Source organism: Dreissena polymorpha, chromosome 12 (genome assembly GCF_020536995.1).
Source record: "Dreissena polymorpha isolate Duluth1 chromosome 12, UMN_Dpol_1.0, whole genome shotgun sequence".
NCBI lineage: Eukaryota > Metazoa > Mollusca > Bivalvia > Myida > Dreissenidae > Dreissena > Dreissena polymorpha.
The window spans coordinates 71,331,019-71,394,441 of record NC_068366.1 but is presented as its reverse complement, the minus strand read 5'-3'; the positions used below and the strand labels follow the sequence as shown (position 1 = coordinate 71,394,441).

Genomic DNA, 63,423 nt, shown 5'->3' with positions numbered 1-63,423 from the left:
TTAAACATTTTTTCTGACATGACATTCGATACCGTCCAAACCAATTCTTAACCATTTCCAGTGAACAATTTTAATGTTATGTTTTGTTAGTTAATCAATAACATGTAATTTTAGAGCAAACATAATCAATAACAGAAGCATCAGAAACGTATGCCCCACAAACAGGGCTTTAAACTCGTGACCCGAATTTCAATAGGGGTCTTCTACTGTCCTAGGACAATGCACATGTGAAGAATCAAGCCAATCGTTCAATTTGTTGGCGTGTTATTGATTGGAAACAATGTTAACACTTATTGTGACAGACCTTGACCTTTGACCTAGTGACCCAAATTTCAATAGGTGTCATCTACTGTCCAAGGCCAATGCACATGTGGAGTATCAAGCCAATCGGTCAATTCGTTGATGAGTTATTAATCAGAAACGATTTTCACACTTATTGTGACAGTGACTTTAGAACCATATTTCAATAGTGGTCAGCTACTGTTTAAGGTAAATGCACATGGGAAGTATCAAGCCAAACGGTAAATTTGTTGATGAGTTATTGATCAAAAACGATTTTTACACTTATTGTGACAGTGACCTTTGACCCCAATTTCAATAGGGGTCATCTGCTGTCAAAGGCCAATGCACATGTGAAGTATCAAGCCAATCGTCAATTCGTTGATGAGTTATTCATCAGAAACGAACTGATCTACCGACAAACAGACGGACAGACAGACCGACATCCAGCAAAACAACATACCCCGTCTTCTTTGAAGGGGGGCATAATTATACAAAAAAGCAACACACTTTTGATTAAAATATTTTAATCAACAAGGTAACTACTCAGGTACTACTAAATGTTATAAAGCTAAAAATGTCAGTTATATGACTTATCAGCTTTTGTGTGTTTATTTAAATGACGTACATCAACTGTTAAATTATTAGGACAACCTTTCTGGTATAAATAATGCTTTTACCAAATTTTGCAAAATGACATGAGTAAACACATGTTGTTTTCTGAATGCAATAAGTAGTGTTACTGACATTTTTTTTCAGGAGAAGCAAAAATCTGTTTTATTAAAATATTAAATATTTTTCGGTATTCCAATTTTCTTATTAGTATTAAAATAAAATTTGTAAAACAAAACACAACTCTCAATTGAGATGTCTTTTTTAAAACAATAAGAAAGAAGCAGTTACCATAATTGTAACACTGAAATATTTTGAATGCAAAAAGTTATGTAAGTGATCTTTATGTATTTTGGAAAATATGCTGTCTTGAAAAATCCACAAAATGTCTGTCAAACAAATTATTACATTCAGTAGATGACATGTATGTTGTACTATATTTATGTAATAACAGTAGACGACATGTATGTTGCATTATATTAATAAGTCAAAACAAAATGATAGTATGGTCATGAGATCATGTACAACATTATCATCTTCTAATTCTAATCTATTGACATTCATGTCCACACGTAATGAGGCGAAAAACACCAACACTCATACAATAACACACTCCAACATATATATCTCTTGAAACTTATAAATTGTAACAGTTAGTGAAATTAAACACATCAAATATTAAGAAATAGTCCACACATAAACCAATTACAGTCATCAATTTATCATTATATTGACGAAATATAATTATTCAAACAAGTAACCCAGCACAAAACATATGGGTTTATTAATGAAACATCTTTAGGAGATAAAAAAAGCTATTAACTCATTTTTTTAATAAAAGGGCAGGGCGGGGCCTCAGAAAGGCAGGGCGGGGCCTCAGAAGGGCAGGGCGGGACTTCGGAAGGGCAGGGCGGGACACCCTTCCATTAAGGCCTAGCTGGAGCACTGCATGTAGATAATACAGACATTGAAATCACATGAAACTAGCTTACAGAAAAAGTTTTAACTTTAAGCTACATGTAGTTCAAAGGCTGAAGATGGGGCAAGAAGAAAAGCCATTTCTTCAAAATATGGAGCTAAAAGCTGCTTAAAGATACCATTGTGGGTTAAAGGTTTGTTGTACTTTTGCAAAATAAATTTAACAAAGAACATGCCTGTTGTTACAAAAGCGTATAATAAAAGTACAGATGCTGATCAATACATTTATATGTATACTACTCTAGCAGTAAATCCTTTTGAGTAATATGCAACACAAATCCAAAAAAGTAATTTATACTAAGAAAAACAGCTGCTACTACATATGCGCCATAACACACTGTCAATAATGTTACAAATCAAGTTACAAATCATTGAAAAGGAAGGGCGGGGCAACCTTCCATTAAGGCCTTGATGGAGCACTACATGTAGATAATACAGAAATTGGACTCACATGAAAAGCAGTCCCAAAAATGAAACAAAACTTTATGTGAGCACATCACGCATATAAAATGAAGATAAAACAGAACAATTCAACACGTGTCCTAAGGACACTGATTCCCCTATATTCCAGTTGTCTCATAACTCCAATTATGTAGAAAAAAGGACCAAAATACACAGGGGAATAAGTTCTCATGCTGGGATATTAATGTTTGTAAAGTTTCATTCCTAGCATTTATCCTTTTTGATTATGCGCAACAAAAAATCCGAAGGACATGAGTACAAGGTCGAATGTTAATGTAAAATACGAACAAAAGATAAATAGTGATGAATGTTTATACACAATAAGCCTTGTAACTAAGGCATGCTTTTCAAGGAAATAAACCAGTAGTTCACCCCTGCTGGCTTGACACAAAACACACAGCTTGTTTAGTTTGCACTGTTTAATCTTCTCTGCATTGAAACTTTACATATTTTAATGTAGCTTTTCACTTGTTGCCAAGGTCTGTTCAACAATACAGGTTCTTTTTTTCGGCTCTCCTCAATCTCGTGTTTATCTGGCAGCTTTGAAGTGTGAAGATATTTTCCCAGTTGTCGCTCAACAGCAGCTTGTTCTTCAACAGACCACATTTTTCTTTTCTGCGCTTTCTTTCCGACAAAGCTGGTTGTTGCTTTGGTTGAAACTTTGGACTGGCTGGTTGTGGCTTTGGACTGGCTGGTTGTGGGTTTGGACTTGTTGGTTGTAGCTGTGGACAGAGCAACTGTATCAACAACTGGTGTATCTTCTTCAGACGTTAAGGGTCGTTTTTTGCCTTAATCCAAATTATTTTCAACCTACTATCAACATAAAGTGCAGAGAGTCATCTTTTCAAAATATCCTCAATGCATGTATTTGTTCAAAAGACGTTATCTCCAGCCCGAGACAAAGATGCCCACTTTTTCCCAATTTTGACGTCGTTTAACGTTGCTTTTTACGGCAACGTCACAACTACGAATTTTATCGACGCAGATTGCCGCGCTATTTATTCAATCAGCATAAAAATTATGGTGATCCACAATGTGATAAATCATTTAATTCATTTTCATAAATCAAAGTAACGTATTACATGTCATATGATATTATTATTGCTTCATATCGCCAAATGTTTTACGCAAAATAATCACACATTGTTTATAACATTTTTTTAAATCGCATCATCATAATAAAACTAGAACATTCTTACAAGTAACAACGAAAATATTAATAAAACAACAACAAATACGGTGTTATATCATGACCTATTGTAATAACATATTCCGTATGCACATCCTGATCGCGTAACCTTGTAAATATAGAGAATATTATGTGAGTTTTGGATAAATATCAAGTTTATCATGCGAGGCTAAGAACCGATGTACCGCGAGGCTTGCCGAGCGCTAACATAGTTCGTGCCGAGCATGATACACTTGATATTTATCCAAAAAATAACATAATATTCTATTTATCCTATTATTTCCTCACAATTTTCCATTAATAACTGTCAAATATGGCATTTTTTGACGTTTTAGTTTCTCCGTAGTTGACAAATCACATTCTCCAATTTTTGGAAAAACCCAAATCTGATCTAAATATAGCGATAGTATAAAGCTCATGTTTATATGATCGTGTTATACTAACGATTTTCATCTGTTTATTGTTCACATTCTTCCAATAATGACATTTTTTTCTGTCTGTGCCATCCACACATTATTCTGCCCATTGATATTTGTCACCAAAATAAACAAAAAAATAAAACCAGTAAATTTTATAAACATGTCAGTTACACGACTTTCAACAATCGGTATAAAATATTTTCACTGTTGCAAATTGTAATATGGTTTACAATCACATCTTTAAAAAAAGAGATGTGTTTGTCAGAAACACAATGCCCTCTATTGCGCCCCTTTGAAATCTTGGACGACACTTGACGCCTATTAATGCATTTAACCCCTTTTTCTCAGATAAATCATTCAGCACACATTTTATAGACTTGTTTTGTCTTAATCAGATGTAAATGAACACACATTTTATAGACTTGTTTTGTCTTTATCAGATGTAAATGAACACACATTTTTAAGACGTTTTTTGTCGTAATCAGATGTAAATGAACACACATTTTTAAGACTTGTTTTGTCGTAATCAGATTTAAATGAAGGCGCGCATGGGTATTTAATATGACACGTTAGCAGCATCTGAAATGTCTGCAGCCCAATTTCTCGGACCATCTGACAGTTGATCAGTTTGGTGTCGCCTGAAACAAAGGTACCACAGCGCACTTGTAACGTGCGCACATGTACCAACTACACGTGCTCCAACTGGGCAGCTGCAAAACCATGCGTCGACTGACCCCTCCTTAAAACGTATGTAAGACCGGTATTGCTTTCGGGACACATGCCGACTTTGGAACTTCAAGCACAGCAAACTCTTATTGTGCACATAACCGTGAATTGAGTATATTCCGTCACTTGACATGTGCTCTTGTGTATAAGAAGCCGCTAGCTTAACTGTGTATACACCAAAGGTTAGACATCTAAGCTCATCCTCGGTCATTATTGGACAGTTAATGTCTAGTTCGTCCATCGGTTTCCACGATGCCTTGGTTATTTTTTCTATGTCGTTGTCAGAGATGAATTGTTGTAAATCGTTGTTCTGCCCTGACAAATACAACATTCTCTCTGCAACTATTTTGTCTTGATCGGAGTCCCCGCTACTTAGAGCCGGTCTGAAGCGGTTGCAGATTGCTCCAACTATTCGCACATAGTCACCTTAAATAAATAGCATATGCATAACAGGAATCTCATTACATAAATATACACATTATTGTTAGGACATTTTAAATAATGTTAATACATATGTGTAGGATTGTATTAAGTGTATATAACGTGACGGTTTCACTCTGTTTACTCCATGTACGTTTTAACGCAAGTATGTGTTATCTATTTTGTGAAATGATTATGAATGTTACATAAAAAAAATTACCAATAAATGGCACTTGGGTGTTTGGCATTGTCCTAGCTAAATATGTCCATGTCTTGAGTCTGCCATTGGTTGACTCGACAACCCATCGTATCTGTATAAACAATACACTTATACACTTAGACCGTTGAAACGATAGTTCTTTTAACCGGGCTATTAAATAATCGAATGATTGGCGAATTATCGATTAAGCGAGTAAGTTTGAAAACAGTATATAATTATTCACAAAAAGGTATAAATACATCTCAATATATTACATTTATATTGAGATCTAATCATAAATCAAGTACATGTGCGCGGAGATTTACCTTCGTCACAAGCCTCGACTTGTTAGACTCTTCGCTTGTGTGCTGTGTAGACCCCTTTCGCATAAAAGATGGCATCTGCATAGTTACACCAAGTTCTTCGAGAACAGTCGACGCATCTCGGAAACCTCTGTCAACTACGACCACATCACCTTCCTGAATCCAGCTCTGAAACGTTTATCATCATATACATCATAATAATGAATACCACCACCATCATCGTAATCAATATTATCATCGTCATCATTATCATCATCATGCGAATTATAATCGACCTTATCGACATCATCAACAAAATCATGCTCATGATCATAATCATCACCATGATCATGATATCATCATCATCACCATCAAGTTGGTTTCCTACATTTTGTTTTGTTTTATAATTTTTTAATGTTATATAAAATGTTTGAATGTAACCAAACCTTAAAATCCTCAGTATTTTGATTGATGATGTGTTTCAGTATATTTGCATCTGAGTTTTTGCCATCCGCCAAGTACGGTCCCAAAATAGATATTATGTAGCCAGTGGTGGACACAACAATCATTGGTTTGACAAGTGGCCTGTGCTTGTGCATGGAGTACGACCGACGTGCGAAAGAAAAGTTTGAACTTTTTTGTATATATATTTATGTTCCATCTAAAACAATTATTGATTTATTTTGGTCAGATGCAGCGAACAATTCTTGCGCCAGAGGTCGTGTATGGGTCGTTCTTATCTCCTCTCTGGAAACATGTTTAAATCCCATATTCTTTGGCACGAACGATTTCATCAAAGATTTTCTTGACGATTTCAACGCACGCCGAATCTGTAGTATAAACTTATTATTTATAAAGCCCACTTTCTTTTAATTTCCATAAGATTGTTGCTTTTTTGCAAACTGCTTTAAATATTTTTTACCTCTTGAAATATATCCTGTTAAAATAAATAGAACGATTTTCATTTTCGGTTATAGTAAGCAATATTTCAATTATGAATGCTATTACATACATAATTGCATTAAGAAAATGTTGAAAACTGATGAATGTTAACCATCATATTCATCGTCTAAAAAGACTGAAAAGTTACTTTTTCTCCACGATATATTGTGAATGAGAGATCTAATAATGGAAATTAAGTTTACCAGTATCAACATTAAATCTATGGATACATTTGGTAAATCATATCACAGTCGCCTTGGTATTTAAATAGGTTATATTATCCGAACCACATAATACCTGCGCAATCGTCATGTTGAACAAAGTGCTGAGCAGCGCATTCCCTAAACTAGTTCTTAGTTTGACTAGGAGCACTGCGATGCATGTTCGAATGGACCTGGTCTTTGTTGTCCGTATGTCGTCTACATCACCGATAAGAGTTGAGAATTGGTCTTTCGTCAACCCTGAAATATATATATATTCAAATATGTTATTTACACTATAATAGCATTGATTACATAAACTCATAAAACAATTATTTAAACTATTAAAAATATTCATGACCTGTGTGTATACATGTATATAAGATAAGGACAGTAGATCTATCATACCTCATCATTATGTGATTATGCAATTCAAATTAGGATGCGTACCGGTAAGATTCCAATAATCAGCATCCGTCATTGTGGATGGGTCGTCAAAATCGATGCAAGATTTTTGACGTTGTGTCGCACTTTGCCGTAGCGAGTTAATTAAACTGCTTATCTGTTCAGGCTCCATGTATGTTGTGGACCTAATTTTTCCTTGAATATCAGCAGAAAGGGTCTCTGGTGTAAACTTGCCCCCACTCATGTGAGTGTTACAACATCGCGAATTCTTTTTCAACAAAATGTTTTTGTTGATGAACAGTTGCATTATCGCCTCGCCCGGTATGGTTACAAACCCTTCGGACCGAGCGCCCTTCCTGTTACATATAGGACATATAGTATGGCTGAACCCAGCTGATTTAATGTTTAATTGAAACGGCGATTTCTTGTCAGACGGTCCATGTTGTGGATTTTTCTTTGGGGATGCACTTAATCTTGCCGCCGCCGATTCTGCTGTATACTTAAGACGGCAAGAATTATGAACTACGTCTTTGTCTGTAACTTCGTCTGTCAATAGCATATGCTTTCTCAAGTACTTTATAAGTTGTTTATTGCCATCTGTTTTTAATTTCCTCCTTTCTTTTGGGCCCACACGTTTGGTGCATATAGCACACGCATAAGATTTAGACATCCTAAATTAAAAATAAATGAAAGTATTTGTTTATAAGTCGACATAAAATTCTTAAAATAAAATACCACATAAAAATTATAACAGTTACGATCGTAGCAGAATTCGAGCCCCTGAACTGTTCACGCATAATTAACTCGATGACGTAATAAAAACATCGTCATCAATACTGAGAAAAAATATCGAGTTGAAGTGACGTAATTTAACCTGTCGGTTTTCGTCATATTTTTTTAAATTTTACAACGATATAGAATAAGCTTCATTAATGTTGTATAACAAATTTGATGGAATTTAAATTAAAAGCATTTTTATAAGTCAATTTAATAATGCAACTGGATGAAAAATAAACTGAATTTTAAAGCTACTGTAGTCTTTACATTCCTAAAACGCTGGTCTCAATTTTGTATCTGTGTAAATAAGATGGAATTATTGTGACCAGTTAATTTACTTCAACATTTAAACAAGTAGCAATTTAGGTGATGGACTTTTAAGTTGGACAACTATGGATTACGCATAACCATAGAAAGGTATGTTTCTTAATACGTTCTGGTGTTCGTGTGAATTCATCTTTGTAGCTAAATACAAGAATGATTTTCGTGACTTATATTATATAACTGACTGAAAACATGTTTTCTACAACATACCTGTCTGTTGATATATGATGATGAAACTTAACCTCACATATTTTGTTTAAATTACTCTTACTGTTCAGCTAAAATGATGCGAAGCAGACGCTGTATCTTCCATGTAGATTTATCCCGCTCGCTTGATAAGATTACTTAACGTAGGCCTAAATAAGTTAATGGAGTGGTCTCCCGTGAATTATACGGAGCACTACCTTTTTCTAAGTTAAGATGTTAAAAAAGCAACTTGATTGCTTCCGCGATATTGCATGGAAACAACCGTTCATGGTGATACATTATTAACTGTTCAATTAAATTTTGATTTAGAAGAAAATACATGTATGTTTCACATACAGCGCACTCGTTAACCAAAAATAAAAAGATATCGACGAACACATAACGAAAATGTATTGCATTTTTTTAAAGAATCAAGTTGGTTAACGTGTGCGCTGTTGTCTTAAAATAGTGATAAACATTAAAAAATGCTCGAAATTCGCGTTATTCGAAGAAACGCGCGTGTTTGAAACGTTCAATGTGACGTCATCTATGCGATGTACGATGCAATAACTATGAAAACGTAAAGCGCACGTCGTATTCTTCAAAATGTGATCTTTAATGGATGCAATAATTAACTTTTACAAATATCAATATTTCGCAGGCAAAAAACACCCCTTAACGTCCCTTGTCCTTACTGTCTTCTTGGCAGGCGGCTCTACAATAAAAGTACAGTTTTTTAATTAACAATTAATTAAACTTGTATCTATAGGAAAGGAATACCACAAGGATTAAGATGATAAGCCTATTTTAGTTAGAGAACATTAATTTGGTACATTTTTTGGTAATTCAAGGGTAATTTAAAAGTGCTTCAGGTTATTGCACTTCACTTGGCTGAGAGTATATGCCCACAAACATTTTGACCACGATTGATGATAGGATTAAAAGTAGTATCTGACTGCTTATAAAACTTGGCCCAGATTTTATCAACACGTTTCATGATGATACAACTAAAACCTTTATGAGTAAGAGTTAACATAGTTCTCCTTGATGCTGCAGGACAAACTGCCTGCTGCAGGTGTTCCTATAATATGATCAGTTTTTCAAGAGTGTATCGTTGTTCCTAAATAGGGCAATTATTATGATTGTGTTAAAAATATGACCAACATTTTTGGTGCACACTTTCACATGCTAGTGATAATAGTATGTTCGTTAAGTTTCGTCACTTTAGAAGCAATACTCTTTGAGTTAAACAAGACACCAAAATTAATCACCAAAAGGGACTCATTATTTAAGAAAAGAACTAGTACATGTTGTTTTGTTTCTACTTCTACACCAATATATTGATTTGCTAAGATTACTGCTAACATTCCAGATGATACCTAGTGTGTTAATTATGGCTGCTTCATAGTATAAGTTTGAAGTTTGAAGCAAATCAGATGTGTTTTGCTCTGGATGAACAATTAATAACAAGCCCATGCCCCTTCATATTATTGTGAACAATTATTCTTGTCACTTGTCAGTGGAAGGCACTACCTGCAACACATTTTAATATTAACACAATATTCAGCTTTTACTCAAGAAACATGATCATGAAATGCATAAATATACTCATATAACTATATGTCATGAAATGATACTCTCAAAGTTACATAAAACCTTCCATGATTGAAAACTTCATTTACATTTTATAAGTGACTAATTCAGCCCAGTGAAATGATTCTTGTCTGTGAAACTGATCATAGTAAACATAAAATATCAAAATATGTCCACCATCTATTACGCACTACAACTTCAAATTCCCTCAATGTCCTGTTCTGGACACAACCGACAGGTATTGAAATAATTTCAAGATTTATAAAACATTTGTACTTCAAGTGTGACCTTGATCTGAACCAAGGGAACTTAAACTTGTTCAAGACACATCTGATGGTGATGGTGAACATTTGTGCCACACTTAATTATCTCCATGCATAAAGAAGACCTATACCATGAGCCCGACACAAACATATACACTCAATATCTAATATTAGTTATATGTACAATTATCAAGTGTTCACTGTGACCTTGACCTTGAGACGAAATTCAGTTGTACGAGTCATTAATTGTAGATGACAATCTGGGCTTCCAAAGAATAATAATTGCTAAAACTAGGGATGTCAGAAAATTTAAGGTTTTTGGAAACTTATGAGTAATTACGGTACTTATAACGAAAACCCATAACCACGACTCACCACAAAAGGCATGTCTAAACCTGTCCCCAGCTGTATAACTGAATTATTTTCTTAGGTCTACCATGGAAATGTTTTTAAAAATTGAGGACCAACAAGTTTTACAAAAGTAAACACACAACAAATTCCCTAAAACTGAGGTTTCCACTTTTTGAGGATGTTTTATAAAAATCAAATAACAAACTCCAACAAAATGAGGACTATACATTTTGATGACTTGCACACATGCTTCCCAGAATTCATGTCACAACAAACTTCAATATATACTAAGGACTTCACTATTTCATGGATATCACACATATGTGTTTCGTTATCAAACACACAGTCAACAATCCCTACAGCAGGAGGACTAGAAATATAACAAATGATTACATATTTCGAATCACAACAAACTCCTAAACAATGAGGACTACACCTTTTGAAAATCTATTCAATACTTCCAGTTCTACTCCATGCAAGAAGCGGGAAAGACTGATGGATTGATGGACGGACTGACGATTCTATATGCCGCCCTTTGGGTTCATAAAATCAACAGCAAGGAAATTGATACTAGAAAATGGAGCTGAATTGTTCCAAGGACACAAATAACAACAACTACAAAACACATTTGTTAACTGAATTTATGAACACTACTAGAAAAAAGCATTTTCTCACCAAATCGATTCTTGACTAACACTGGGCAGTCTGTCTCTAAGGGCTCTGCTATTCCGTATATGTTCTCAGCCATGACCCTGAACTTGAACTTGACTCCAGTCTTCAGTCCAGTGACTATTCTGGACTTGCACATCGGTATGCCAGGCACCTTTTCCCAGAAGTCTGAGCCCTCCTGGCATTTCTCTACTGTGTAACCTAAATCAAGAGTGCATTCCATAATCTGTTTACATGGCAACATCCAAAACTGGAATATTGTTTCCAATTGATTGAAATAGGGAAAGGTAACTTAAAAGATATATTGTTGTGTCAAACACTAACACAAATATATTTTCTGTCATTAAATAAGTTCAGTTTATGCATTGAAAATGATTTCTTTACAAAACAAGAATATCAGTGAAACAGATGGATGCTCCCCGTTGATGCGCTTTGTCAATCTATGTGTTAATATCCACCTAACAAAATCTATGTTTAGCCTCGGTGACCTTGACCCCAGTGACCTCAAACCTCATCAAAAGGTAGTGGTCCATGCAAGGTACCTACATGCCAAATATGTAAGAGATCAGTAAAATATTGAAGGCGCTATGAGAAACTGTAACTCAAGTGTGATGGAAAAATCTATTACTAGCCTCGATGACCTTGACCTTGACAACAGTGACCTCAAACCTCATCAAAAGGTAGAGGTTCATGCAAGGTACCTACATGCAAAATATGTAAGAGATCAGTAAAATATTGAAGGAGCAATGAGACACTGTAACAAAAGTGTGACGGAAAAATCTATTATTAGCCTTTGTGACCTTGACCACAGTGACCTCAAACCTCATCTAAAGGTAGAGATTTCATGCAAGGTACCTACATGCCAAATATGTAAGAGATCAGTAAAATATCGAAGTCGCAATGACAAACTGTAACAAAAGTGTGACGGAAGGAAGGAAGGAAGGAAGGAAGGAAGGAAGGTAGGAAGGAAGGAAAAAAGGAAAGAAGGAAGGAAGGACAAACTGGCAGCTATATGCTCCCCGAAAATTTCCCGGGTGAATAATATGCCCAAGAACAAAAATTTCATTTTCAATAGTTGTATTCATGGTAAACGAGCCTAAATCAGAGAATATAAATTGTAATTAATAGGACTTACCGATAATTGGTAAGTTTCTTTTGTCCTGAGGTGGTTTCCATGCCAATCAGCAGGAGTCCGCAAACACATCACTGACCTCCAGAGTACCTTCGGGGGGTCCACACTTGTCTGCAAAACAATTAGACTACTTGTAAATTTTATGAAGAGACTATTTGTTACAAAACAGAACACTGGCACGGAAATTATGGTAACAAACAAAACATTTTATGCATATAACCCTTTCCAGCTAGAAGCAAAGTGAAAATGGCTATGTGCAAACAGCATAAAACCGAACTGGTAAATGTTTTTTTTGTTACTGACAAATTGCAAAATTTAACATACCAATAATGATGAACGGAATATCTGCAAAATCTCTGCCATGATCGTTTTCAACAATCACAAGGTAGTTTCCAGTGTCCCCATGATGTGCTTTTAGGAGCTCTAGTGTAGTACAGTCATTAGTGTTGGAGGTGCGAGCCTACAATATGTCAACCAAAATAGACTTGACTAATAATAAAATATGTTGCAGCTGATGGAGGTTAAGGTAGGTTTGCAAATTGTTTATATTTGATGGTTAGTTTAAAACTAGAGCCCAGACATGGGGAATGCCTGTCCGTAGGACATTGCCGACAAACATTTCAAAAGGCCGAAGGTGAATGCAAGATCGTTAGCCTTACTGTCCAATAATGTTTGATACCAAAGATTGCAACTCCATTGCGGTGTTCAAAACAACATTATATCGTGATTAATGGTTCCTGATATTTCCGGAAATGAAAAGATAATTCTCTTCATATATCTTAACAACCGACATTAGAACACTGCAGCATCAAAACATTCTGGTAATGATTCCCAAAATAAATGGAGCTTCTTGAGTTGTCGGGAATGCAGAAAAGCCCGCCACATGGTCGTATATGATTTTACATGGCGTTGCACAAAAAATGTGCTTCCAAGATGGCAGACAATAAAAGCAAATTACGAGGCTCAGAAAATTATAATTGACGATAAAATTAATGACAGACATGATATAATTAGTATTTATTAATGTAAAGTGCGTGTCATTCAACGATGGAGGAAACGTTTTGCATACAAAAAATTTATTTTAATTAGAAATAATCAGTAGTATTTATAACCTGTTTAGGTGAGTACATGTACAATTACTTTTGTTTCACTCGGAAATGGCGAAACAAATTGAATATTATTCAAAACACTAAACTGGTCCCAAAGATTTAAATATCAATACATAATTACCCTTGGGATGGGTTTTCCTTTTTTGGTCCAGATGACAGTGGGAGTAGGAGAACCGGTAATGCCCAGTTTCATCGTAAGTGGCTCCCCAGCACGTACACAAACTTCAGACGCTCAAGAAAGAGATGTGTTGGTCAGGTGAACCTTTGGGGACTCTGTAAAAACAGCAAAAGGAAAATTAAATAGGTAGCTGTTTTCAAATTTTGCTCTTTGTCAAGTTTAAGCTTCTCTAGCTAGTATAGTTGTAGGTGCAAATCAAAATATTTTTCTACACAAATATATTAAAACAAGAAAATTTCTCTTTATCTGGGTATTAGTCCAAAAGTGTCGTGTTAAATGAGACAATTATGTTAAATGCGAACTTTGCTTTTTGGCATTATCATTATTTTAAATCCATTTTACATCCCCCAATTTTTGTTTTATAGTGTATTTACAAATGAGTTTGAAAAGCTTATCTGCAGGCTCAACGTATTTTTTAATGTATTCATTTACAAATGGTTATCATTACCTTGGCTTGATTTCACATATTTATTGCCTTCAACCACCTCCTAAAACAAGTTTTTTTTTAATAACAAATAAAATGTTCAACATATTATTTAAGTCATGAAAACTCTTTAAAATATAACAAATTAACAAACTTCACTTTCAATATTTTTTTTAACACAATTTTTATAACAAAAATACATTCTTTATAAGTACTTTTGTTTTATAATGGTATAACATACTTTGTCTAAAGCCTTAAAAAAATTCTAAACTGTGAAGACTTTCCTTTTTGATGACTGACAAATTTGTTTTATATAATTCAACTCACAACAAACTCCAACAATATGAGGACTTTACCTTTTGATATGTTTTTATGTTTACACATAAGTTTTTTCATAATTCAACATACAACAAACTCCAACAATATGAGGACTTTCCCTTTTGATGACTTTTGATGACAAAAGTTCACAATATAATTAAAATACATTTGAACTTGTTCGACATTGCAAACATGTTTAAACTCACAAACAAGAAACATGGCAGGCATCCACACATGTTTCCAGAGCCACTCACCCTGCAGGGTAAGAATGCCTCAAAACCATATTTCCCCGCAGTTTAATCTCCTCGCCCTGCATTGTTTTTAAATTGAAAAAACACAACTTCTGAAAATAAGCAACCACGTCCAAAATAAAAACATCTTGATTTGCCATTCCTCAATCAATCAAACTTATATGGTGTTGAATCCGGTTTACCATGAAAATGATTTCAACTATTTAGGATTAACAAGTTTTAAAAGGTTTACACACAAAAAACTCCTTAAAACGGAGGTTTCCAGTTATTGAGAACTAAGGCAAATGTTGTATGGAAATTATTAATAAACTCACAAACCCCTACATAATGAGGACTATACATTGTTGTATTGAAATTCTTAATCAACTCACAAACTCCTACATAATGAGGACTATATATTTTGGTATGGAAATTCTTCATTAACTCACAAAGTCCTACATTATGAGGACTTTACATTTTGATGACTAGCCCACATGTTTCTCAGAATTCATGTCACAACAAACTCCAATATTTACTAAAGACTTCACTTTTCCATGGATATCACATACTATATGAGGTCATCGTGGTGTAATTGATGTCTGCTGGGAGGTCACGTGTTCGATACCCACTGTGGGAAAGTTCTTTAGATCTCCAATAAAGACACAAGTACTGATTCTATGTCTTGGAAATGGACTCGAGAGCATTTCAATAACTCTGAGGCTTTTGATGCTAGCAAGCTAATATAAATAGATTTAACAAGAGCTGTCTCCATCGGAGGACATATGCCCCGAAAAAACGCTTTTTCGAAACCTAAACACAGATTTCGAAACCTAAACGCGAACCCTAAGTTCAAGTCAAAGGGGTCAAAATTTGTGTGCGTATGGAAAGGCCTTGTCTATATACCCATGCATACCAAATATGAAGGTTACATCTGAAGCGCCATAGAAGATATGAGCATTTTTCAAACCTAAACGCAAAAGTGCGACGGACAGACAGATGGACGGACAGTGCGACTGCTATATACCACCCTACCGGGGGAATATAAAAAGAGTTCAATTTTGATATAGGACAATAATAATCCAACATGCACAACTTCATAACATAAGGACAAAAACTCAATTTTCCGATGATTCAAGGACCGTAACTCAGGAGTGTCCTAGTCGATTTGGTTGATTATCATACTTGACCTAGATTTTATGACCTTACACATTTTCATGAAGTGTGGCGGAGATCCTATGAAATTTGCTTGAGTTATTGAGCGGAAACATGAAAAACCGCAATTTTTTGATGATTCAAGGGCCGTAACTCAAGATTGTCTGGTTCAATATGGAAAATTATCAAATTTATCAAACTTGTCCTAGATCTTATTGCCTTACACATTTTTATGAAGTGTGGTAAAGATCCTATGACAATTGCTCGAGTTATTGAATTGAAACGAGAAAAAACGCAATTTTTCAATGATTCAAAGGCCGTAACTCAGGAGTGTCTTGGTCGATTTGGCCGAATATCGATCTTGACCTTGATGTTTTTGCCTTACACATTTTCATGAAGAGTGGCAAAGATCCTTTGGTATTTGCTAGAGTTATTGAGCGGAAACCAGATAAAACCCAATTTTACGATGATTCAAGGGCTGTAACTCAGCAGTGTCAGGGTGAATTTGACCGAGAATCGAACTTGAAATAGATGTTATTGCCTTACACATTTTCATAAAGTTTGGTGAAGATCTGATGACAATTGCTCAAGTTATTGAGCGGAAAAAAGAAAAAACCCAATTTTATGATGATTCAAGGGCCGTAACTCAAGAGTGTCTAGGTCAATTTGGCAGATTATCGAACTTGACCCAGATGTTATTGCCTTACACAATTTCATGAAGTTTGGTGAAGATCTGATGACAATTGCTTGACTTATTGAGCGGAAACTAAACCGGACGGACTAACGGACTGACTAACTGACTGACAAACTAACGGACGGTGCGATTTAAATATGCCCTCAGAACCTATGTTATGGGGGCATAAAAACTATTTGTTTTGTTATTAAACACACAAGTCAGCAACTTGAGGGCTAGAAATATACACCATTTTACATAATTGGACTATCAACAATCTCCTACATACTGAGGACTACACCTTTTGAAAATCCCTTCAATATTTTCAGTTATACTCCACGCATGAAGAGAGCAAGACTGATGGATGGATGGAAGGACAGACTGACTGACAATGCAGTTACTATATGCCTCCCTTTTGGGTCATGAGAAATACAGAAAGCAAATGGATACTAGAATATGGAGCTGAATTGTTCCAAGGACACAAATAACAACAACTACACAAGACATTTGTTAACGGAATTTGTGAACACTGACTAGTAAAAAAGCATTATCTCACCAAATCGATTCTTGACTAACACTGGGAAATCTGTCTCCTAAGGGCTCTCCTATTCCGTATATGTTCTCAGCCATGACCCTGAACTTGAACTTGACTCCAGTCTTCAGTCCAGTGACTATTATGGACTTGCACATCGGCATGCCAGGCACCTTTTCCCAGAAGTACAAGCCCTCCTGGCATTTTTCTACTGTGTAACCTAAATCAAGAGTACATTCCATAATCGGTTTACGTGGCAACATCTAAAACTTGAATATTGTTTTCAATTGAATGAAATAGGTAACTTAAGAGATATATTGTTGTGTCAAACACTAACACAAATATATTTTCTGTCATTAAATAAGTTCAGTTTAAATCATTGAAAATGATTTCTAAACAAAATATGCCCAAGAACAACAATTTCATTTTCAATAGTTGTATTCATGGTAAACAAGCCTTAATCAAAGAATATAAATTGTAATTAATAAGACTCAACGATTATTGGTTAGTTTCCTTTGTCCTGAGGTGGTTTCCAAGCCAATTGGCAGGAGTCCGGAAACGCATCACTGACCTCCAAAGGACCGTCCGGGGGTCCAGGCTTGTCTGCAAAACAATTTGACTATTTGTTAATTTTATGAAGAGGCTATTAGTAACAACACAGAACACTAGCACAGCAATTATGGTTACAACAAGAGATGTGTTCGTCAGAAACACAATGCCCCATATTGCACCGCTTTGAAATATTTTTATTTATTTATTGACCTTTGACCTTGAAGAATGACCTTGACCTTGAACTTCCACCACTCAAAATGTGCAGCTCCATGAGAACAACGCTTTGAATTTTTTTTTTTACATTTTACCTTGAAGGATAACCTTGACCTTGAACTTTCACCACTCAAAATGTGCAGCTTCATGAGATACACATGCATGCCAAATATCAAGTTGCTATCTTCAATATTGAAAAAGTTATGGCCAATGTTGAAGTTTTCGGACAGACAGACGCCATATATTTGACATTTGACCTTAAAGGATGACCTTCACCTTGACCTTTCACCACTCAAAATGTTCAGCTCCATGAGATACACATGCATTCAATTATCAAGTTGCAATCTTCAATAGTGAAAAAGTTATAGCCAATGTTAAAGTTTTTGGACGGACAGACAGACGCCATATATTAGACATTTGACCTTGAAGGATGACCTTGACCGTGAACTTCTACCACTCAAAATGTGCAGCTTCATGAGATACACATGTATGCCAAATATCAAGTTTCTATCTTCAATAATGCAAAAGTTATGGCAAACGTTAAAAGTTTTTTTTCGGACGGACGGACAGACTCACATACACACATACTGACATACACACATACTGACATACACACATACTGACTGATGGACAGTAAGTTCGACTGCTATATGCCACCCTACCTGGGGCATTACAAGACATATTATGCAAATAAATAATATATCTTTGATAGAGAAATTATTAGCAGTTTGTTAATTTTTTATCAACTCAGATATTTATTGTTGCTTTTGACAATTGCCAGTGTAGAAACTTGAACTTGCTATTGAGACATTGCAAAATTTAACATACCAATAACTAAGACCGGAATATCTGCAGAATCTCTGCCATGTTAGTTTTCAACAGTCACAAGGTAGTTTCCAGTGTCACCATGATCTGCTTTTGGGAGCTCTAGTGTAGTATAGTAATGAGTGTTGGAGGTGCGAGCCTACAATATAAGTCAACCAAAATACATTTGACTAACAATAACATGTGTTGCAGCTAATGGAAGTAAAGATAGGTTTGCAAATTGTTAATATTTGATGGTTAGTTGAGAACTAGAGCCCAGACATGGTAAATGCCCGTCTGGCCGTTGGAAATTGCCGACAAATATTTCAAAAAGCCAAAAGTGAAATGCATGAGCGCCAGACTTACTGTCCAATATTTTTTGCTTCCTAAGATTGCAACCCCTTTGCAGTTTTCAAAACAACATTATTTCTTGATTAATGGTTCCTGATATTTCCGGAAATAAAAAGGTAATTCTTGTCAAATAATGTATCATTATCAACCGACATAAGAACACTGAAGAAAATATAAAAAATCCGAGAATGATTCCAACGTTAATGGAGCTTCTCGAGTTGTCGCGAACTTTGGCGGTTGTATACGATTTTACATGGCGCTGCACAAAAAAATGTGCTTCTAAGATGGCAGACAATAAAAAGAAATAACGAAGCTTAGCAGAAATGACAAGTAACCATAGCATTAACAACGGGCATCATATAATTAATATTTATTTTATGTGAAGTGCATGTCATACATGTACAACGATGAAGGATACGTTTTACTTACAAAAAACACATTTTAATTAGAAAGTCAGTGGATTAAGTATTATTTATAAACCGTTTAGGTAAGTACATGTACAATTACCTTTGTTTCACTCTGAAATGGTTAAACATATTGAATGGGTTACTGGTTTAATATAATTGAAAACACTAAACTGGTCCCAAAGATTTAAATACTAATAGATAATTACCCTTGGAATGGGTTTTCCTTCTTTAGCCCAGATGACAATGGGAGTTGGAGAACCGGTAATGCCCAGTTTCATTGTAAGTGGCTTCCCAGCACGTACACGAACTTCAGACACTCCGAAAAGAGTTGTGGTGGTCAGGTGAACCTTTGGACGCTCTGTAAAACAGCAAAAGGTAAATTAAATAGGTAGCTGTTTTCAGAGTTAAAACATGCAAATTTCTCTATATCAGGGTATTTGTCCAAAATTGTCATGTTAAATGAGATAATATATGTTAAATGCAGTCTTCACGGTAATATATTTCAACCACTAGCCCGGCATATGATGCTTTATTAGAAACAGACAAAAAATCCAATAGCCCAACTATATAAATTATTAATTTCTAGTAGCCCGATTAACATTTACCCAGTCCCGGGCTGTCAGGCTTATAGTTAGCGTGAAGACTGGTTAAATGTGAACTTTGCTTCTTAGCATTATCAATATTTTAAATCCATTTTTCATGCCTAAATTTTTGTGTTATAGTGCATTTTCAAATGAGTTGGAAAAAGCTTATCTGCAGGCTCAGAGTATTTTTAAATTTATTTATTTACAAATGGTAATCATTACCTTGGTTTGATTTCAAACATTTATTGCTTTCAACCAACTCCTACATTGAGGATTTTTTCCAATGACATAGAAAATATTTATCATATTATTCAAGTCACAAATACTCTGACAATTAAACAAATTAAGGAATATCACTTTCAGGATACTTTTAATATAATTAAAAAAAAAACACTATAGTATAGGAGGACTTTTGTTTCACAATTGTTTTACATACTAGAACTCACCAACAATCATGAACTGTGAGGACTGTCCCTTTTGATTTCTTACACATTTTGTTTTACATTAGTCAATACACAACAAACTCCAACAATATGAGGACTTTACCATTTGATAACTTAACATGTTTTTTCATAATTCAACATACAACAAACTCAATCAATATGAGCACTGTCCCTTTTGATTACTCACACGCTTTTTTAACATTATTCAACACACAACAATCTCAAGCAATATGAGGACTTTAACTTTTGATAACGTTCACATTAGTTTTTTCATAATTCAACATACATCAAACTCCAACAATATGAGGACTTTCATTTTGGATGACTTACACACTTGTTTTACGTAATATTATATACAACAATCTCAAACAATATGAGGACTTTCCCTTTAACACAACAAACTCCAACAATATGAGGACTTTCCTTTCTGATAACTTACACTCTTGTTTAACAGAAATCAATGTACAACACACTAATTTTAGATTTTAATTAAAAACAAAATCAATCACAACCTTAGGGCTGGAACACAAAATATGTACAAACTTTCACAATATAATTATAAAACATTTGAACTTGTTCGACATTGCAAACATATGTTTCAACTCACAAAAAAATAAACATGGTAGGCATCTACACATTATTCCAGCATTGATTTTTTTTGCCCAAAATTACAGCCGATAGTCGGCTGCTTCCCAATTGCAAACAAGAGTGCCAAACTGTCACAAGATACGCCCGTTGGAAGGTTTTGGACACCATGCTCAATGCTTGAAATGCACTAAGTGACCTCAAGACCTAGTTATTGACTTGGCATGACCCATATTTGAACTTGACCTAGATATCATTTAGATGTAACATCTGACTAAATTTGGTGAAGATCAGATGAAAACTACTTCAATTAGAGAGCGGACACCATGCTAAATGCTTTAAATGCACCATGTGACCTCGTTTTTGACCGGGCATGACCCATATTCGAACTTGACCTACATATCATCTAGACACAACTTGTAACCAAATTAGGTGAAGATCAGATGAAAACTACTTCAATTAGAGAGCGGACACCATGCTAAATGCTTGAAATGCACTAAGTAACCTCGTGACCTAGTTTTTGACCCGGCATGACCCATATTTAAACCTGACCTACATATCATATAGACACAACTTTTGACCAAATTTGGTGAAGATCGGGTGAAAACTACTTCATTTAGAGAGCGGACACCATGAAATCCTTGAAATGCACTAAGTGACCCCATGACCTAGTTTTTGACCTGGCATGACCCATATTCCAACTTGGCCTAGATATTGTCTAGACTCAACTTCTGAGCAAGTTTGGTGAAGATCGGATGAAAACTATTTGACTTAGAGTCCGGACAAAGTGGCGCCGTTGAAAATGCACTAATTGACCCTTTGACCTAGTTTTTGACCCGGCATGACCCATATTCGAACTTGGCCTATATATCAACTAGATGCAACTGCTGACCAAGTTTGGTGAAGATCGGATGAATACAATTTGAAATAGAGTCCGGACAAAGTGGCCCCTTTGAAAATGCACTTATTGACCCTATGACCTAGTTTTTGACCCGGCATGACCCATATTCGAACTTGGCCTAGATATCAACTAGATGCAACTGCTGACCAAGTTTGGTGAAGATCGGATGAAAACTATTTGAATTAGAGTCCGGACAAAGTGGCGCCGTTGAAAATGCACTAATTGACCCTTTGACCTAGTTTTTGACCCGGAATGACCCATATTCGAACTTGGCCTATATATCAACTAGATGCAACTGCTGACCAAGTTTGGTGAAGATCGGATGAATAAAATTTGAAATAGAGTCCGGACAAAGTGGCCCCTTTGAAAATGCACTTATTGACCCTATGACCTAGTTTTTGACCCGGCATGACCCATATTCGAACTTGGCCTAGATATCAACTAGATGCAACTGCTGACCAAGTTTGGTGAAGATCGGATGAATACAATTTGAATTAGAGTCCGGACAAAGTGATGCCTTCCGCCCGCCGCCCGCCGCCCGCCGCCAAGGGGTTTCACATAATACGTCCCGTATTTTATACGGGCGTATAAAAATGACGTCTTTTCCCAAAAATTGATTAAAATTTCCCCAAAAAAGACAAAATTTTCCTCATAAAGCCAATAAGATTAAAATGTAATTTATCAATAATTTTCGAACGAGTGCCGATCGAGCTTGTCGAGTCGTCGCCGAACGACAACTAACTTACGTATTGTTCGCGAATTTAGCCGAATACAATTTTACGTTACTATCCACATCTCTCTCACTATTGCGGAGGATACCGACGAGAGTTGATGTATCCCGATTGTAAACGCCTGTTATTTTACACACGTTCAAGATGGCGGCAAGCAGAGGAGAAATTTGCGATGAGCGGCGAAAATGATTAATGACATTCAAATTAAAAACGGATATCATATGGTTATTACGGAATAATTTAATGCGTGTGTCCATTAACGCAAAATACAACGTTTGAGATAAAAACAACAAATATTTATTAGAAATCTTCACAGTGAATGTGCATCACGGAAATCAGTGTTGGGAAATTGGCATAAGTCTACCGGTACTCACAAAGTTAATGCATTGAAGATGAGTATCGTTCGAAAATGGAAAGAGACAAACATGATATAATTTATATGTTAGTAATTCTGTGTATAATCAGATTCATATGCATATTCTGCTTTATTATGTTTGTCACGCTTTACAGTTGACCGAAATAGCATTTAACGGAGGATGTCAAGTGCAAGATGTTGAAAGGTAAAGAAATGAAATAAATTAGTTTAACTCCATTTAATACATCATTGACATAGCAATACCACTAAAGCGTTTTTTTTTTAATATTTGTTCATGTTTTCACCATATGATATTTAATTAAAAAAATACTGAATTAAATTCTTACTGTTAAAGAGGTTATGATTAAATGGTATAATCAAGAATCTATATAGATTATTGCAAGTTCAATATGCATGTGGAAGGATATTAACTTAACATTGACTTCATTGTAAGAACACATTAAATTAGCACTTTATAATATAACAAGGGACAAAATTGTCACAAAACCAGGTTTTCATTGTGAAAAAAAAATCTGATAAAGGGAGAAAACTCAAACTGAACTTTTGAAATGACCAAAAAAAATCAACCCCCTTTGTAAGTTTTTTTTTTTTTTAAATCTATTTTTAGTCGTGGCGACCTTGACATTGGAGATATTGACGTGATTCTTTCGTGGGACACACCGTCCCATGATGGTGAACAAATGTGCCAAATGATTTTAAAATCTCACAATGAATGACATAGTTATGGCCAGGACAAGCTCATTTATGGCCATTTTTGACCTTTGAACTCAAAGTGTGACCTTGACCTTGGAGATATCGACATAATTATTTCGCGCGACACACCGTCCAATGATGGTGAACAAATGTGCCAAATGATTTTAAAATCTGACGATGAACGACATAGTTATGGCTCGGACAAGCTCATTTATGGCCATTTTTGACCTTTGAACTCAAAGTGTGACCTTGACCTTGGAGATATCGACGTAATTATTTCGCGCGACACACCGTCCAATGATGGTTAACAAATGTGCCAAATGATTTTAAAATCTGACAATGAACGACATAGTTATGGCCCGGACAAGCTTATTCCGCCAGCCCGCCAGCCCGCCAGCCAGCCAGCCCGCCAGCCAGCCAGCCAGCCAGCCCGCCCGCATTCGCCAATCTAATAACCAGTTTTTTCCTTCGGAAAACCTGGTTAAAAATGCTGTCAAACATACTTTAATAATTTTAATTCTGTTCTTATAATCATATTTACAATTTTTCCCAATTTCATGGTTTATCGCGCTATTTTTCCCAATTTCATGGTTTATCGCGCTAATTTTCCCAATCTAAATGGCACAGGCTGTAACAAAAATAAATAAAAAATCACTGTTCCAGATCCACTCACCCTGCGTGGCAAGAAGGCCCAAAATCTAATCGCCCTGCAGTTTAATCTCCTTGCCCTGCATTGCTTTGAACCCCAAAAAAACGAACTTCTGAAAACAAGCAACCAGGCCCAAGATGAAAACATCTTGGTTTGTCTTTCTACAGTCAATTAAACTCATATGGTGTTGAAACCGGTTTACAATGGACATGATTTTAACAATTGAGGATTAACAAGTTTTTGAAAAGTTTACACACACAAAAACTCCTTAAAACGGAGGTTTCCACTTTTTGAGAACGAATGCAAATGTTGTATGGAAATTATTAATAAGCTCACAAAGTCCTACATAATGAGGACTATACATTTTGATGACTAGCCCACGTGTTTCTCAGAATTCATGTAACAACAAACTCCAATTTATACTAAAAACTTCACTTTTCCATGGATATCACATATATGAGGTCCCCATGGTGTAATGGATGCCTGTCCGCCGAGAGGTCACGCGTTCAATACCCACAGTGGAAGCGTTTTTTAAATCTCCCATAAAGACACCAAGTAGTGGTTCTAGTCCAGGAAACGGACTCAGCATTTGGGAAACGGCATTTTAAGGAGTCTGAGGCTTTCAATGCAAGCAAGCTAAAATAAATAGGTTTGAAACTGTCTGTTATGACCTAAAGATTTTTGCAAATTTATTTTTAAAACTAGAGATATTTGCAAAAATAAAGTTGTTAACTGTGTGTTTATATTATGTCTACCCCATATGTAATCCCCTTAAAACCCCGTTGATCCTGCACCCGGTTATACTAGTACCATCAACTTAAGAGTCTAAAATAAGTTTCAGCTTGAGTGGCTCATCAGCATGTACACAAACTTAGGATGCTTCAAATAGAGTTGAGCATTAGGGGTTCTGCAAAAAACAGCAAATAGTACATTTTAAAGGTAGTTGTTTTCAGGGTCTGCTCTTTGTTTTTGTTTCTCTAACTTTTTTACATGTATAAGTAGTAGGTGCAAGTAAAAATATTATTCTACACAAATATAATTTATTCAAAACAAGCAAACTTCTCTATTTTGTTTGTCCAAAATGTTCATGTTAAATGAATCAAATTATGTTTGATTAAAACTTTGCTTCTTGACATTATTAATATTTTAATTCAATTAATCATGCCTCAATTTTGTTTTAAAGTGTATTTACAAATGAGTTTGACAAGCTTATCTACATGATCCTTGAAAAGCTTATCTGCAGGCTATAATTGAAAAGATTTTCTGCAGGCTCAAAGTATTTTTTTAATGTATTCATTTACAAAGGTTTCATCACCTTGGCTTGATTTCACACATTTATTGCTTTCAACCAACTCCTACCATGAGAACTTTTTTCCAATGACAAATAATATGTTTTACATATTATTCAAGTCACAAAAGCTCAGACAATTAAACAAATTAGAGAACTTGACAGTCAGGATATTTTTTACTTAATTTTTGTCAAAACAACTATACTATAGGACTTTTGTTTTACAATTGTTTTACATACTATAACCCTACACACCTCAACTATGAGGATGCCTTTTTGAGGCTTAAAAGGGCCTTTTCACAGATTTTGGCATGTTTTGAAGTTTGTCACTAAATTCTTAATATTGATAAATGTAAACATTTGATCTTAAATTATCCAGGAAAAATCAAGAATAAAATTTTAAAATGCAAAAAAAGGTAACCCTCCGCAGGGCTCAGACCAATGACCCCTGAGTCTTGGAGTAAAAAGTCTCCCATTTAAACCTCTCGGCAATCCTTTATACAATGTCGGATGCATTTTATACTTTATATAACCACTCCTCGTAGTTTCACAGAATATAACAACAACAACAGAACTCTCCGAACTATTAATTTGTTTCACGTTGCAATGCTTTATAATTTTCAGGTTTTTAAACCATCAAAAGATGCATATAATGGCTATTTAAGAGCATGGTAAATGTTCAGAATTACACATGTACTGTTTTCTCACAAATATCATAACCAAAACGAAAATTTGCGAATCTGAAACAACTTTTTTCAATTTTGTCAATTTACCCAAACGTGAACAGGCCCCTTTAATAGGATAAATGTTGAATTCGAAAATTAAATATATTTTTTAAACCTTTCATTTTGAATATTTAGGTCACATTTGGGAACAATTTATCCTTTTTTCTATTTAGAATGTTGCAGAATACCAGCCCCAGTTTGGATGAAAAAACACACTGTTATGTCACGCTATAAATCAATAATTTTAAACTTTATATAATGGCAATAAAAACTGCAAGTATGTCGGAATAAATTCTTGACATGTGGGGTGTTTTGCTATTCCAAATAGTCAAATGCATCTAATAATACCAGAAATGACTCTAATCCGCATATGATGTACACTTAGGCCGCCATTGTTGATTGATCACATGCATGACGACAGTTTCTTTAGAATATTTTTAAATAAACCTTGACTGCACAGGGGTGTCAATTGGCCCAAATTTGAAATCCGGAAAATTAAGCCGTAGGATAAAGGGAAGAGTGGGCCCAACCCCCCGAGCCCTAGCTTATTGTTCTTTTTTTATAGTCTTTCTAGGTGCAATTTCTGGTGAGTACAATGCGAAATATTATTAACCAAACCATCCGTAACACCGCAGGTGTATTTGTCATTCTAAACAAATGATATTAAGAACTTCGAAATGTAATTAACAAACCAGCGTATCCGAAAACGACTGTCCGAAAACATGTCGCGATACATCATTTGCAAATGAAATAAAATATGCATATTGTTTTACTGCAGAAAATGAAAACCAGTAACCAGTAACCTAGCAAATACGCAGTCAATATATAATTTGATTAACATATTGTTTTAAAATATGATATTGCAGTGCTTTACTTTGCCAGTGCCTGCTCATCCCCTGCGAAGATTTGTTCTAGAAATTGGAACGGTTCTGGAACTGTTCTAGAATATCAAGAACAGTTCTAGAATGTTCCATATTCGCGTTCTAGAACTTATGTTCTGGAATTGTTCCAGAACTGTTTTCTAGAATAATTCCAGACATTTGTGGAACAAGGCTTAGTTCTGAAACTGTTCCAATAATATACAAGAACATTTTTAGAACATTTCTAGAACAAAATAAGTTCAAGAAATTTCTAAAAATGTTCTAAACTGTAGTTCTAGAACACATTTAGAACTCTTTAAGAACCAGTAAGTTCTACAAACATTCTAGTGGGGAATAAGAACACATATAGAACAGGTCTAGAACCAAAGTCTACAATTGTCCTTCATTTGTTCTTCATATTTAAAATAAACTAGTTCAGACAATGATAATTTGACTTCTTTCAAATTATATTTCAAAACAATTTTCACATTGAAACTTTGCTTGCTGTGGTGTCTGCAAGATATTGCTGTCATATCATGAGATATATATATATATCATACACAAACAGAGGACTAATGTTAAGGAGGAGTGTTTGTTGATAGGTCTGGGATACTTTGTATTATTTCTAATCTTAAAACATTATGTGGGTACTCACTAGAAACAACTTTACGAGGCACTCCTAATGAGTATCCAAACATAAGCTTTTATGGAGAACTGGAGAAAATTATCCCTGAAATACCAAAAAGTACTTCTCCTTTAAGTCCTTACATGATCTTCTGCTACACACATACATATACATGTATATAACTGACTATAATTTGTCACCAAATTACACATTATTTAATTTTTTTTTACTGTATCTGTTCGGAATTCTGCATACTTAGTGTCTTCTGAATTTGCATGTAATCTTGTGTCAATTAAAACACTAGGACTTCACAGAGTTCCTCAACATTCACCATCACAAGAATCTCAGAGAACTAAACTGGAATTAGGTGACTAACTACAGGAGCTTCTGGTAACTGTAATGGGTGGATTTCATCCATCTTTTTCATAACATTATTCAGATATTTGTGTAGTTTTCTACATTAAATCTGTCTCCGATAGTGTGTAGAACGTGGCACTGGAAGTGTTTCATCATCAAAATACAGTTTCTTCACACGCTTCAGTGGACCTGGAAAAAAGACATATGAATGTATATTTTGAAACAAATATAAACTCTTTAACTCATTAACAGGTTTATAATTACAGAAACTTAATTCACAAGCAAATGATTGTGGTTTACAAAAATCAACATGTTCAAACAAAATTAAATTCTGTACAGTATCAGGTTGTTTTGCTCCCAAGTAGTTTCCTTTCCCCTAGTTGTTTTGCCTCCCAAGTAGTTACCACGGCCATTCTACCTCATGTGTGAGCCACACTACCAAGTGTGTAACTACTTCTGGAAGGCAACATAATTCGGACAAAATAACACTTGTTTTTTTCGTTTTATGTAAACCAAGTGTTTTCTTCTGTAATGATGTTTTAGAAATATGCTTTTCTTAAGTTAAAATTTCAGTAATTAACCTTATTCAGTCAGGCATTCCAGAATACATGGGTGTAAAGGTGACCAATGTCATTTTACTCTTGCATGTTATTAATGTTAATTTCACAAATTTTTAGATTATTTAATGTTTTGCCAAGTCTCGTCTTCTTGTAGTCATCGATAGATTAAAGTCTCATAATAAACTATTCCCGGGCCTCAAGAAGTTATTTTAGTGAGCATCACAGGTCTATAATCCCAGCCTGAAGTTGCGTGCAATGAGACTTTCAATGTAAACATTGAGCATTGTTAAATACTGAAATCACTTGCCTAACTTGCAGTGTAATCTTCAAAAAAATAAGCATTGGTGTTTATGTGGTTTAAAAAAATGATAACCAGTTATAAAACAGAAAAAAAAATGCGTCCATTTGCCTTATACTCGCCCTTCAGCAAATGGACCATTTATGAATTGTAATAACAGCTGTATTAAGAATAGTGTTCGACCCACAATACACGTTGACTTACTTAACCCGTGTTTCGAAGTGTACAGTTAAGTCCGGTAATCTTGCGCGTCCGTTAATCTTGCGCACTTCGCATTTGCGAATCTCGCAGACGACGAATGGTTTTCTTTAGTGATGAAAGATGGAATTTCACATTTTAAAGAATTAACGGATTTAAAAGTTACGTATTCCATGCAAAATTAAATTCGATCATTACATTTAAACACCGGTTACGTCATCCCTATACATGGTAAACACAGGCCTTCTTACGAAAACTTCAAAATGAATCACAAATTCCCTGCAGTCTTTAGCGTTTTCATACTTTAAATTAAGAATTCATAAATCCAATGTGTAATTAAGCATTCCATTGCACAATATCCGATCAGTTATGGTATTTTTTGCCATGAAAATATATCGCATCAGAAGACATAGTCATCATTTCCTGCCATTCTGTCAAACCAATTTGGTATGATCTCCGCATGCGCAATGGCCTAGTTTTGATATTTTCTGTACACTATGGAAGCATGATCGTGGTATCAAACCTGTTATGGTTTTTTTTTCACGCATACCGGTACTTTTTTATTACGTTGTTGTTATTGTCCACTATTATTAGTGATTATATATTTTTTGATTTGTAGTGAACAAAAACTGCACTAGAAATCCACATTTAATTTCAATGGTTTTGCAAACTGATTTTTAAAATATTTTTCTGGAATGTTTTTTGTCAATAATTTGACACCATATGTCTACAATTTTGCCTAAACGAGGTCATTATACAAAGTGCGCAAGATTACCGGACACTGTGATAGTTTGAAAATGAGGTGAGTCATGTTTGTTTTGAAATCAAATCGGACAATTCTTCACTGAATTAATCAGATATTTTTGTGTTAATAAGCACATGAACTTATAATTTTCATAATAAATTTAGATATTATGTTGCCAATTTATAAAAGAACATGTTTTTAAAACAATTGACCCTTAACTGCGCAAGATTACCGGACAGCATCGTAAGAACTCTCTGTCTGGTTGATTATTCTTTATCACATATCAAGCACTGGTACTTACCATTTTCCGATACATGAAGATGGTTTTCCTTTCGATGTGTCGTTTAACTTAACATGAAGATATGAATTTAGTAAGGAGGGATTAATTTTAAGTTGGAAAATTAAATTCCAAAGCTTATTTCAGCACCGCATCATACGGGTCTCTGAAAATCTACCCAGCCTAACCCCAAATGTAAGAGATAATTTCATTGGCCAAAATTCACAAAAACAGAGCTGACTGGTTTTTATTTTATTTACGTAGACTGTCAGCGGAGCAGCATTAACGAAAAACAGTCGGGTGCATATAAGCGCGCTTTTTTTAAATGGCAGACGTTATTTTCTTGTTCAATCGCGTATGAGCTTTATCGAACCACAAAATGTAGTCGCACCCAAAATAGATGTTGCTCACTACCAGAAGGGAGATCTCATCAAAGCCACTTACCAAAAACAAACATACGATGCGGTGATCAGTGAAATCCATCGTAAGTAAATTCGTTTGATAGCCAAACTTTTTGGTACCAATCTAAAAGGTTCTTGAATGGGGCGAACACTTTTTTATGACTGAAAGCGTTAAGCCCGCCTCGTCACTAATGTTAATAAATTCCTGTCGGAGAATACCGCAAAATGATATTTCAGTTCGCTCAACGCGGACCTATTTGACGAGGCGGTGTCTCGGTTAACAATGTCCCCTAAAAATGTCCATATTTCAATCGCCGTAGAGCAAGTATATTTCACTTACTGTTTATAACACTGTGTATTGATAAAAAACACAAAGTATTGAAATAAATCAATATTAAAGTTAAGGGGTCTTCCTGATCATTGTTAAACAATTTGTTGTAAATAGTACAGGTTCGGGCAATCATATTTTCGGATAACGAAAAATAATCTTGTAAATAAATATATTGTCATAATAATAATATTAAAATTTGTATATACTGTTGATTACAGATGACGAGGTTTCTCTTGAAGCAAGCAAAGCGACCGCCTAAGCATGCTTTCGAGGCAACTTAAGATAGGAAAAAAACTCAAGGTAGGTATTATTTTCAAGGCATGTTCACAGTTCAGTGACAGGCAGGCAGTCCAAAATTACAGGCTTTAATATTTATGAATGTGAGTTGGACACTTAAATGAGACTCAAGAAATTCAATTTGCCTCCATTGAATAAGTGTTATTATAAGTATTTTTTTTATCAGTTGGTCAACACTGCCTATAGATATATGATTTTTTCCCTGTTATAAATGAAACATGAACACATTGTTCACAGTTATCCAATTTCACACTCACTCACTAGCCAGGGGTGAGTGAATTTATTTGAAAAAAAAATCTGATGAACAAACGTTCGATAACATTAGCTAATTGTTTGTATGAGTAACTACTCAGTCTAGCCAGAATTTCCAAATGTGAAATTTGATGGTCTAAAACAAAGTATTCATGATTGCATGACACAATGCTCAAGTTTGGTTTTCAACACATTTCATGAATGATTTTAGAGTTCAGTGATCAAACACCAACAGAGCCTCGTGATAAGTTGCCTGTAAAGAGGAGCATGAACCCATCAGATGCCTCCGAAGATATTGACCTGACGAACAATGCTGCAAAGCAAAATCTCAGTAGTATGTTGGTTGTCTAATACTTTTTATTTTAATCCCTTAGAAATATATAAAATCCAGTATTTAATGCGTTCAAATCATAAAAACCTGCAACAGTGTCTTGAATATATTGCGTTCGTATTTAAGTTGGTGCTGAATGTCAAATCGTGTTATCCATCACCAGTTTACTTACAAGGTTTGCTGTATTGAAGCATTCTCAATTTGAAAATACTAATGTTGTGATCAAATGTGTAATTATTTGTTTGAATACTTTGATAATAAGTACACTCAATATTGACTAAATAAAAAGACGTTATGTCTATATTTGTAATACTGTCCAGCTGGATCATTTAGACTTCTTGTTTAGTTTAAGATGTGACTACATTTGTTATCTAAATGATTTCAGAGCAAAGTGCTCAAACACCTACAGAGCCTCGTGACAAGTTGCTTGTACACAGAAGAGCCTGATCCCATCAGATGCCTCCGAAGAGATTGAAAAGAACTGTTTACGGACATTTTCAGAACTGTTTTAGAACATTTGTTCCAGACTTATTTGAAGCAACCCTTCGAAACTGTTCTAAACATTTCTAGAATTGTACTGGAACACACCGGCTAGAACTGTTCTGTAATCATACTGAAAATGTTCTAGAATTATTCTGGAACAGTTGTTGAACGTTAAATGAGAAAAAAATTCTAGAACAATTCTATAACAGTTCTGGAAATTTATTCAAGAAAAATTCTGGAATAGTTCTAGAACGATAGTTCAAGAATTGTTCTAGAACAGTTGTTGAACGTTAAATGAGAAAAATTTCTAGAACAATTCTATAACAGTTCTGGAAATTTATTCAAGAAAAATTCTGGAATAGTTCTAGAATGCTAGTTCAAGAATTGTTCTAGAACAAACCTTCAGAACTGTTTCAGAACAAATTGTTCTAGAAATTATTCTCATTTAACGTTCAACAACTGTTCTAAATCGTTCTAGAGCATTTTAAGGATGTTCCAGAACACTTCTAGTCATTAGTTCCAGTACAATTCTAGAAATGTTATAGAACAGTTCTAACAATCTTCGCAGGGGATGTCAGTGCCAGCCGCTTACCAATCAGATATCAATAAATAAAATCGGTATCAAGCGCAAATGTCCGGAATTCCGACGATGCTATAACAATATTGGTTCTGAAATGATCCCGCACTAAAAGAATTTTGTCCCTACCCCCACCCGCCTTAAACAAACTCATCGGATTTACATTCACCTCAAAATCAACCCTGGACGGCTCAAATCCGGATTTCCGGAATAATCCGGAAAATTGACACCCCTGCTGCATGATCAGAATTGTCAAAACAACTTTTGGTTTCGTTAATGTATTTTTTGTTCAATAACTCAAGTCTGAACAGCAACACATTATTTTAATATTTAAGTTTCATCTATTATTCCTTGTTGTCTATGTATGAAAAGTATAGTGTATTCATAAAACATGCACCAACAAGCCAAATATAGATTTTTGTTTTCTTTAAAACAGAAACAGCACATGTTTTGTTTCTAAAAATAGTATAAAAGTCACATGACTGTTAAATACTGCAAGATTATCATTTTACAAATGAATTCGATCTGGATGAATACAGATCTGATACATTAAGTAACAGAACAGTTATTTAGAGATGTGTTGGGGCAGTATTTTGTTAAAAGTATGCTGTACATGTTAAAATTATCCATCTTCCCAATTACGCTGCCTATTTTAATCAATTCTAAACTTACTTAACCGTGATTGTCATTCGTAACTTAAGAGATGAGGTCACATATAAACATGTTGGGACTGTTGCAAAAGGGAAATGTGTTCGCAGCTGACCAGTATAATGTTTAGATACTTACACACTTAAAATATTGTTTGTTTGCAGTATTGATCTAACAAGAATGTTAAGATAAGGTATGTTTGCTACATTTTCAAGTTACAAAATATCCTACAATGTTAGGACTTTACCTTTTGAGTACTTACACAAGAGGTTTGCATCATTCACTTCAAAACAACTCCTACAATGTGAGGACTACATTTTGGGGAGTAAAACGAATGCTTAACAGATGTCAACTCACTACATCTCTCGCAATACAAGGACTGCATTTTGTTGAATAAAACAGATGTCTTACTGACTTCAACTCATATTAAATTGCTACAATATGAGGGCTACAATCTCTTAACCAACACAATAGCTTTGCAGAAAACAACTTATAACAACTCTCAATTTACTCATACAATAAGAGGACTACATGTACCTTTTGAGGACAAACAAATGTTTTACAGAATCAAACTCACAACAAACTCCTACTGTGTGAGGACTTTACATTTTGAGGAATAATCCCAATACCAATAATTTACAGATTTCAACTCACAACAAACTCATGCAATACGAGGACTAAACCTTTTGATAAAATATACACATATTTGTATTGTTTGAGATTATTCAATATGATGACTTAACAAGCACCTTTAGAGGCCAGGCACACATTTTTAATATTTCAGGTACCTATACAAACCTATTGTAGAGGTCACTGACTGTAGGTATTATGTGGATTAATAGAACCCGATAGTACATGTAATAATTGTGTTAACACAATATTACTTGTTGCACGCATGATAGCTATTTTGTATGCACTCGATAGCTAAAGCTAACAAGAGCACCGCCTTGCGGGTGCAGACCGCTCATCCATTTTCTTTTTAAAGGTGAAGGGACTCTCATTTTCAATCACAAAGGAGGGAGGGGTTTAAAAAAAAAAAATGTGGGGGGGGGGTATAGTGTGAGGGTGTGGTGGTAATTTGTGAGATGATCTTAAAAAAAAAAAAAAAAAAAAAAAAAAATAATAATAATTGGGGTGTGGGGGGGGGTGGGGGGGGGGGTGGGGTGGGGGTATAGTGTGAGGGTGTGGTGGTCATTTGTGAGATGATCTTAAAAAAAAAAAAATAGGGGGGGGCGGGAGGGGGGGAGGGCACGGGGGACGGTTTGGGTGGAGTCTATTGTGGTATGTCAGGTAAGAGTAGTTTGGTCAAAGTATCAATCAAATCTAATCATAAATAAAAAAGTTATGGCAATTTTAGCAAAATTTAATAATTTGACCTTGAGAGTCAAGGTCATTCAAAGGTCAAGGTAAAATTCAACTTGCCAGGTACAGTAACCTCATGATAGCATGAAAGTATTTGAAGTTTGAAAGCAATAGCCTTGATACTTAAGAAGTAAAGTGGATTGAAACACAAAATTTAACCATATATTAAAAGTTACTAAGTCAAAAAAGGGCCATAATTCCGTAACAATGACAACCAGAGTTATGCAACTTGTCCTTTTACTGTACCCTTATGATAGTTTTTGAGTGTTCCAAGTATGAAAGCAATATCTATGATACTTTAGGGGTAAAGTGGACCAAAACATAAATCTTAACCAAATTTTCAATTTTCTAAGTATAAAGGGCCCATAATTCCGTCCAAATGCCAGTCAGAGTTACATAACTTTGCCTGCACGGTCCCCTTATGATAGTTAATAAGTGTTGCAAGTATGAAAGCAATAGCTTTGATACTGTAGGAATAAAGTGGACCTAAACACAAAACTTAAATCAAATTTTCAATTTTCTAAGTATAAAAAGGGCACATAATTCTGTCAAAATGCCAGTCAGAGTTACATTACTTTGCCTGCACAGTCCCCTTATGAAAGTTAGTAAGTGTTGCAAGTATGAAAGCAATAGCTTTGATGCTTAAGGAATAAAATGGACCTAAACACAAAACTTAACCAAAATTTTCAGTTTTCTAAGTATAAAAAGGGCACATAATTCTGTCAAAATGCATGCCAGAGTTATCTAACTTTGCCTGCCCAGTTCCCTCATGATAGTAAGTAAGTGTAACAAGTTTGAATGCAATAGCATTGATACTCACTGAGAAAAGTGGACCTAAACGCAAAACTTAACCAAAATTTTCAATTTTCTAAGTATAAAAAGGGCACATAATTCTGTCAAAATGCACGCCAGAGTTATCTAACTTTGCCTGCCCAGTCCCCTCATGATAGTAAGTAAGTGTACCAAGTTTGAATGCAATAGCATTGATACTTTCTGAGAAAAGTGGACCTAAACGCAAAACTTAACCGGACGCCAACGCCAACGCCGACGCCAAGGTGATGACAATAGCTCATAATTTTTTTTCAAAAAATAGATGAGCTAAAAATGAAGTTGTTTTTCAGGCACTTTTTCAACAAACAAAATGAGACAAGGGAGGGAATTTTTGTTTTATAATTTATTTAAGATCATATTTTATTGTGTTTTTTAAAACTATTTTTCTATATAAACCTTGAAAAACATTATCAAACATATCAAAAACAACCTACAGATTACTTACAGTTTTAAGTTTTTATACTAACACAGTATGTATTTTAAAAATATTATGATTTTCAGTTACAACATAGCTCGATCAAAATGTGTATTGCCATGGATGTTATTTCTTTTATAATTAAGAAAGCAAATTTATTCATAAAACTCGTGTAACAAATTCGCTCTTAAAACTCACACTCAGTCTCTATCATTTCAAAAGGTAATATTAAAATTTGCGTTTAAATTTTAAAAAAATGCTTCAAGACTTTTAATAAGTGGTGACATATAAGTGGTGATGGAACATGCTTAAACACACCAAACAACATGTCACCACAGGGCCCTCGTTTTTGGAACCCCATTTCCCCCTTAAAATATTATACTTTTGTCCCCTTTTTCAGCTAAAAATTCCCCCTCCTAATTTTTTAAAATACTTTTATACCTATGTTGCCAGCTGGTATCGTACTATTGACCTTTGATTTCATGTATATTTATGCAAATTACATTAACATATAGCTTTTTAAAGTGTTGAAAAGTTGGTGAAAAGATCTTCTAAAATTCCCTTTTTGCCCAAAACGACGCGAAATTCTCCCTTCTAAGGGCCCCAGTCCCAATCACTTAATGATGCTGTCAAATAGAACTTATCCCAATTTTGGGACATATATACAGCCATAGAGACATGGCTTAAAGCCTCCCACTTCCATTTATGGGAAGCAATGGCAATTGATATGTGAAGCAAATATCGAGCTGGGTACATCTAGAATAAATGTCTTCAGAAAATTGACATCTTAGAACCCTGTAATGTACATGTACCAGTCTCCTCAACATCAAACTGAACAAATTTTCCAAAACCCAGACGGCACCATTTACAATAACATAAAATTCAACAGTTTTAAAAGTCATTTATGAATCTAAAAACCTTTTCAAAAGATTAAATAATGTGTCGTCTTTACAGACAGTATATCCAATGACTCCAATATCCAATAACGCTTTCATTGCTTTGACATCAACTTCAAGGGAATTTCTGGTCAGGAAGGCTTTCCCAACAAACCGAATGTACACAAAAGTATACAGAATTGTACATCTGCCAGATTTTTCAGCCGAGTTAAAATGTAAACATGAATATTTTTTTTGTTATAAAATAATTAAGGAGCAGGCCATAATAAAACAAAGCAGCACTGCCTGAAAACTAAGTCATTACTTTTTTTTCCCTAACCCAATTTAACCTATGTTTAAATATATGTCATTATTGATTACTTATTACATGCAATCTTAATAAATCGCATGCAAACGTTATAACTATTGCATGGCCAGGTAATAGCTATCTCAGGTGCACTGATTAGATACAGCTAAAAAAATATTTCTTATGTCTTATTTATGCCACTGTAGATTTTTGTCATTAAATAAAAAATATACCAAATCAGTCACTTAATTAAAGATTTTTTTTGGAGATTGCATGATAAGAAAGAAAGAGGCATAACACACTTAAAATTATAAAAGTTGCATCTGAGCAGTGAGAATTTTCGACTATCTGACCAGTTTTTGCATAATTTACTAGTATATATCATAGAAACATTGTTATTTTACAATCATGAAAACAAATCAGATCACTATACATCATAGTCAATGATCATATTGCGTCTTTACAATTTCGAAACTATGTTCTCTGTAATTGTATTTACGTCTTTAATATGATACTTTAAACGTAGCGTGGAAAGAAAACAATTTAAATTTAGTTGGCCCTAGTCCCTTTTCCGCTACCCTAGTGTTGAAACATAACCTTTGCCCCTGAAACTTTGATGACAGGGCCATAGGTTTGTGTAATGTCGCGTGTGTATCTTAAACATGAATAATGAAAAAGAAAACAAAAGATTGTGAGAACATGCTGTGGCTTAGGTTCAATGATTCAACACCCACACATACACCAGACACCTTTTTTAATGGATGGGTCCAGAGGGGCATGGGCTTTGAACTGGATACAAATCATTTATGCTACTTGTAATGTGAAACAAAGCCTACTTGTTGCTAAAGGCTAAACAGTGATGGTAAATCTTAAATTGAGTGTTCGCAGCTGACCGGTATAATGTTTAGATACTTACACACTTTTTTATGCATTTCAATCAAGAATGCTAAGGTAAGGTATGTGTGTTACATACTTTAAGTTACAACACCTCCTACAATATAAGGACTTTAACTTTTGAGTACTAACACAAGAATTTTGCATAATTCACTACAAAACAATTCCCACAATATGAGGACTACATTTGGAGGAGTAAAACGGATGCTTTACAGACTTCAGTTTACAACAACTCCTACATACTTGAACTCATATTGAAGTGAATATGAGGACTATAATGTGTTGACTAACACAATTTCTTTGCTGATACCACTCATAAAGACTCTCCATGTACTCCAACAATACGAGGACTTAACCTTTTGAGGACTTACATGTTTTACAGAATCCAACTCACAACAAACAAACTCCTACAGCATCAGGGCTCCCACTGTCATTCGCAATTGGCACCAAATGGGAAAGTTTTAGAAAAGTGGTGATAAAATCTTTCAATTTGTAAAAACAACTGGCGCTTAAAGGGGCCTTTTCACAGATTTTGGCATTTTTTTAACTTATTCATTAAATGCTTTATATTGATAAATGTAAACATTGGATCGTAAAAGCTCCAGTAAAAAATCAAGAAAAAAAATAAAAAAAGGAAAAGAACATTGCCCGGAGCAGGTTTCGAACCAGTGACCCCTGGAGTCCTGCCAGAGTCCTGAAGTAAAAATGCTCTAGCCTACTGAGCTATTCCGCCGAGTATACAGACATGATGTATTTTATACCTTATATAAGCAATCTTCGTAGTTTTACAAAATTTAACGACAAAAACAGAACTCTCCAAATTATTCAATCGTTTCGCGTTGCAACGCTTTATAACTTTTAGGTTTTAAAATCGTCAAAAGATGCATATAATGGCTATATTAGAGCATGGTTAATGTTCAGTATTACTGTTTCCTCACAAATATCATAACTAAAACGAAAACTTACCAATCTGAAACAACTTTTTTCAATTTTGTCAATTTACCAAAGCGTGAAAAGATCCCTTTAAAGTCAATTGTATGTTGAGGCCAAAAGAGCAGTCTCTGGCATTGTTTGCCCCATTTACAGGTCATGCAAAGTTAAAAATTTAAATGGAAAGTTAGGAGCCATTAGACATTGAAATTGTTCATAGATGATTCCTTGATTAATTGCCTTGACAAGTTGTGCTATTTAAATATGCTTCTGCAAATTTAAATGAATCATTAATATGGCACTCAAGAATGAGAAAATGGGAAGAGGTAACCTCTGCTAAAATATAGCTGTTTTCCTGGCACTAGCAAATTGCCAATAAATAAGGGACTCGTGTACAGGTCGGTTTTGGAATAGCTGATGTTAAATGAGATTTTAAATGATTTAATATATATATATATATATATATATATATATATATATATATATATATATATATATATATATATATATATATATATATATTTATATATATTTGTAACAAAGTATACATTTGATACAACATTAAATTGCTGAATATTTACAAGGAAGTGAAAAAAGATACTAAACATTACTGGTTTAATTACATTTTTTGTAAGATACTAATACACCTGTACAAAAAAATCACAATCATATGGTTTTATTTTACTTTTGTCTTAAAGAATTGAAATGCAGCCTGTTCATTTTTTTTTCGTTAAAAATCGTGTCTTGTATTCAGCCCAATTCCAAATTGAAAAAAGTATATATTTTTCCAAAATGGGACCTAAAAATTTACAATTGAAGTTTTCAAAAAAAAACATACAAATATATTTTTTTCTTTATAGATTTCCAGCCATAAATATAACTAAAAGGCTCATATTTTTTAAAAGTGGCAAAATAAGGCGTTAATGTGTGGCAAAAGAAAATTTCAAACTAACCTAGCGAGAGCCCTGCAGTATGAGGACTTTATATTTTGAGCAATAACTAAAAAAAACAATATTTTACAGATTTCAACTTACAACAAACACTACATTATGAGGACTCAACCTTTTGATGAAATGTACACATTTTTTAGATTATTCAAGTCATAACAAATTATTTCAATATGATGACCTTGCATGCACCTTTAGATTTGTTTGCATATTTAAAATCTGCTATAGTGCGGGAACGTAATACTATCACATTCACATTATTGTAATAAGTATCACATACATTTTGTACAATGTAGTAACAATGGCATGCAAATGATAAACCACTACTGTACGAAAGTTAGCATGTAATATCGTTCGCATGCAACTGTAATAGATACCGCTAAATTAGAAAAAATATGTGTAACAATTATGCCATTGTATTAAAGAGAATATTAAATGTTCTCTTTATAATCCAATTTATTTAAAGCCGCACACAAGGCGTTGAAGTAAGCTCAACTTTAAACTGGTCATCTCACGTAAATAAAATTAGTAAAGCAAGCCAGAGCTTAGGATTCTTAAAACGAAACATTCATTCTTCTAAAATGGAAACTAAGGCAGCGGCATATAACAGCATTGTTAGACCATCCTTGGAATATTGCTCTAGTGTGTGGGACCCTTACCATCAGAAAGATATTGATAAAATTGAAAATGTTCAGCGTCAAGCTGACAAATTTGTAACGCATAATTACAGCAAGACACAGGGCACGGTCACAAAATATAATTAAGGATTTGAATTGGAAAACATTGCAATTAAGAAGACAACAAGCTAGACTAATTTTGTTCTATAAAATAGTACATAATCATGTTGGCGTCAATCCCCTTCACTATCTCACTCCATACATTAGACACTCACGCCATCACCATCACATGGCATACCAAATACCACCAAGTACAGCTGATTACCACAAATTTTCTTTCTTTCCAAGAACAGTTGTACCAGGGGACAAAAATACCACTCGTCCGCTCGTATTGACGAGTAAAATCTCGAAAGGACGAGTGAATTTCCCTAAAGCTCTCGTCCTACAGGACGAGTGAAAAAAGCTGATGTTAAAATATGTATTTTGTGACGAGTAAGACTTGTTTTCATTAAATAAAATCATTTTCTTAAATCATATCTATTCCGAAAGTAGATCGCGAATGAACCGGAAATTGTAATTGTAAATTTCATACAGCAGGTGCACGTTGTTATGCGAGACTGTGTCCCCAGTAAATATTGGCTTTTTGGTGTAAACTTTGCGCGTCCATGGTGACAGGGAACCAACCTATGCATTCACTGTAAGTATTGATTTTTAAAGAATTATTTAAACGCGAAGTAGAATCTACGGTTTCAAACCAGTCTGAATTTCGTCAGAAAAATGTCTGACATACCAGCGTTCTTTAAAGTTGGCGGTAGCGATGTTCAAACGTCCGAAACGGAAAGCACGTGAGTATTAGAAAAACGGCAAACACAAAATTGTCTTCAATTATTTATTGTGTGTTCCTCATAAATAAAGTAATTTATTTCACTGCTTAACATTTATTGTGTGATCAGCTGGCATGAACAACTGAGTAAGCAGCAATTTAGCAGTGATACAAGAAATTTTATTAGTCATATCAGCCCTTTGCAATCTTCATTTCACCCATATTTTAAGGACAAGTGCATGTGTTTGCAGGACGAGTGAAAATTTTAATGCACTTGTCCTGCAGGACGAGTGCAGTTTAGAAATATTTTTGTCCCCTGGTTGTTCAATGGAACACACTTCCATCTATGTAGTCAGCGCTGATACGAGCGCTGGATTTAAATCAGTGCTGTCTACATCAGTGTTCCTTCCTTATATCACATGTTTCTGCTTTTATCCTGGTTTAAACTTGACTAATATTCTCACCACATGCACAGTTGTATATGTATATATTTAAGTCTTAAGGGCTTAAGGTGTTAGGTTTTGCATCTTTTTTATCACTGTCGATAGGATTTTCCTGAGTGGATTAAGTAACTTGGGAAACCTATCAATCTATTTCTTTTTAACCCCCCACGCATGGCTATAATGTATATGTATTGAACATAGCCATTATTATACGGGCAAAAGCCCGCGAAGCGGGTGTTGACCGTTCATACATATGGGAATTTAGACATAAAATTACATAAGAATACCACATATGGATACGTCTCAAAAAAATTTGCCACGCGACATATATTTTCGCGATGCTATTTATGAACTTGAACAAATCAAAAACACTTTGACATATGCTAAATCACATGTAAATACATACCTCAGAAAAAGTTATATCAATGACATCATAACTGAGTAGCGAATCGCACTAAATATTCTCGCATTATTGGTTTTTCTTCGCAATCGTTCCAGAATTAGGTCATTACTCAATTATCTCCCCTGAATGCTCTTCTTCAGTGGGTATAAGCCGAAGACTGGTTCACTACATATAGTAACAGTCTTCACCGAACACAATTTAGGGGAACATAACCCGTCTTTAATATATTGCCGAATCTCTGATTTCTGTCGAATTTATTTGCTTTGATCTTTTCGATATATCTTATTGTTATTATTATCCTGACAAATCACAAACGCTTGTTAAAAAATTATTTGTTTTAAACACTATTGTTGGCATCTCTATTCTTCAAGTATTCTCGCGGTATTTCAATAACGACACCCTACTGTTTATGTATCAGAATTTGTGACGCATTTTCCATTCGCTCTCAGAAAGAAGTTTTACGTTTGATCATGAGCAATATTCTGGTAAGTTGTCGTTGTTACCCACCAGAAACACATTTATTCACAAATTTTTAAGATATTCAGATCTAACTTTTTAGTCTTTTAGCTTTAATTTTTAAAGTATTTTCACCTCGTCTGCTCGCACTTTACCGATATCCCAAAAGGTTACATATCACTATAAATAGTTTAGGCCTAAAACCACAAAATCCGATACCGTTGGAATTTTCGTACCACAATCTTACGTAAAAAATCTTCCAGATTCGAAATCAACAAAAAACAAGACATTTATAAATTGTCTGCATTCAGGGCTTTTTTTCCTGACTTTGTGAAGCGGCCCTGGCCCCCTTACTTTGTGAAAAAATGAGTCGCGAACTTTTCAAAATTGTGAAAAAATGAGTTGCAATCTTTTCAAAATTGTGACAAATTGAGTCGCGAACTTTTCAAAATTGTGAAAAATTGAGTCGCGAACTTCTTAAAATTGTGAAAAACTGAGTCGTGAAATTATTAAAATTGTGAAAAACGGCCCATTTTATAAAAATTCACGGCCATGTTAGGTTTGTGAATTGTCCTTTTCAAAATTGTGAAATGTCCTTCCACGGCCACTCATAAAGGAGGAAAAAAAGCCCTGGCATTATTGATCAAATTTTAAGATATTTGTTGGTTTTCCGTTTTTAGAAGCTGTTCTGCCAAGGCAAGAGCTGGGCATTATACAAGCCATTGTATCCAGCAAAACTGACAGTTTTGGTTTACAGAAATCAACAAAGGAGGGATTCCCTAACTATCAAAATTTCCAAGCTATACACACAGTTATTATCTGTGGTGATCTTTATTGGTTCTGTTTGTTTACTTGGATGGAACATGTGTGAACTTTTATAGAACTTTGAAAAGTCTATATATGTCTATCTATAAACAAAAATCAGCTATGGTATAATAAGATCAGATGTGCAAACAATGTCAAAGGGTTGTTAAATTAACAATTTGAAGGCAATTATGCTGAAAAAATATTAAAAGTTTCCATGCAAATTTTGTCTGTATATCGACAAGTGTCTGCCGATTATTGTCAAACTAGTAATACAAAACTTACCACAAGTATGTAAAAGCACTAAGTACCAGTGATCATTTTTAGTAAGATAGTGTAATTCTAAACAGTAGCAAATAGCTTGTTTAGTAAATGCATAATGCAATTAATATGATTAATATGATTTCCGTTCTATTGTGTAATTAATAAATTGGTTGTTACTTGCTAATCCATGATAAATGTTTTATGGCTAGTGCAAAACCAGCAATGTTAATTTTGTAAAAGGTAATACAATAACACCACTTTGTAATTTCATATACGTAAATATTCTTGAAATGTAGGTTGATGAGTTTTACTTATTTTGTAACTATTATTATATGTGCAAATAAATGATGTGAAGTGTTTTGTATATCCACACAATACCACATATCTTTTTATATATGTACTGTATTATGTGTTATTTGAATGTTTAAATAAAAGAATTTGGATGATATAACATGATGCATTCTAATATTTGCATTCAAATTGTAACTATAGAGCTAAGTGTATGCAGTTTAGACTGTGATTTTAGAATTGCTACAAAATGGCTAGTTTTTTAGTGGCGACACAATTTAAACTATTCAACAATAGTTTGCGAAAGAAAATTAGAAACCTGCAAGATACCTGTATTTATTAAATATTTTAATTGCGAAACAAGTATGTTGTTATGCTGTTACACATAATTATACATTGATAATAAATAAGAAGACAATTAGTGGTGTTAACGTTTCTCAACAGTAGAAATCATTCATCTGATGAAGTCAGTGGTATACAGACGAAAGCTCCAGGTATGGCTTTCAATACGTAGTGTGTGTTATTTGGCAGTCTAAAACTTATTGGATTAAAAAAAATCCTGTCAAATTTGTCAATCAAAATTGATTTGACACATCACATGTACTGTATGCTAAATGCAACTGCTTTAGCAAGCTGTCAAGTTGAATTGAGACATTTGATGAAACAAACTGGTTCCTGGGTAGGACCAGTACTTAGTGTCTATATGACAGAAGTACAGTTTTCTCCGACCCTTGAGTGTTAGCCAATCAGAAGACACCTTACATCTGTTGCTTTTAGAGATATTTGAAATTGAACATAAGTATTATTATTATTTATACCAAATTATGCGACTTTCGACCGCTTACTCATAGATATTGTGCGTATTTATTAAACATTATTATTATTATAATTTATACCAAATTATGCGACTATCGACCGCTAACTCATAGATATTGTGCGTATTTATTGACCTGGCGTGGTGGAATTAACCTCTGACTTATGCAAGTAATGGTTATCACAAAATACAACCAACGGAGAGGTTATACATTATTTATCCTGGTAATGCTTGGTAACTGTTTGGTTACCGTTGGGAATTTCCTACACAGTAATGCACTGGACGGTCGTGATACTTCGCCCCGCATGATCAATAAATACTCACAATATGCTGAATAATTTTAATTTTAAAAAGGTAACAATTGAATCTTCTTCAAATTTGTATATAATCTATTTCAATGCATTAAATACTTGAAACTTCTATGTGTTGTTTTTTTGCCATTCTGATATTTTTATTCATTTTGTCCTCAATTAAAAAAGAGATTTTAAACATTTATTATGAATAAATCTGAAGGAAAAGCGGCTCAAGAGACTAGTGTTTTGATTGGCTGTTCAAAAAATGTGTACGTCGAAGTACAAACATGTATGTCGAAGTACAAATTGTACTTTGACGTACAAATATATACTTCGAAGTGTATTTTATATTTATGTCGAAGTACAATTATTGTACTTCGACGTACATTTCTCTTTTTAACTTGTAGGTCTTCTTGACTTTCAACCCAAATGGTACGCCATAGTATGTCTTTAGGGTTATCTAAAGAATGCTCCCACTTAAGAGATCAATACAGAGACCTCCCAGTGACTAAGCCAGTTAGCAGACACCCCATCCACTATACCACAGACACCGAACCAGCTATAAATTCCTGTGGCTAGAAAACAAAAAAATATAAGATGCTAGATTTAAGCTTGGAACATGTAACTTGTTTTAAGATTGATTTTTTTTGGATGCATTACTTAATTATTGCAACAATTATAATATTTTGAACACAATCATGTCAATATATTTATTAAAAATACATAGTTATCAAAAAAACTTAAAAAGCTTTTGCCCGTAAATTAGGTAGCACCTATAATCATATTAATAGAAGAAGAAGAAGGAGAAGAAGAAAGAAGGTGTCGCAAGGAAAAAACATGATCATAAGTATTTAACCAAGATTGAAAGTCGGGGATATTTTTTTACTTTTTGACCATAAATATCCTATTATGCGGACATGTTACACTGCTTATTTTCAGGTACATTCCGTAAATAATGTGTCTATGCAGACCTATTTCAAACTACCACCGGAGAGCCAGCAAGCGCTTGGTTTGTTTACCTACCTACATGTATATATAAACCGGTATTCTAAGTCGCGAAAACGTATTACCTTCTTCGTGGACGAAAATCAGCAGTCAGCACGAAGGAAGATTTGGGTATTTTGTGTTTCTTTTGCTCTTTCGGCTCCGGTAGAATCCAATCTGATTCTTTTCCGCGTTAGAATCACTTCTCGCGACTCTTTGACGAAAATTTCTTTTCGATTTCTTGAACATTTGCGCCAGTTTACACACTACACTAGTTTAGAGGTTACACTACACTAACATTGACGAGTTTGAACAGCCGCACACGATTTAACCAAATATATTTGCAAGCACGATTCTCAATAAAAGCTCGATAAGACCATCGATTATTTAATGTTGTACAATTATTTGGAAGCTAGTATTTATCCTAAAATGAGAATAATCATTGCCATTTAATTAACCGTTTTCTTTAATCTGATAACAACTGTTTGATGGCAACTAAGCTCAGACTTTAGTGTTTACGCAAAAGTCGACAAAGTCCATCACATACAAAAACAAAATGACAATAAAATGATTACAGAAATTATTTGATCTAATAAAAGTTCAACACCCGATACATTGTCTTTTTGAAAGGTGAACAGAAAACACAAAACAACAACCATCCTGCTACAATATACAGAAATTGAACAATAACCAGAAAAGCCATTTGAAATCTAAGCCCAACCTCATCAACTGCAGGTATTACGTAAATCTTAAAATGAAGAAAATCTTAAAATGAAGAAAATGAACTTTTAGGAAAATATATTCAGAACCAGACTCTGTAACTAAAAATAACTCTTTCACCGTGAGACATAAAAAGCCGAATAAGCGCCTTAAAATTAGTGATATTGTTTAACCTCCCAGAAGTGTCTCTAACGACCTCAGAATTCATCGTTTCATTCACGTTCATTTTTTCGGCCGATTTTCAAAATAAAAGTGTCCATTTGTTGGAAATTGTATTACAATTGCGACAATATTAAATAATTTATTTTAACTTGCGAAATAAAATCACCAGATTTCGACTTTAAAAAAAGAACGAAAAAATAGGCAAAAAAACGCCCAAAACTTCATTATTACACGCCCCCCTTATCCCCGGGCGGACCTCCCGGGCCTTGTAGAGATTCACACCTTGTATGTACACACCTAAAATAAGGGGTCTATGTATGCAACCTACAGAGCACTAACTTTAACCAGATCAAAATTCGGCAAAAAAACCCATAGACTTTTAACGTTGGGTGCGCCAAGGTCCATAACTCTTGAACGAAAAGTTCGATCCTCAAAATTCTTTCTGATCCATAATCGGGGTGCAACCAGCTTTCAAACGATGCCCATAGTATGAAGGTCACTTTAGTATGAATAATGCCCCCTTTACTTGCCACTTCCTAGCCAAGAAAATCTTGAAGTGGGAACTTCACCAGTACTAGGGATAAAGTCCTGGGTTTTGATTTTTTTATTTAGGGGACAGGTTTATGGAACCGTATATTGGGTGGACCGGTATGATTTGGCTATGAGTTTGGCACCCGGAAACTTGGTTTTACCACCCACAATTTGACCTTCACCCCCATAATACATTTGTTCAAGTTCAACTCTCAACAAATTCATACAATATGAGGACTTAACCATTTGATGAAATATATTAAGCATATATTGTTACCGAATTGTACCCAACCTCATCAAAAGTAAGTCATACGTAAAGCTTAAAATTAATACGATAACTTTTTGTAAATAACAAGGCACGGTTACAAGAAATAACTCGTTCACCATGAGGCATAAAATGCCAATGAAACGCATATAATCATATTGTTAACATAAAATAAGTTTGCATAGAATAACATAAAAATCGTCAATCAAGTGTTCACGATCGTTCCTCCATAAGTTTTGACCCAATACAACACCATATCAAACTTAAAAATCTTGCATAAAAAATATATAGATCGAAATTGCAGCGCTCAGTCAAATTCTTCTCTGAAGTTACTTCAATCTTGTTTGTATGATAGAGAATCATTGTTTACTTTATAAGAATACTTGAACCCCAGTATAAGTTTCAGGAGAGAAATTAAGCTAGTGTTTTATTTATCTGGGACGAACCTTTACGCAATTCATTTAACCCAGTTTTCCCACAGTGCGGCTCATCAATAAACAACATGAGACCTCTGCCTAGTCAACTGGCGCTAATATATGAGCCGACTATGACAAATGACGCACTACCAACAAACACACATATTGCACGTCTTTGTTTGAAATTACCGTGTTGTTTGAAAATATGTTATGGGCATCGTGCCCCTCCCATTTAGCACTGTCAGTTTTGTTCAATTCCTAAAGCAATTGTTCAAATGACACCATAGTTAACAAACTCTATCCAAAAAGACACACATGTTAGGGGCTGAGTATCGGTGCCTACCAATCTCATATCTGACCTAGATTTATTTATAACGAGTTCCAAATAAAACAACACTAAACATCTATTCGAATCTCGCTATAGTAAAACGGTGTTTAATGCATGTGCGTGCAGTGTCGTATCGCACAGACTTATTTGTAACGACACTTTCCGCCGAAACTGTATTTTCGTTTAGAATAGACTTCCTTTGAACTACACAATGCATAAGACCGTAAATTACTGTCTGAGATAAGCCTGCGCGGACTTCACAAGCCAACCTGGGACGACACTTTACGCACATGCTAATGTTGGATGTTAGGTTTATGCCTTCTCATTACAATTGTCGTGCTCGGAGGTGTGACAATTTTCGTCGCCTTCATGATTGCGATGATTGGTGGAACGCTTATACAGGTACGCACAAACATATGGGCCGTGCTCTGTGAAAACGGGGTTTAATGTATGTGCGTAAAGACTCTTTCCGCGTTCGTGATATTTTGCGTTAAACGAAAGTCTCTTCCCAGCTAAAATCCAGTTTAGACGGAAAGTGTCGTTCCTGATTAGCCTGTGCTAATTGACCGCTGAACTGAGCCTGTATATGCGCATGCAAAATTGAAGGGTCTTGTCCACAGTTTCGTGAAAAGTGTCAATTATTTAAGAAAGAATGTGTATATTATGTTGAAACAAGCAAAATAGCACTCCGGACTTTTACTAATCGTTAAAATATTGCTTCATTAATGAGCAATCATCGATACTTTCGAAAATACTTTGAGGACTAGCACAGTGTGTATGTTACTGTTTCGTTTTTCAATAATAAATCAAGCGTGGAGAATTAATACATTATCTTATGCTTCAACAGACGTTCGAAAACCGGTATTTCAATATGTTTTAGCCAAATGTTTGTTATTTCTATTATAATAAGTTAAAACTATTAAACAAATAATATATTAGTACGTAAACAGTGTTCATGATGTTTGTTAAAAATACGAACATCTGTGATTAAGTTCCTTGAAACCGTATCCTCCCAAAAAAACCGTGCTCTAAAATATATCCCATAAGGTTATATTATCTATGATAATATTCAGCTTACCGTAACTCGCGTATGAGCCACGTTTTGAAAAAAACAGGACTTATTGCATATGTGAAAATTGTCATTGCTGTCCGCACAGGCTAATTATGGACGACATTTTCCGGTTTCATAGAATTTGTCGTTTGTGGGGGGTCTGTTTTAAGCGAAAATCCAGTGTTGGCTTAAAACGTCGTCACTAATTTTCTATTAGCGAACGACACTATGTTGCATTAAGCCCTGTTTATCAAAAAACGCTCCTTTGGATTTGTCTAACTCGAGTTTAAGTTCTCTCAACGAAAACAGTCCTCGCAGTGTTGGTGTGTGTTCATAGTTTAGTCCTCGTAATATTGGTAAAACAAGCGCTGTCGTGTCATGTCAATTTACATCAGTAAGATATATGTTTATGTTGACTTGTTAATTGCGTATTTCGTTACAGTGTATACGTTAAACAAAATAGTATTGGGTCTTAACATATAGAGGGGCGATCGTGACCACTCGATCGACGATTTCTGCTTTCAAGTATGTTCACGAAAATATAACTCTTCTCACTCTTCTATAGTTTCCAAACAGAGTATTGAAAGAACATGTATCTTACTAATTAAACATTTTTTTAAAAACAATATCACTAATTTTAAGGCGCTTCATCTGCTTTTAATGTCTCACGGCGAAAGTGTTATTTCTAGTTACCGAGTCTGGTTGTGAATATATTTACCAAAAAGTTCATTTTCTTTAATTTCAGATTTACGTAATACCTGCAGTTGATGAGGTTGGGTACAAATAAGTAACAATCATTGCTTCATACAACCACGCGCTTTCTGCATAACTTGTTGCAGATTGACTTGTAAAATAGTATGCATATAATTCCATTTACGTTAGATCAGTGTCATAAACAATATGTGTTTGTAATCAATAGTATTTAAAGGAAATTGGGGCTTCGATTTCACCTGACTTTTCTGGGTATTGTTCAATTTCTGTATATTTTAGCAGGACGGAGTTTTTATTGTGTTTTCTGTTCACCTTTAAAAAAAGACAATGTATCGGGTGATGAACTTTTTTTAGATCAAATAATTTCTGTCATCATTTTAATGGCATGATCCTCAAGATTTCTATGTACTGATGTCATCTCAAGATGCAAGATGCTGATATTGTTAGGAAAGTCTCTCTTTATGTGTACCACTTAATGTTATTGATACCTCATGAACATTGAAATTGACACAACTCATACTGTTACAACTGTATCAATGACATGTATTTTGGGCCGGAGGCCTTTATTTTCAAATAAAGAATTCTGTTCTGTTCTGTCCACCGTTCAAAAAGACAATGTATCGGGTGTTGAACTTTTTGAGATCAAATATTTTCTGTCATCATTTTAATGTCATTTTGTTTTTGTATGTGATGGACTTTGTCGACTTTTGCGTAAAAACTAAAGTCTGAGCTCAGTCGCCACACTGTTGTGTTCATTACCGTTATAACAACGACACAAGACAGATTATTATGGTATTTCTAAAGATATCACCATATATTTATAGATAAATGATAATTAAAATTTTCAACTGTACCAAAAAAGACCAAAACGACAAATTGTTCAAGTCTGTTACTGTCAACAACGAACGCACATACGCCGTGTCTTCATTTTTTGATATTATGAGGACATTTGCACTCAACTTAAGGTTCTCCGATATTTAGAGGACTGGATTTTTTTATACTAGCACCGGTTTGGAAACAAATCTGATTGGTCACTTTCAGCTCACAAGTAGACATTTGATTGGTTACCTCTACGCACACTTTATGAAGGAACTGTAAAAGGTGTGTGGCCAGATGCACAAACTCGTAACATGTCGACTTTATTGGGACCATTGCGAAATTTCAAATTTCAAACGAAGTCCTAATATAGATGACATTACTGAAAAAAACATTTCGAGGACTCGAGGGTAAGTCCTCCCAACGAAAACAGTCCTCTGAGTGTTGGTGTGTGTCAATAGGGAATTCCTCGTAACATTGGTAATACAAACGCACCCTCTCACACACACACACACACACACCCTCTCACACACACACACACACACGCACACACGCACACACACACACACACACACACACACACACACACACACACACACACACACACACACACACACACACACACACACACACACACACACACACACACACACACACACACACACACACACACACACACACACACACACACACACACACACACACACACACACACACACACACACACACACACACACTCATATATCCGGGAAATAACGTTGTTGTGAAATATCTCCCTTGAAACACAAAAATACTCATAATTTCACTGTATGTTCTAGATCCAACGTTTTTCCGCTGTGTCTCTAACATAGTGTTAGGCTTGTTATGAATCCTGATCGGATCCTGCCCAAATACAACGACGGTTTCATGTTTGTAAATAAATTTTCATGTTACTGTCCCTTCTGTGTATGTAAAACTGTTCCAACATTGGAAGATGTGTTGGGGTGTTAGTGTGGGGTAAATAACTGTGAATGAACCATCTTTTTGGGGGGATGGGGATTTCACAATATGTTTGCTTCATTCTGCATCGTAGCTAGGCGCACACGCCGAAGTCTCCAATAGGAATATGTCTGTCTGTTTTTATGTCTGGGTATCTGGTTGTTCACGCATATCTTTCTCCATATATATATATATATATATATATATATATATATATATATATATATATATATATATATATATATATATATATATATATATATATATATATTTACTGCATGGTTCAAGGACAAAAGTAACAAGAACAACTACATGTATACGTTTAAGGTCAAAGGTAAAAGGCTAATTTAAATGCATGAATTTATAGTCTAAAAATGATACTAGACTCATCTTCAACTGACTTTCACATTTACCTCCCGATCACTCTGAATATAAGTCGTCCGTTTGCATTCAGCGCAGTATGCATCAACGGCGTATTTACTTATTGCCCTCACAAGTACCCATTTGTACTCCTGGTTGGAGAGTACAATTTTTTTGTAAGGATAAATTCCGTTGTCTGAGCGAGATTCGAACGAGGGATCTTCCGATCCTAGACCATCATCCTTCAACTAGACTACGGTCCCACGTGTCATTATTTGTGTTCAAGTCCAAACAAATCGTTAAAATACTAGTTGTAATAACGCAGCTATGATTTACATGAATTTCAAAAAGATTTGCGCGAATGCTCCAACCGTGTGCCCCGAACTAGCAGTAGGACAAGTAAGGTAAAGACCAAACAACAGTTCCATGTCAAAATACTGGTACACAGTAATGTTCAAATTGACTGTTAACACTTAAGTTACACTCCCATATATTTTCTTGTTTTCTTCTAATACACACATATATTATATTATTTAAACTATCTTATATTTCTGTACTTCTTCAAATAAAATGTTATTAAATAAATCGATTATTTAAATTATATTTGTTTGTTTGTATGCAGGTAAGTTAAAACCTATTTATTTAAGCTCGATTGCATCATGCTAATTGAAACGTCCTGGAGTCCATTAACTGTGCCTAGAACCAGTACTTGGTGACTTATGGTGAGATCTAAAGAATGCTCCGATAGTGTGGATCGAATCCGTGACCTCTCGGTCGCTAGGCAGACACCATAACCATTACACCATGGCGACCTTCTGTATTCAGTTTGTTGAAAGAAGCGGATTGTTTTAATGAAGAACATTCGTTGACATATAATTTTCAATACAAATTTGCATAATAATGTGGCCATGACGTGGCAAAATTTTGTTTGTTGTAATTTAATTGAATGATTTTGAAAATGTGTATTACAGTAAAGATTTGGTATTATACATATCCATCGACTAAACTTTTTTCAAGAGATTATTAGTTCAAAAGAAACATAACATCAGAAACATGATGTTAAATTTTTCACATTTTTTTCAATACGGAGAGTAAATCTACATTTATGTTTGACTTCTGAACATGTTCAGACGTATGAACATCCAAAGTCGAGTTTACCTGGATATGATCTCATACTATTACTTATCAATATTACGATTGCACTTTGGTAACTCAATGTAATATTTCGATATATCGCCGATATGTAAATCTAAATAGAAATTTGAAAATAATTCAAAATTAAGAGTAGCAATTGATCAGAAATCGAATGACAAACACGGATAGTGGACAGGCGCCGATACGGGAATTTTAGGTCAGAGAGGAGATGGTCTGGAGACAAATGGGCTATTAAAACATTACCAATCTATCAAAAGCTACAGTTCTTTACACCTCAATGGTGAGATCAAACTTCCAAAGGTCATTAATATTTCTGTTACACTGCACATCCCGGAATGAAATCTACCTACCTTAAAAGTCCAAGTGGTTACCTCTAACAGAATGTTTAGATATGCCCGGGACCAATTTTAAATCCAAAAAAAATACAATTGATGTACGTATTTAAAAAATGAAAAAAATTCTGATTTTTGTTTGCCACACGTCACCTAAGTCAAGTCTAGCCACTTATTACGTTTAAAGTACAAATTTCTTAGGTTTCGAAATATTCTCCGGACAAACTTTAAGAAATTAAATAACAAAGGGCATTCACTCTTACATAACGTGAACAGTTGAAACCTCGTTTGGTTTTCGAGATATGTTGTGGACCAATTTTAAGCAAATACATAATCGAAGGAAAATAACTTTAGGAAATAGGAGCAAGACTTACAGTGTATATTCACTGCATATCCCATGCAGAAGATCTACCTACATAATTATATATTATATATTTTAAAGTTGATATTTTTAGTTTTAAAGAAAATCTCTCACCAGTATTTAAATGCACACTCCCCAAATGGAATTATCTCATTTATAATGCACACCTTGTTTAAGAGATCTATCTTCCCGCGTTTCAAGTTGATACCGCGTTAAGTTTTCGAGATATTGTCCGGACATATACAAGTACACAAAATAGCAGATTTCAATATTTCTAAAAGCGGAGGAGAAGAATTTATGGTTTTTATGCAATTTACCCTTAATATCTACCTACATATATCGTTTCAAGTAGATACCGTTTTTGTTGTAAAGATATGCTTCTGAGAAACTGCAATACAAAAATTAACAAAAGGCAATATTTTTATAAATAGAAAAGCAATTGTGAATGTTATTGTACAATGCACATCATATGAATAAGGTGAAAGTGCCTTTATGTTTTAAGTTGTTGATTCCTTTCTTTTTGTTTTTAGGATAATCAGCAGGAAAACAATTAAATGGATATTACTCCAAAACTTTGAAAGCAACATTTAGGTTTTGCAAACGGCAATAATTCTTAAAGTAGCGGAGAAAGAGGAATTATGGTTGGTAAGTATAGTCCACATCCGTATTATCCCTCTTTCCGCGGTTTTTCGATTGCGTCCCCTACGTGTTGTTTATCTGTCAGATTTGGTGACCCAATTTCTTTCGACGTCAGAAAACTGTATTTTCAGTGATCATGAGCAATATGTTGGTAAGTTGTGATTGTTATCCATCAGAAATGCATTTTTCCACCAAATTAAACAATTTTTCTATTTATTTTTTCAGTATTTTAACTTTTTTTCAACTTATTGACACATCGTCTGTTCGCTCTTTTCTGATGTCATGAATATGCAAATATTCCAAGCTCCAACTTAGGTTACACATCACTATTAAAGATAAGGCAATTAACCAATTAATTTTGTCCTTTTGGTGCAAAACGGTACCATGTGCCTTCTAATATCAATGTCACATGGTACCTGTGTGCACCAATGGGGCAATTTAATACTGTTGGATGAACCTGAATGATCATAAGGGTTGGGTCTTAAAGTCTTATATATGAATACAATTTAGATGGATATCACTGTAAAAAGGTGTTTATCTTCGAACAGGAATCCATAATTTATCAAGTAAGTATTTGTTCATCTTTATTTTTTTATTTCAACGTTTAGTACCGCGAGAATACGGATGGCCATTATACTTCAAAATCGCTACATATGACCCACTTATCCATTCTGTTGAAGTTGATCAATTTTAAAGTGTTAGATAAATGCTCCGGAAATACTAAAGTATACAAAATATTTACAGAAACACAATACCAATAAAAGTAGAGAAACATAGTTATACATCTTGTGCAATGAAAAACCTTCAATGAGATCAATTAATCTATTAAGTCCAAGTTGATATCTAGAAAAATGAGGTCGGTTGATTTAAATGGCTGAGTGTAGAATGGACATATCGATCTTTTTGAGTAAGTAGTGTTGATGTTAAGCGAACCCGTCAAGTTGGTCCTTCAGAGGAAGTCAACACAGGAGCTCAACACTGTGAATGATCGTTGTAGTGTGTGTGGTGAGAGTTTTATAAATACTATCCATTAAATAATGAAAGCACTGAAGCAACCAGTATAAATTTTAAATGCAACGAGTCATGTCAGGTTAACCAATAGGTTGCACCTTCTGAATTTATAGAAGGCTTAAATGCAGAATATTATCAGGATCAACATGCTGTGAAGTGATGTGGGTATGTTTAATTTGTTCATATTTTACATCGATATATTTCTCAAAGCTTTGTACGGAGAAAGAATGATGTTATATGAACGACTCATTTTCAGTTAACTGCCAAGGACGGACTTACAACCGGGCAGAACACATCTATATATGCATCCCGCATCGTTCATGTCAGGGAAATAAAAAAAGCAACAAAACATTCATGCCACCAGTACCGCAACTATCATGCATAGACCTACGCTTCCTGGTACGTGATACTGTTATCGTAGTTAGGTAACCCATACGTTATATACCCTTGGCGCTTCAGCTTATCAGAGAAAACAATCAGTGTTTACATGTGTGTTAACTATTGTTATTATTTCACAATATCTGTTATGAATTCAATTAAATTCATATTCGAACCATGTTCTTGAGGCCTACAAGAGATAATATAGCTCGATTTCAAGCTGATCAGATAATCCAAACTGATGCACAACTAGCTTTTAATCGGCACTTTTACCTAATCTGACAACACATCTGATATACAACATGGCGTGTAAAAACAGATTTTTACTCTTAAACAGATAATTATTAGGTAAATAACTGTCGCTTTCTGTCTACTGAGTAATACCACACTGTGGTCGGAAAAGTGACAGAACTAGTTGTTAGCAAGGGCTTGTCTGCTGAGTAAACCTAGGTGGAAAAGCGACAGTCTATATCTAACGCTTATAGTTTAAGCTTTGACGTTCGTCTACGCAAATAGTATCAGACCAATTTCATCCATAGTTTCAGACTAGTCTCATCCATAGTTTCAAACCAGTCTCATCCATAGTATCAGACTAGGCTCATAAATAGTCTCAGACCAGTTTCATCCATAGTTTTAGACTTGTATCATCCGTAGTCTCAAACCAGGTTCATCCATAGTTTCAGACCAGTTTCATCCATAGTTTCAGACTAGTTTCATCAATAGTTTCACACTAGTTTCATCCATAGTTTCAGACCAGTTTCAGCAATAGATTCAGACTAGTTTCATCCATAGTTTCAAACCATTTTATCCATAGTTTCAGACTTGTCTCATCCATAATATCAGGCTAGGCTCATTCATAGTATCCGACCAGTCTCATCCATAGTTTTAAACCAGGCTCATCCATATTTTCAGACTAGCCTCATCCATAGTATCAGACTAGGCTCATAAATAGTCTCAGACCAGTTTCATCCATAGTTTCAGACTAGTTTCATCCATAGTTTCAGACTAGTTTCATCCATAGTTTCAGACCAGTTTCATCCATAGTTTCAGACTAGTTTCATCCATAGTTTTAGACTAGTTTCATCCATAGTTTCAGACTAGTTTCATCCATAGTTTCAGACAGTTTCATCCATAGTTTCAGACTAGTTTCATTCATAGTTTTAAACCAGTTTCATCCATTGTACCAGATCAGGCTCATCAATAGTTTTAGACTAGGCCCACCCATAGTCTCAGACCAGGCTCGTCCGTTGTTCTTATTGATAAGTTTGTTATATCGACCCGGTTTTGTTGATTTCTACTGTGATTTATTGTATGCACCAATCGTTGTTCCAAATCCTTTGTTTCTAATCACACCGGTAAAGCAGCCAGGCGAAAATATTATATATCCTTAGCCAGCGTGAATTTCAGTCTGGTTAAAGTCACCTTGCACGTTACAAAATTTGGCGCCCAACGTGGGGCACTTATGAACGTCACTGGACATTCGCTTATTCACGACCCGATCATGGACGTTAGTCGGAACAGAGAATTAGAGCTTGAAAATAGCATGCTAAGACGAGAGCTGCATAAATTGCAACTAGAACATGAGATAAATAGGATGCAGCATGAGATTGATGAAACCAGCATGAAACTCGATATGTTGGCATCGACCCCATTCAGAACAGATATAGAATGTGGCAGATCGGAAGTTTACTCATTAAAGGACGGTATAAAGTTTATGAAGAAAATGTCATCAACGACTCCGATGCTCTGTTCTTCTCCAAAACCAATGAGATTATTGCCCAAAACGCCAGACAATGGAGCATCTAGGATGGACATGACCTGTCAAACTGAACAGATAAAAGACAACAGACTTGATAGATTTGTTACCAAGCGGAAACCTGAATCACATATGTTGGACAGGGCCAGCCGGTCCAACATCAAGGGACGAGCCCCCAACAACTTCGAAGCATGGGGTGAAGGTTAAGCCAGCCACATACGATGGGGTCGGAGCATGGACCGACTACAAGGCGCATTTTGAAGCCTGTGCAAAGCTCAACGGTTGGGACAGTGACCAGAAAGCAATGTATTTATCTGTGTCTCTCAGGGGACAGGCACAGGGAGTGAATGGAAACTTAGCATCTAAGGATGCAACGTATGAAGACTTTGTGCGAGCGCTTGAAGAGAGAATTGCTTCGCCTAATCAAACTGAGTTGTATAGAGTCAAAGAACGGCAGCAGCGAGCGACAGAAACAATGGCGGAACTTGGTCAGGACATTCGCAGACTGACCAACCTGGCCTATCCAAAAGCGCCCCAAAATGTGAAGTAGACGCTCGCAATGTAACAGTTTGTAGATGCACTAGTAAACTCAGAAATGCGCCTGGAAATTAAGCAATCAAGAACTGTAGATCTCAATGATGCTGTACGACATGCCGTCGAACTTGAGTCGTTCTACAGGGCTTAACGTCGTCAGCAAGGCATGGTGAGACCTACTGTAACTCAACCTCACTCCAGTACGAACGAGATGGACGAAATGCGAAACACAATAAATGGTTTGCAGAAAACTAAAGATGAGATGAGTAAACGTCCGAGAAATTTTTCTCGGATAAAAGACAAGGATATAGGCAACCGTCTCAGCACATCCAAACCTATCCAAATTCTAGCAGACAGACCCGCCTCCGAGATCTCTTGGGCCTTCCTTTTGTAGCGAATTTGCCTGCCTTTGATCAGTTTGTTAATAATTATAGTTGAGTGTAATCATTGCTATATACGGCATCGTTCTCTTACCGCTATTCGGATAAAATAGATCGGACGCTAGCATTTTCAATTTGGGTAATACATATATTTTTAGTCTGAAATTAATAAAACAATTTGCAGTAATGCTTTACAATATCACTGTTTACTGCATGACTATAATTGGTAACTCACTTATGAGAATTGAATATTGTTAAATAGTATCCCATTGCTGTTTCATAAGGCTGAAGTAAATTAGTTCTTACGTGTGTTGTGCCCATTAAGGCTTTCCTGTAGGATCTTAAAATGACTTTTATATCATCGACCAACTGGTTGCGATAAGATTAGAGCAGTACAAACATATGTACCAAATGCGAGGCCGTTCTTATATATTAGCTGAGATAAAGCTCATATTAAACCCACATATACTGACTTAATGCGATCTGTATGAGCGAACTTGATGAGGACCAGTATTGGCTATTTTGATGGGTATTATATGGTGTTGCTCATTATGGTTTTTGGCTTGGGGCGAAGCCCCTAGGCCAATGTACTCATAGCCGTTTTTTGAGATGAACTGACTTGGCTGGCTGCCAAAACAACCACGAATGAATGAATTTGGAAAAGTCCGATTTACCACTTGGCGGTCATTCATGCGCTATCAAAGAAGAGGGACCTATACAAACAAATAGGTCCCTGCAAAGAAGTTCTCAATAACCCGCATTGTGAATACAGAACATCACTATATAACATGACAGTGTCATAAAACGCGTAAAAAATATTATTGAAGCAAAATTCCTAAGCATTGGGTACGGCATAGTTTTTTATTATTGTTTGCATATTCTTGCGAGAATAAGTTCCTCACTTGACGGTCTAGGCCGAAAATATACGAGTGTCTACGGAGACAGTAAGAAGAATGGTTTTTGATACATTTTTAAAGGTATTAGCACTCTAATGAACTTCGTGCTACTTCCTTCGTACATATCCGTCAATCCGAACGTTATCCGTGAATGTGCAGAAAACTACGAATATTCTATAAATACGCTAGAAATACTAAATGTAGGATCCGCTAAATACAAAGACAACAAATATGGCCGACATTGTACTTGACAGATTGGTCGTTTAAATAAAAGCAATTTGCTATATACTATATTGAAAGAGAACGATTAATAAAAGTGTTATTATTGTTCATATTAATGTGACTGGAGTTAATGATAAACATCAACTAATGCATGGCAGTGTTGATATTTATGAAAAAAACGATTCCTGGAAATACGATGTCAAACGGTTGAAAATTTTGACCACTGTGAAGAATAACGTTTAGAACCCGTGTCACTTACAACATTTTATATTGTTGGTGAGAAGTAAAAGGGGATAAAGTGGATTTATGCTTGTGTGATGACTGTAGCCATGTGAACGGGTTATCGTACGGCAAAACCCATCACGTAAAGAAGAGTCTTCAACTTTTCAAGAAAGCCTTGTTTTGCTATCAACACAAAGCTCGGAACAGGAAGGTACATAGATTTTTTTCAAGTATAACAGTTTCATTATTCATAATTGGAGTAAAGTAGATTTTGTAGGAAAAGTGCACCCTGTCAGTGATTTTTACCACATAATCAGGCTCATATTTGCTTTCATTTTGAAAAAGAAAACGTGCCGTGTAAGGAAAAAGTGGGATGATTGAACTTTACCGGTACGCAACACTTAACATCAAACAGCGTACCCTAACCCTTAACACCTAACACATAACAACTAACGCAACATCTTATAATCCTATTTATCCTATATATTTCCTTAGTATCGGGGGCTACCTCCCCAAAACCCCAGCTTTGTCGATAGTGGTAAACAACTGCGTACCGGTAAAGTTCAATCTAGCAGAAAAAGTTGTGTTGTAAATGCATGGAAATCAAGGACAGGTTATTTGAATTTTATGATCGAGTATTGATGTTTTCCTCAAACAAACAACAAAAAAGTATATTATGTCCCAAATACAAAAATTACTGTTCTGAAAATGATATACTTTTTGTGTGATCATCTATATATGTACATTCTTCATCCAAATGTTAATACCAAATACATGTATTATCCCTACTGGATATGTGGTGTTTGCACTTACTTATTAATCCAGTTTACAGGGGTTTATCATATAAAATACTAGTAATGACATGCTATGTCGTGAATGTCTGAATTAATAAAAACGATGACGCATATCATAATGGATCATTTCACACTTCTCATGAAACACTAATATCAGTTCTTACTCCTATACAAGTGCTTGTGTATTTGACATCTGTATATAATTATTTTGTTAAATAACTTGAAGAAAATGTTGTCAATTTATAGAAACAACTTTGAGAAGGCTTATTGAAGCCAAATTAATAAGAAAAGACCAAATATTTTTATTTTAATAAATACAAATGGTTAAATTATTCATACACAATTTGCAATTGTGCATAATTTTGTTCGACTGAAACTACCGGTAATTGATGATCTTATGAACCTGTCTGAATATAACTACATGTACTAGTCAAATATCAACTTCAACATTTCAGTGATACATTGTATGCTGATTACCTGTGCAGGAGGAAAATGAAACCAGACAGATTATGGACTCAAATTCAACCCGTAAAAAAGCTAGGAACTTGCAGTCACTGAGTGTTCTTGTTTACAGTCATGTGTTCAATGCTGCCACAACATAAATATTATAGCTGGCTCTGGACTCGACCTTATGCATCTTAAAATGATCTTTGAACGCGATGGTCTCAAGAACATTTTTATAATGAATAACTTTGACGGTCAGCCCAGGATCACCAATGCCAAGCGTCTTTTGGAGACACTTATTCCAACCTGTCGAAGTTCTTCAAAGAACTACCATGACAATCGTGTATTTGTTTTGTTTTTCATAATAAGTTTAATGTTTAATATCGCTAGTATCACTAGTCATTGATACATTGATAAATCTATTTTCCTTTAAACGTGTTTGATTGAATGATTATATGTGCCTTGTTACTTAATTATTAATGTTCTTATTTCCCTGTAACATTTTCAAGTCTTATTTATAGAAGAACGCATTTCACGTGCAATTTCAAACAAGGTAAGCAAATCTTACTGCACTGAGTAGGTTCCATCTCACACATGATATATGAGATGTATGTATGTTTATATGTTTATGGGTTTATTATAGGCTTTTCCTCTTTTTTTATCTTTTTATAATAATTTTTGAACATTTAGCTCATCTTAATGCTCCCATATAAAAATCTCAAATTCAGTATGGCGTTTCTGGAAAAGGGGGGTAGCCTTGATTGTAAAGCCGGAACTTTTCGTTTTCACTGGTGACCCCCATTTTTAGCTTATTATTACATGTATAAAGCAATGTCTTTGCCATCAACTACTAGTTTCTGTATAGTTTTTTGTTCGTTTGTAAGTTTTTCATTGTTTGCAAAGTATTTTATATTGTTTTCATTGTGTTCAACATGCTGTGCCCGTGCACGAAGTATTATGCCATCAACTATGTTATTCAAAATGTTCCTATTTTTGAAGTGAGTATAAAGATTTCCATTATTTTTATCTCTAATTATGCGTTAAGAAAAAAAATGAAATCACCTCCAACTAAAATGTTTTTATCTTAGTTATTTATTTTATTGGAATGTAATGTTTCATAAAATTTGGATTCATCTATATTCAGGCCGTAAACGTTTATTAATGTTAATTGTGTTTCGTGTATTATTATCCCCCGCCAGAGGCGGAGAGATATTGTTTTGGCGTTGTCCGTCCGTCCAGCTGTACGTCCGGCACTTTTGTGACCGGAGCCATATCTTGGAAGTGCTTTGGCGGATTTCATTGAAACTTGGTATGAGTATATATATGCATAAGAGGATGATGCACACTAAATGGCATTGTACACCATCTGTTAAAAACAGAGTTATGGCCCTTTGTATCTTGAAAAAATGCTTTTTACTATAGGCACTTTTGTGTCCGGAGCCATATCTTGGAAGTGCTTTGGCGGATTTCATTGAAACTTGGTATGTGTATATACATATGCATAACAGGATGATGCACGCCAAATGGAATCGTTCACCTGTTAAAAACAGAGTTATGGCCCTTTGTATCTTGAAAAAATGCTTTTTACTATAGGCACTTTTGTGTCCGTAGCCATATCTTGGAAG

The 63,423-nt window shown here is 34.9% G+C and overlaps 1 protein-coding gene and 2 long non-coding RNA genes across 4 annotated transcripts; 1 reads left to right on the top strand and 2 right to left on the bottom strand.

The window, feature by feature from the left end:
* Window positions 1–3,103: 3,103 nt before the first annotated feature.
* LOC127852847 (uncharacterized) lies at window positions 3,104–8,558 on the bottom strand. Its single transcript, XM_052386860.1, has 6 exons — window positions 8,445–8,558; window positions 7,179–7,804; window positions 6,826–6,989; window positions 5,611–5,775; window positions 5,306–5,396; window positions 3,104–5,091 (listed from the first exon to the last, which is right to left on the bottom strand). The coding sequence occupies exons 2-6, from the start codon at window positions 7,801–7,803 to the stop codon at window positions 4,496–4,498; spliced, it is 1,641 nt and encodes a 546-aa protein (XP_052242820.1). The 5' UTR covers window position 7,804; window positions 8,445–8,558; the 3' UTR covers window positions 3,104–4,495.
* Window positions 8,559–9,113: 555 nt separating this feature from the next.
* On the bottom strand, window positions 9,114–46,594 carry LOC127852852 (uncharacterized). Of its 2 annotated transcripts, none has more exons than XR_008036296.1 (10): window positions 46,376–46,594; window positions 19,578–19,729; window positions 18,638–18,773; window positions 17,541–17,647; window positions 17,069–17,264; window positions 13,659–13,810; window positions 12,753–12,888; window positions 12,432–12,539; window positions 11,303–11,497; window positions 9,114–9,135 (listed from the first exon to the last, which is right to left on the bottom strand). It is a non-coding gene; the product is annotated as an uncharacterized LOC127852852 (long non-coding RNA). The 2 variants fall into 2 exon arrangements; XR_008036295.1 differs by having other exon boundaries at window positions 46,423–46,594.
* LOC127852851 (uncharacterized) lies at window positions 30,791–32,700 on the top strand. The gene is made up of 4 exons (XR_008036294.1): window positions 30,791–30,992; window positions 31,217–31,298; window positions 31,759–31,881; window positions 32,264–32,700. It is a non-coding gene; the product is annotated as an uncharacterized LOC127852851 (long non-coding RNA).
* Window positions 46,595–63,423: the final 16,829 nt, after the last annotated feature.

Bases quoted from the DNA above. Each gene is read 5' to 3' on its own strand.
- LOC127852847 (XM_052386860.1), bottom strand. From the start codon at position 7,803: ATGTCTAAATCTTATGCGTGTGCTATATGCACCAAACGTGTGGGCCCA. The intron at 5,776-6,825 runs GTATTATGTGGT...TAAACGTTTCAG, and splicing joins TCAACATGACGATTGCGCAG to AGCTGGATTCAGGAAGGTGA. The intron at 5,397-5,610 runs GTAAATCTCCGC...TTGTTTATACAG, and splicing joins AGTCGAGGCTTGTGACGAAG to ATACGATGGGTTGTCGAGTC.